This window comes from Strix aluco, chromosome 1, assembly GCF_031877795.1.
Source record: "Strix aluco isolate bStrAlu1 chromosome 1, bStrAlu1.hap1, whole genome shotgun sequence".
NCBI lineage: Eukaryota > Metazoa > Chordata > Aves > Strigiformes > Strigidae > Strix > Strix aluco.
This window is the reverse complement of record NC_133931.1, coordinates 97311869-97383957: the sequence shown is the minus strand read 5'-3', so window position 1 is coordinate 97383957 and position 72089 is coordinate 97311869. Positions and strand designations below refer to the sequence as shown.

General features: G+C 43.3%; 1 protein-coding gene and 1 long non-coding RNA gene across 3 annotated transcripts; one reads left to right on the top strand and one right to left on the bottom strand.

Moving 5' to 3' along the window:
* Nucleotides 1-29833: 29833 nt before the first annotated feature.
* On the top strand, nucleotides 29834-62833 carry ADTRP (androgen dependent TFPI regulating protein). 2 transcript variants are annotated; one of them, XM_074848343.1, is made up of 6 exons: nucleotides 29834-30124; nucleotides 37507-37641; nucleotides 39086-39187; nucleotides 50557-50672; nucleotides 55538-55689; nucleotides 61952-62833. In XM_074848343.1, the coding sequence occupies exons 1-6, from the start codon at nucleotides 29972-29974 to the stop codon at nucleotides 61993-61995; spliced, it is 702 nt and encodes a 233-aa protein (XP_074704444.1). In that variant the 5' UTR covers nucleotides 29834-29971; the 3' UTR covers nucleotides 61996-62833. The 2 variants fall into 2 exon arrangements, with proteins under 2 accessions (XP_074704444.1, XP_074704452.1); XM_074848351.1 differs by lacking the exon at nucleotides 55538-55689.
* LOC141933583 (uncharacterized) lies at nucleotides 36011-42519 on the bottom strand. The gene is made up of 4 exons (XR_012626133.1): nucleotides 42427-42519; nucleotides 38700-38795; nucleotides 36918-36990; nucleotides 36011-36696 (listed from the first exon to the last, which is right to left on the bottom strand). It is a non-coding gene; the product is annotated as an uncharacterized LOC141933583 (long non-coding RNA).
* Nucleotides 62834-72089: the final 9256 nt, after the last annotated feature.

The following is a 72089-nucleotide window of genomic DNA, read 5'->3' as shown; positions in this document are numbered from 1 at the left end:
CCTTCCTTGACCTGCTGGCCACACTTCTCTTGATGCAGCCCAAGATACGGTTGGCTCTCTGGGCTGCAAGCACACATTGCTGGCTCTTTGTCAGTCTTCCATCCAGTACTACTCCCAAGTCCTTCTCCTTAGGGCTGCTCTCAGGCCACTCATCATCCAGCCTGTATTTGTGTATGGGACTGCCTCAACCCATGTGCAGGACCTTGCATTTGACCTTGTTGAACTTCATGAGGCTTGCACGGACCCACCTCTCCAGCCTGTCAAGGTCCTGCTGAATGGCATCCCTCCCCTCCAGTGTGTTGACCTCACTGCACAGCTTGGTTGCTCTTACGAAGCTTAGAGCAGAATAGGACTAGAAAATGGTTTTCATGAAGATAGTCATGATCCACATCATGTCATGCCATAAGGAGAAGTTGCAAATTTCCTCCACACTGAAAGAAGGAACTGAAGTGGAAAGCCCAAACCCTGGGCAACCCGTCTCAGTCCAACCGCAGAATGAAACAGAAACAAATGCAACTCAGGGAGGAAACAGTGTGGTCAGTGTAATGTTGCATCAGCAGAGCTGGTCTGGGAACCTCATAAGCCAGGTCTGCCTGCCTGTGGATGGGAAAAGACTGAATGAAGCAACATAGAAAGAGAGAAAATGTCTACTTGATTCACTTGACCTTAGCTCAGCAGAGTTTCTGAAAAATTCCTTCCATGCTCTGAATGTGCACATCTATTGGCATCCATTACCTTGCTTGGGGAAAACTCTCTTAGATGGTCAAGATCTGAGCAAATTTCTCAGGGATGCAGAGCAAATCAAATGATATAGGGATGGCACTGGCAAGGGGAAATGTAGACACTTGAAAGCTACTCCCTCACACATCCCAGTTTAACATAATCTGGTTCCTTGCAGATCTGTGTCTTGTGGTTGATTTCAAGCTCCCGGGGAAGCTTTTTCTGTGGTTGGGACATTCATAAAGTCTCTCTCTCATGTGGGTGTTCCAGCAGTTAACACCATATGCAATCATGTTGCAGACATTGCCTGAAATGGGGCACACATCTTGTCTTTGTATTTTATGGGGACTCTAATTTTCACATGACTGATGCAATTTTATAATGTTTCAGACTTCTACCCCTCTGAAAAATGTGCTTGAAAATGGCCAAAGGATTTAAACATTGAGAGGTCCAAGCCAGGCAGCCAACATGATTGCATAAGACTTGCTTCCTTAGGAAAACCATGCTAGAAAACAACAAAATTCAAGTAGCTGCTTTTCTGTTCTCTTAATTCTCTAATTCTAGCAAACTAGCTTGCCAGTAGGACTGGAAAACTTTCTGTTCATAGGAGTCACACAGTCTGTATTGGCAAGGTCCTAGGGATTTGAGGCCTCTGCCTCAATTTATGGGTGCCCCGTGTTCTACAGGGTTGCGGAAATCAATCCTTCATTTAGCAAAACCTTCCCATGTTTGACTGCTTTTTTTGATAAGTCATGAAAATTCTGTTGACTATTTTCACAGCGTGATTGAAAAACAGATATAAACCTGTGCAAAACTGAGCAGGCTTCTCTTTAAAATACTCCCTTCTCAAGAAAAAAATAAATTGAAAAACAAGAAAAATGTTGGTTGGGAGTTTCATCAACCTATGTAGCTGGGGTGAGCAAAACCACCTCACTTACACTGAAACTGTTGTGAAAGAGAGGAAGATGACAAGGCAAGGGAGAAGCCCAAGTTCCATACCTACCGTATAACACCCAGAGAAGGTGGACCTGCTTCTTCTGAAGAACCTCAAATGGGAGCTGCCAAAGAAGCACCTGGGAGATTGGGAGGTTGAGATTTCAGGAGACTAGTGCGACAGGGATGGACAGCCTAGCTGGCATTTCCCACACCACCTACAGCCTTATCACCACTCAGAGCCATCCCTTCGAGTGAGGCAAGATGCACACTCATTGCTGGCATGAGGGACATGGCTGCAGGCCCAGCACAGCCCAAGCGGGCAGGTAATGCCAGCCTCCTTCCCTTGGGGCTGAGACCACAGACATTTGGGAGGAGGAAGACGACGAGGAGGAAGGTGGTGCCAGTGACATGTCTCACACCATGTGTAGCAGCCACCGCAGCAGCTGAGAAGGCTCCCGTGCCAGGAAAATACATTGCAGATAACTGTAAGAGGTTTCTCCAATACACTGTAGGTCTACAAAACTGCATGTGGGTGGGTTATGTGCCCTGGATATGCCTTTCTGACCGAGCCTGGGCCAATAGCCCATAATTTCTGCCAGTGCCCAGCTTTGCATTGAAAAGCAACATGTGGCTTTAATGTAAATAACAGACACAGTGCAAGCTGCATCATGTTTAACTGAAAGACAATCATAGCTTCTATAGATTTATTGTTGACTGTGTACACACTAACATGAAAATACATTTTTAAAAGCCTGAACGCAATACATGTTTTCTCAGTCTGTGTTCTTAAATTGATAAAATACATCTGCTCTGAAGAGCTATTACAGCTTATCACAGAAACTTGGATCTAATTTACTGCCAGCAAAAAGCTTTCTTGAAGCCTCTCTTTTTCAGATGCTGTACCATAAAACATGATAATTCACATTAAGAATACATTTAAACACTGCTGAAAACACAACTTGTCCTGAATAAAAGGCAACATTCAGGGTGATGGCTAGTATAAAACATAGACAAGATTGAAAATACAAACTTCAGTGATTTGGAGTGCTTCAAGTCTTGCCCAATGAGCTTTGTATAGCTGAAGTTGCCTAGAGCCTGCTGAAAACCATCACTCCTTAAATCAGCTCCCTTTTGAGTCCTCAAAACCACTCACCAGATGTTTGAGAAATCTAGACCCATTGCTTCCCCCCTCAACAGTCTCCTCACCCTCCTGTGCAGCTTTAGGGGTGTACCCACCAGAAACAGGCAAAACTTGTTGCTCCTCAGGGGTTTTTAAATAAAATCAGAGGGGAGTGCAAATATCAAATATATACTAGCTGACTGTGACCATAAGCTGAGAATAGGTGCACTGATGGATGACCTGAGCCCTCTTCTGCCCCAGGGTTGAGCAGATACCACTGTGCCTTGAGGGAAGCTTAAGGGGAAAAAATTATGGAAGGAGCCTGAAGGGTCAATAGGGTCTGCATGAAGCTGTCCTGCTCGCCCCTAGACCAGTCTTACCTGGCCCTGCGAGAGATCCCTACCCACCAGAGGATGCTGCCATAGCCCATCTGTGCTCCACAGTGCTCACCTGAGCTCCTCTTCATCCTTCCTAGATTTCTATACTTTCCTTGTGCATTCACCACTCCAGCCCTTGGCTCTTTTGTTTTCCTTCCCCCTCTGGAAAGTGGGGTCACAGCACAGAGCAGGTGTTGGGGAAAGGCATTGTAAAAATACCCCTGGCATTCCCAAGCAGCATGTGCTTCCCTAAGCAAACTGTGTCCAGGCAGCCGGCTGCAGAGCCATGCTTCCTAGGGAGTGGCTCCTTTTTCTCCTGCACAAGGACACCCTCCAGGACCAGCACCCTTCCGCAATGGCTCTGACAGATTTGGCCAGAGAGGGCTGTAGTTGCTTGCTACAGCTGGTACTTGGTCACTTGTCCAGGTCTTCTCCTTGGCTCCTCTCCCAGCACTCACACCATGAGTGTTAAGGCAGCTGCTGGTGCTAAGTGGTAGCGACTCCCTTCTCCAAAGAGAGAGGCAGAGAGTGAATAATATAATGACCAGTCTCTATCCCATGGTGTCAGGGACAGACCTAGCCTTCTTGATGTTCTCAGGGGTTTCCAGGCAGCTGGCAGCTTTTTTGCAGCCCTGTCTTGGCCCCTGGTCCCTGCTTACATATGAAAATGAACCACTTGCCACAGGAAAGTAGTGCTGAGGTGCTGACCTTGCACCACATACGATTTGGAGACCGGATCCCTCTTCCTTGCAAATGGTCCCCTACCAAAGGCCAAGCGGGTGGTCGGGCAGGGTGACCGATATACATGCAGCCACTGGGACTGCGAGTGCTGCCAGCATCTCTTGGCCATCAGGTGAGGCTGGGCAGAGTCACTCCCTCATTCCCACAGCCTCCATCCCTCCCACCCATCTGCTCAGTGAAGCAACCACCCTGTTATAGCTGCTCTAAGAGGTGCTAGGGCAGGAGTTTTGGGCCTGGCCACATTTTTAAATCTGTTTCCACTTCTTCGTAGCCCCATTAAGTGATCCCTAACAGTTGCTGTTCAAACACACATCCACATCACTTTTTTAACTCACTGAGAACACCATACCGCTCTAACGCCCTTGCTCAGTGTCACTGTCAGATATGCTTTCGCACAAAGCTATTCTCCTAACATCGGCGCATTTCCGAGCATCACCAGCAAAGCAGGGTTGCACACGAGCAGGGAGGCTGCAGGATGCAAATGAACGTTTGGGTTAGAAGTTCAATGCCATAGATTAGCAGAAGGAGGGAAAAGAAAAAACACGTAGGTAACTCTGTTCCCTGTGAAAGGGTCAAGTTCACTGGCAGATTCTGAAGTTTTAAAATGACAAATGCCCTTGCGTTAATGCTTGAACAACTCAGCCAGATCCTCTTCCTCACTCTGAGCAGAACTCAGACTTTCCTGGAGACCTCTCTGCAGCCACAGGGAAATCCTATTTTTTTTGCAATGCTTAAGGATCTCTTTGCATGCACTTAGGCGTCCATGTGAAAACACCACCAAAACCTACCCAAAGCATTCAGCGCCAGGCACCTAGCAAAAGCTGGGGACATCCATGTTAAATGTTTTGCAAATGCCACTGTGGAGCATGCTCTGCAAGACACTGACTCCAGCTATTTGCCTGCCATTAGAAAATGGCCTGCTCAGCCCAACATCCACAAATCAAGGGTGTTACACAGTAATACGGCATTATTCACTGCAAAAAGAAAAAAAAAAAAAAAAATCAACTCGTGTATTACAGTTGCTTAAGTGAAAGACTTTGCTTCAAATTTTCCTGAAGTAATTTTCTGTCTTATTTCTGTTTTGCTTCCAAATAACAGGCATTCATTTGGGAAACGCAAGAAAAAAGATGATGTTGAAAAGCTATTGATCTGCCAGGTGGAAAATTCTACATTTCCTTTCCAGGGGAAATGAAACGGCGACAGAGCAGCCTTTTTTTCGGCTTGGGAAACAACACATCATCCCTTCAGTAAAATATTGGAATCATCATAACACTGTTTCATAACAAGAACAATCATAAAGACAATTCATTCTTTGAATTTTGTTTTCAAGCCTGCACATCTATTGTATACCATGCTTATACGTATAGACCGTTGTGAACACAGCCTTGGGTCTTGTTCACAGTGCTGATTACAACCAGAGAAGAAAAAACTGCTAGCAATGCTGACATTCATCCCTATGGAAAAAGCATCTCTAAAATCACTGCTCGTGCAATGGAAGATTCCAAATCACTGTACCTCCCTTTCCATTAGTCACTCCACAACATTGTTCCCTGTTGCCACATCTCATACTTCCCTAGCAAGAAAGCAAAGATGACACCAAACTCCCCGCTATCCTTAAGTGACAGATTAAAAACATTTTCTTTTTTTCTTTTTCTTTAGAAGGAGGAAGAAATGAGACATGTATAGGGTTACAGAAGAGTTTGAGATGTTGCAGTTCTACACTTCCACAAAAACACTTCTTTGCAGAACTGTGAGAACCAAGAATGCTCTGCTTTTGGTGGGGTTTCAACTTTTCATCCACACTTCAGATATTTTCTCCAACTAGTTCTCAGTTTATTGCATCACTTCTCTCCAAAATAAAGTGCTTGCTCCGCACTGTCTTTGGCAAAACCTACTCTAATGTCCCCTGGGCCTTCAGCAATTTGTTCAGCAGCAAACACAGAAAAAGCCGATACCAGCAGGTACCCATTAATTACCTACCTCAGCCATCGCTCGTCAGACATAAGGGGGTTGACATCACATCTTTCTCTAACTGAACGAACACTGTGTGCATCGCAAGAGTCAGAGAAACCCTAAAGAGACAGTACCTGACGGTGAAAAAGAGCTTTAAAAAAAAAAAAATCAAATCCTGTTCTTCCTGTAGTTGCTCCAGAGCGGGTGAAATTGTAAAGAAAGGGCAGCTTTTAAAGGCATGGAGTGGATTCTGGCATATTTTTCCCTTTCGTGTTCCAAGCTTTGTGTTGGAAAAGGCTTCATTGAGGGTGGGTTTTTTTTGTTAGTTTAGTTGTGCTGTTAGACAAGTATTTAATCTTTTTTTCCTGATATTCCTGTTACAAGAAGTTGCAGCCAGAGTTAGAGAGACATTTATCAATAGAGAAAGCACACACACAATTACTACAGCATGGTCTGAAACAAAGGGAGTTCACTTTTCATTACCCTGAGGCGTTGAGAAGGCTCTGCCATTTTTCGCTTATTATTCTCTCTCGTGCCAATATTAAGCTATTGGAAACTGGCACCCACTATTTCCTAACGAAGACATGGACTCCTTGCAAGCTTTCAGTGAAAACACTGGAGGTGGACCACATCAGCGTGGTTGAGGTGGGAAGGGACCTGTGGAGATCATCTGGTCAAACTCCCTGCTCAAGCAGAGGTAGTTGCCCAGGACCATGTCCAGAAGACTTTTGAGTATCTCTAAAGATGGAAACTATGCACTTAAAAGCATTTGTTTTCCTCATGTAAATGCATGAAGTGCCTTATTTTACCCAAACCATCCTTCCACAAGAAGTAAATCCCATAGCTGCTGAATAGGTCCTAGTGTAAAGGAAGATCAAGCAAGCCTGCAGATACTGCATGGTCGGAGTGGGCATGAATTTCTCCCATGACATCAATCAATCCTTTCACTGCTTGCATGAGAAACAAATAATCCCACTTTATCTTTCCTCTGCCCTTCATGTTTTTGCCCCTTCACACACCCACACTTTGCCTGTAGCACTGGACCTTCAAAGGGCATTACCAAGACAGAGTGATCCTTTTTCTGAGATGCCCAGAAACTGCACAGCCAACTTCCTAATCATCTTATCCTATCACAAGGGGCAGTAGGAGTGACAAACCTGGAAATTTTACATGGGTCAGATGGGTGGTTTTGTGGACAAAGGAGTGACTAAGCAAGTTTCAGTTCCACTAGCTTGCTGCTCTTCCCCTGGGGAAATACAACTCTCGTGTATGAATTAAGAAGCAGTTAAATATAGGGTCACCTGACCAGATAGCTCACTCATTATCAAGATTTGGGGATTCCTTCAGCCACTGATGCATGCATTTCTGAATTTTGCTAACATACACTAGTGCAGTTCTGCATATTTTTGTCACCCAGGTAACTACCCTGTGGCTGTTTTGGGGGGAGTTGGTGGGGTTTTTGGTGTTTGGTTTCTTTGTTTTGTTTTTAAATTGAAGCTTGCTAACTTTTGGACTTTGTTGACTTGTGGTGGTAACAAGCTTCGCAGGCAATTGTCCCTTACGTAGGAAACCTTCTTCACCATATGCACAACAACATACCTTTTGTAGCATGGATTCCCCAGAACTTTCTCATTTTCTTGTTAGGTGCAATAATATCCCTGCTTCAGGACCAGTTGAAATAATTAGAAGCCATCTCTCTGGGCTTCAACAGGTTGAGAATGAAACCTCCAATTTGCTGTGTGAGACTTCTTGTAAAAGCATACCACAATGAGCTGCCCTGTGGTGTGAACAAGTCTTAGTCAAGGAGGTGGCTGGGGCAGCAGGAGGCTGAAACAGCAAATTTCTCTTGCAGGACTGAAGCCTCCTGATCTTGAACCTCTCGCAGGGAGACCTAGTACCCTCACTTTTTAAACAATCTGTCTTTTATTACAGGTTTGTTTATTCCAATTGTTACCGTACTTAATTCTTCATTAGAAAGATGGTGTGACTAACAGCCCAAATAAATGGGCTTGCTCAGGTTGATAATTGAAAATCCTATTAATGGGAGGGGGAAAAAAAAAGCATGATCCATTTGGCTTGTGTCAGTTTATACTTCTTTTTTAAATCTCAGATTGGATAATCAAGTTGATTTCATTTTTGTTTACAGTTAAGTAACTGGTGGATTCAATTGCAAAGGCTGAAGCAGGGAGGGGACAGAGCCCTGTATGAAAACCAGCTGTTGACATCACAATTTTTTTTAAAAAAATGAGAGGCATTTTCTGCATTTCTTTGCCTATCATTGCCTAATTTGGGACAAATCACAAACACATTTCCCCGGATGTAGATGGTGACATTGTCAGAAGACTCTCATTGTTCTGGAGGTCACAGCAAGTCGATGGCAGTGGGAGGACCCAGGGTCCCCCTGCAAAGAGATTTCTAGTTTTTTTTAGGATTTGTCCTTAACAGAAATCTAGGGTGAAATTTAATTTGACAAAACTACTTCAAGTTAATGTTTTGGCAAAGAAATTGTGTATGTTACCATTCCTACCATATATATTTGATTACTGTGTCAGGTTGTTTTCAGGCTTTTTCCACAAACACAATTAACTGTGCAGTCTTTTGTGTAAGTAATCCAAGTCCAAAACACAGCATTTACTCTTGTCCTAAGTCCTATAAAATGCATTAGAAAGTCTGAATTCACCTGTCTCAAGTTAGCTCATACCCTAGACAGGCTTGGGCTCTGATACATTGGTATCACATAGCAAACACCCATCCTGTGTGGTGCCACCCAGCTGAGGGGCACTAGCAAACAAGTTGGCAGTCATGGACGTGTGGTAAACAAGAAGGGAATCGCAGCAAGGAGCAGGTGCAGAATTTGCCTGCCTCTACTGGGAACAAACACTATCTACAAGCAAATCTCAGGGGTGTTAAAATGCTTTTCTCCCAGGAAAAGTCCAGGACATCCCAGGGAGGGGCACCAGTCAGCCAGGCTCTATAAAACACAGCTTGCCCTGTTTGCACAATGCAGTGAGAGCACCTCAGCCACGCTTTAAAAAAATGCGCCTTTCAATCCAACCCACCCATGCCCTGCGGGCAGCACCATACTGTTTGCATCTTTTTCCTGAGGAATTACATACTGCTTTCATATTCACATTCGCAGTTCACTACTTAATTGATTTGGTTTTGCACATTGATGAAGTCCTGTATTTTACTGGCTCTCACCTACTCACTCACTTTGATTTTTTTAATCAGGCCATTGCTTCTCTCTGATTCAGTGAGCCAGTTTCTAATTCCTAGTTCCATTTGATTAACCATCAGTGTTATATAGTTAGGGCTGTTTGTTTTATTCCTGTAGGTTCAAGATGCCAATGACATTTTTACTAGCTCTGACTACCTCACTGGGCTGCAGTCAGCAGCAACACAAAGAGGAGATGCAAGACACAAGCAGACCAAAGAGGCGGTAGCTACACAGCTCCTAGGAAGAAGCTCTGCAATGTAGCAGCAGATATCAGCTTCTGATGCCTTAACTTTGAAGGGAGATGGCTTCCCCATAAATGTTACCCAGTAAAAACTCAGTCGTACATCAATGTATATTGCTGAAAAATTAAAAGCTGTAGAAAGAAGGGCAACGAAGCTGGTGAAGGGTCTGGAGCACACGTCGTACAAGGAGCGGCTGAGGGAACTGGGGTTGTTTAGTCTGGAGAAGAGGAGGCTGAGGGGAGACCTCTGATGACTACCTGAAAGGAGGTTGCAGAGAGCTGGGGACGAGTCTCTTTAACCAAGTAGTAAGCGATAGGACAAGAATTATTGGCCTCAAATTGCACCAGGGAAGGTTTAGACTAGATATTAGGAAGCATTTCTTTACAGAATGGGTTGTTAGGCGTTGGAATGGGCTGCCCAGGGAGGTGGTGGAGTCCCCATCCCTGGAGGTGTTTAAGAGTAGGGTCGACATAGCGCTGAGGGATCTGGTGTAGTTGGGAACTGTCAATGTTAGGTTAATGGTTGGACTGGATGATCTTCAAGGTCTTTTCCAACCTAGATGATTCTGTGAACTTGGAATCAAACTCTGAAATGAATAAACTGTTCATAGGAAATCATATCCTGTGTTCCTTCATAGCCATCTCTTCCTCTGTTTGCAGATTGTCCATCAGCATATCCCAACTTTTAGACGTATGTGTTGTCTGACATAATTCATCAAATAACTTAATCTACATGACAAAAATTATGCAGATAATTTGTGAGCAGACTCCACAAGCATTTAATATTCAAAATTCAAGCTGTGGTGATTAGTCTTGATTGAACACACAAATCAGCCAGTGTCTTGCTGTATTTGAATAATTAACTCCATTTTTTGGGGAAAAAAAACTGACTTATGATTATGATTAACCCAGAATCAGCTTTTTTTGGGACTACTCTGCTATTTGCTTGGGTTTTTGCCCTCCCCTTTTTTAATTCCACAGCACTGTCACCAGTAAACCCATTTGCAGAAAGTAAACAGAAAAGATGGATGCATTTCAGGAGATTCTTGTAGAAATTTGGAATTTACTTTTACAAAAGTTTTCTGCAACACTTGCTCTGAGCCCTGATTTTTAAGGCAAATAATGAATTCATGCTGATGAACAGTGGACAATTTGATGACACCAAGTTAAAAGTGCTTTAGAATTACTTTCTTCCTCCTGCCCTGTCTTTCTTACCTAGGATCAGATCAATGGATGTGAAAGACCATAGACTGGGTGTCTTCCATTTAACTATTTTCAGAGGAACATCTTGAAAGTTTCCTTTCTCCTTCTCAAGATGAAAAGTCCTTTTGAACTCCATTGTCACTTCAGTGCCAGTAATGAGATCAAAATGAAGGGTTTCTTACTTCCCCCCCCTCAGTGTACACCTGGAAGAATATCAGAAGGTATCTGTTATTCTGAATATCTGCCACATTTCTTCTGGTGGCAGATGTTTTCTTCATCCTTGGACACTGCTGTCCTTTACTACACTTATAAGCCCAGAGCCAAGGAAGAATGCTCTAGAACAAAAAATTCAACTGCTAGAATGCAAACATCAGTATAAATATCCTATACCAGCCCATTTGTAATTAAATGTATTATATTGCTACAGTGAAATACACAAATCACCTACATGTGGGAGGTGACTGAAGTGGTAAGTATTCAGTAAAGGAAAACCACCATGGGAAGAGTACAAATTCCCTCAGAAAACAGCCTTCCAGCAAAACCAGAGAAGCACAAAGTCATGTCAAGATGTCGAGTTTCACTGACATTTTGTTTTGGAAATAACATCAAAAAGTAAATGTTATCAATACCAAAAAAAAAAATATCTGATAGTAATATTTACAGTTTCTGTGTGCTAAAATTAAGTTGTTTAACTTCACTTAATTTCAAAACCACCTTTGCTTCAGTTTTCAGTCAATCAGGTACAATCAGTTAATAGGTACAATCCCTACCTATACCCTCAAGAAAAACAAGTGGGATGGAAATGCTTTAGTTACTCTGAAGCGAACTGGGAGGAGAATTTGGGATAATTTTTATGATTGTAATTATTTTAGTCAAGAATTGTGCAATTTGGGGATGTTATTTTGAATCAGCATGAAATCACACCTGAAAAAAATTCAGAAGTGATGTTGAAAAAGCACCTCTATCCTGCACCCAGCTCCTGGTGCAACAGCAACAGGAGAGTTGTTCAGATGCTGCGCAAGTTCAAGCTCGTTCCTTCGCCTTGCAGGGAAGGTCTAAGGATCTTCTGGGTCTTGCAGCTTCTGCCCAAGGGAAAGTAGATGCTCAACCTCCTACTGCCAGTGACAGAGAGACCTCAGGGCAGGAACTTCGGCAGTAGAAACCTCAAGAGGGCAGAAAGGGTAGCAGGGAAGTTGGTGGGTATGTGGGAGAGGGAAAGGTAACAGGGCAGCTGCTTCTGAGGATAGGGCAAAGGTGGTTTCTGCAGGAGGGAATTCCCCAGCAGCTATTTATTGCCATTTCTGACTAAAAAAAAAAGGACTTGGGGAAATTCAGCACATGGGTAAATGGCACTAAGAAATACCCAACTCTCCATCTCCCATTTCTGCTACAGATGAGGAAACTAACTGAAACCTGCTTCTGCTCCTCAAAGCAGCTGCACCACACACACACACACACTTTACATGTATCTTTTATGCATCTTTTCGTGTGCCCAGGAGGAGGACAGGGAGAGGGGAACGATTCTGTTTACAGAGATATAAAGCCTAGATTTGTTTCCTGGGAAGAGCAAGGCAAGGTCAGACAAGATGCAAGTTGGCAGAGCTGTGCCTGTTTACGCTGCAGGGTATTTTTGGCAGCTCCAAGGGGGAATCCCAGTTTCAAAGTGAGCCTTGTCCTACAAACAGGAGCTGTCTTATGACGAGGAGTCCATCTCACAGGCACTTATAGGGAAGGGAGAGTCACACCACTCCCCAGGAAAGAGAGATGCCTCCAAAACCCAGGGAGGTGGGAAGAGAAGAGGGGGTGCTGCTCCATCTTGAGGCTTCCTAACAAAGACTGCACTCGAGCCTGCAGGCCCACAGGCTGTGGTCTACCACAGAGGACAGCTGCCTGGGAGTCACTGGTGACAGGGTACGGTGCGCCGAGCAGCCCCAACTCCAGCCTTCTCCCAGCCCCATAGAAACACTCCAACACACCCCAGCCATCAGAGCCCTCCCTTACCTAGAAACACCCACTCAGCATGGGACCCTGCGCTGCCACCATCACATGGCAGTAAAGGAGGGTGGCCAACAGTGTTGCTGCAACACCTTTTTAGGATACTAAATGTCCAAACCAGCAACATTTCACCTCCCTCAGAGGGAGGGGGCTGTGCTGTGGCCAGGGATGGGGACGGGAAGGTCTCTCCCATGCCAAAGCCAGACCCTTTTCTCCCAGGACAGGGTCATTTCATACACTGAACAACCAGATGGCAAAGCTCAAATGTTCTGTTAGCCTGTTTCAGAAAAAAAAACAACCCAAGACAAAACTGGCAGGGTGTGTACCACGTGAGCACATGTACCCAACTCACCAAAACACAGCTGGTTGGAGTTATTTTTAGATCTGCTTTGACAGGGTCCCTTTAAATTTCACTGGCTTTTGTCAGTTTGTATCACAGAGCTAACCTTGTGTAAAGGGAGCACATTATTTTTGGCCCCTGAATCGCAGGACTCACTCAGCAGCCTTTTCATGCAAAACATCCAGAGGTCTCCGTTTTCCCTGCACAAAAACCCTTAATCACCAGGTACAGCGATTGGCTTCAAAGATTTGCAAATTAGAAGTAAGCTATCAAATAGCTTCCTAGGGGCTGTAAACCACACAAATCCCATTGCTGTTAATGAGGGCTTATGCCGCTAAATAATAATATCTGTTCTATACACGCACACATGTATGTATATATACACACACTGAGCGTACAGCGCCTTTCAGCTCAAGGCCGATGGAGTGCCTGGCTGGTTTACCCCGGTAGAGGAGCCACGTGGGATTTCCCCAGCTTAGCATCTTGCTAAACCTAACCGGCAGGCAAGCGGGGAGGTCTCCCCGGGACCCCTCGCCGGGACTGTCCTCTGGGAGCCAGCGCCCTGGGAGCAGCGGTGGTAATTGCTCGGCTGTGGTTTTAAGGGAGATGCTGGCAGAGGAGCTGTGGGAGTGTTATGAGGGAAGGCGAAGCACCAGGGGACTTTTAAGTGTTGCAAGAGAAAAAAAAACACGTAGAAAAAAAAAGGCAAGGCAGTTTGTTTTTCAGCTGTATTCCCAAAGACCTCTGTAAATACGTATGCCTCGTGCCTAACCGCTGTCAGCAGTGACGGGGATCTTCCCGGCTCCTCCGTGGCGGGAGGAGGAACATCCCCAGCCCAGAGGTCAGCGCCTACGCAGGAGGTAGGAGTGTGGTTCCCTGGCCAGGCTGGGCCATGGGCAGCCCTCCTCCTGCCCTGCACCCTGAGTCACAAGCTGCCGGGGCTCGGCGCCTTGGCCAGCAGACCGCAGCCTGTGCAATGCTTGGGGAAAGCAAAACAAAAAACAAGCCACACGCTCCCCTCTGCTCCCCCAAGGATGGATTTATGAGATGATTTGCAGCTGTCGCACAAGACCGTCAACCTTCGGAGGTAGCAGCCCTTTCACAGCACCAAGCGGAGGGGAGGGCAAAGGAAGAGCAAAGCCCCGAGGAGGGCACAGCTCTGGGAAACCCAGTCCTCCCGCTGAACCATCCCAGTTGTTACTGGCTTTCCTCAGCTTGTGCACATTCAAAACTGCTATTTTAGAATGGCAGAAATATCCAAATCATGACATATGTGTGAAAATGAAAGGAATGCAAATGTTTGGGTTTTTTTTTTTACTTGGATCTGGAGAATCTCTTCAGCTCTAAATAAAAAAATAGAGAAGGAAAAGAAAAAAAAGCATATAGCTTGCATTTCCCAGGTTGAAACAAAATAATGCGTTTGCTCTTTCGCACTGGGGATTTCCAGGCTCTTCCTTCCTCTGTGAGGACCAGCCCCTCGATGCTGCCGGTCTCCCCGGCACAGCTGGAGCCTGTGGCAGGACCTGGGCAAAGGGCAGGGCACGAGTGGGCTGTCTCTAAAATAGACTCAGCTGTGGCCACATTTCCTCCTCACTGCCCTTTATGTGACAAGTCGGGAGCCTTGCCCAATCCTGTCTAGCCCAATTTTTCTTAACTGAGGCAAGCTGTACTGCAGTTTGTCTGAAAGGGGTAAAGAGAAGGCAGTGGGAAGGGATGCAACAAAGCCTGAAAAACCAAGGAGGTTGGGAGGGACAAGAAACAGGATTAAAACAGCAACAATCATTCCCAGAATAAAAATGGTAACTCCCAAGAAATGATGGCTTGGAGAGACTCCAGGCAGATTCAGACTCTCAAAACTTCATATTTCTTTACTAAAAAAAAAAAAAGAGAGAAAAAGAAAACAGAAGGAGAAGCCCTGCCTAGCCCTCTCCATTTTAAAGGTCACTTTCCAAATGTGGCAGCAGCAGTCATTGCCTTCGCTGACTGCACAGCCCCATGGAGCAGGCACTTAACACCATACCCCAGCAACACATCCAAGCACAGCTCCTCTCCTTGTGTATTTCAACTGACACCATCATTTGAGCACCCCAAGTTTAGCCATCCCAGAAGAGCCTGAGAGGTGGGGCGGCACCTCAGCCGAAACCAGGACAGAAGCTCAGGACAGGGTGGCATTGCTCAGCAGCACAGCTGGGACATAGGTAGCCAGAGGCTGCAGGTGAGGCACTGGCCCCACTGCACGCAGGTCACATCACCTCAACTTTCCTCACTCTCCCCACCATAAATGATGAGCAAAACAAATTCATTCAAGTCTCAGAGGAAAGCCTGTAACAAGTACTTGACAAGGACTTAAAGCTGCAGTAAGAAGAGATGCATGAACACAAGGTTAGATGGTTGTTCCCCCCCCCCCCCCCCCCCCCCCGAGCAAACATTTCCATTTTGCTCACTCTCTGATGAGACTTTCTCACTTTGTAAGACAATATTGGCCCACTCAAGCATCTTCTTTGCAAGACATATCATCATCTGGAACTTGTGGATAACTTATCCACTCAAAAAAACCCCAACATACTACATACAGTTACCACTGTTGCTTAATAGGGAACGTATTCTCTCCAAAATCAACATGTTGGGCCAGTGAGCTTCAAGTAACTTTCAAACAAGGCTTACCAAACCAGAAAAAAACAAATGTGAAAAAGCACACCTACTTTCTGCTTCCCCCCCACTATAGAAATAAAACAGGTTTGTCTCCAGTGGAAGATTCCACCTGAAGTAGAGGAGAGATAGAATTACACAGAGAGAACAAAGCCTCCTTCATTAGCGGGGAGGGGAAGTTACTTCTGTTAAGAGAGAGGAAGAGTCTGATTACTATTAGCTGCTATATCACCTCAACAGTTGGGCAACAAGAAAGGAAATGAGTTAGTTTTGCTGTTGAGGACACATCGACCTTAGTAGGTCCCAGGGAGTAGCACCAGGAGAGCTTCCCATGAGATCCCTGGGACAAAACCACAGCGGGAGAGGGAGAAGGAATTAACACCTTAATACAGAGCAAGCATCCACACAGGCAGCTGCTAGGATCTCCTGATTTTGGGGGCTGGTCAGGAGGTGACAGGACAGTTTAGTGACTTGCATGGCAGTCCTTTACATCGTATGGCCTCCCTGAGGGGCCCAGATCCCTTTTCTCCAGAGTTTCACTTGAATTTAAAGTTCCTGGGCTATGCCTCTATTCCTTCACAGGAAACAACCAGCATTAGAAAATTCTCCCTTCTACCCCAAAAAACTAACTGGGCAAGGTAAGAAGGAAAAAGTCTGCTAATGATCTTCCATCTCGACTTTTTGACAGAATAGCCTGCACCAGCCGTGGGCAGACACCCAGCTGCAGAGGACATGTTGTGCACCAGTGGAGAAGGGATGTGTGAAATCAGTCTCCGCCACTGGTTTCCTTGAAGTGTGCAATTTCTGCAAGAGTTGTGTAACGCCAAAAAGCTGAACTACCAGAGAAAGTGCAAGATATCACATCGGTTCCATTTAACCAGCATAAAACACCTGTGGTTGTTAAGAGCTGTCAAACCCAACAGTTACCCCCTTCAGATAAAACTGTTTGCTGACCACATGTGCGCATGGTTAGATGAACTCTGGCTGCCGAAACATTGAAAGTGTGAAAAGAAAAAGACTTTCGGGGGCGAGGGGGTGGGGAACAAAAAACAAAACACAAGAAAACTTCTTTTTATGTAGCTCTGAGGCTGCTGAGAGGTCTCAACACCCATGCTGCCAACCCAGGGACTGTGCAGGCCTGTTCCACTCCCTGTGAACCGGGGCAGCCCCAGGAGTTTCCTGTTCTGGGTAGTAGCAGTGGGGCATGGCATGCTAGAGGCGAACTGGAGATCTGAGCCCGAGTCCAGTCCCAGCCTAGCATCTCCTGAGGATGGTCCTCTCCAGGCCACAGCTGTGGTGCAGCCCAAAGCATCCCCAGGAAAGGGGATGAAATGGGCAGAAATGACCATGCTTGGCTGGGTGTGGAGCCCATGGCAGCCCAGGTGGGGAAAAGAAGGAACAGGGTGAGGGCCAGGTGACGAAGACTGATTTTCCATCAGGATGGTGTATTGCCCCTGGAGAAGGATGCAACTTTGTGCAAATAAGAGCATGTTCAATCAATGCATCTCCCCAACAAGAAGAGGCATGTGGCCTCTGCAGGGACTTTCAGCTGGTTCTGTATGAATCTGCTGGGGGCAACAGAAACTTGATAGGGGCAGCTGCAACCCCAGTTCTTGTGCATTGCTTCTCTGCTCATTCTGTGTGCCTTCATCTTCACTTAAAACAGTTGCTGAAGTCGCCCAGGGCCCTGGTTTTGGGGATAAGGCTGATAGACATTAATGAAAATGACAAAGAATACACCTAAGAGCTACCAGTTACAGCTACAGATACTAAGCAGCACACTGGAAATATACTGGACTTGCTCAAGCTTTCAATTCACCCTGCTTTAGGTAGAGGCTTAATCACAGAATAAGCAACCTACAAGTTAAATGTGACTTCTGACTGAAGAGTGGTTAAAACCATGGTCTCATACAGAAGTTTAATCTAGAGAGATTCCTTCCATCATAGCGCTGTTCTGATAGAAATGAAGCAACACATGTAAGACCATGAAGCATGTCGTCACAATAATTTTATACATATATTACACACGCACATACATTATATATAAAAATAATCCAGAAGACAGAAACCCCTCCTTGCTTCACCAAGCCATTATTTGATTCTAAAGCAACAGTCTTAGCAGTATATCCTCCTTTAAGGAATCAATACCCAAAGGTAACAAGGCCACTCTGAGCTACTGCTCCTGACATAGCTAACTGCTTGCATAGGCGATCTACATTTGAAAAGTAAAACAGTTTGAAAAAAAAATATACTCCAGCTTCCTGGAGACTGCTGTTTCCTCTTTCCATTCCTTTAGGCTACTTTCCCCCTTGCCCTCCTACTTTATTCCTGTAGTTCTTATTATATTTTTCATTCCTTGACTTCAACTTTCTCTCGCCTGCCAAACTTCTCTCCATAGCCTAAATGCAAAGCTAGCCATTGAGGCTCATTGAAAGAAGGTGCACTCAGTGAGACCAATTACACAGAACAGAGGGCTTTTTTCTCCACTGCAAAAATACACTTCAAATAAATTTTTAAGAGTCTGTATGTGTCCCACAGAATTATGTAGCTAGCTTCAGATTTGCAACAGCAATCCTTGAACCCATCATTTAAAGATGCCCAGACCACTGCACTACTGAGTCAGTTCAAAGAGCTCACTTAAATCTATATTCTCCTACATGTTTCCACATGGTGTTTCTGGCATTATTTCATATTTTTGCTATATATCTAGAACAAAAGGCCAAACAGTAAACAAGATATCCCATTTGCTGTTGACCGTATGTATTCAACGTCCCTGTACACTGAAGGGCAAGGCTCCTGTTGCAAACCTAAAGAAGAGCTTTTATTCTCAGGGCTTGTCTGCTTCTCCCCACTGTATGAGGCTTGCTGATGAAATCTGTTATCTCCTCTCTCCTGTAAGCTGGAGTGGCTTCTGCAAGTCCAGTGTAGCCATGAATTCTGTGGAGTCACTGGAGAGCCACAAAAACTAGTTTTACGGAAGAAACAGATTTGGGATTTTAATGCCATGCATCTTAGCTCTTTTTTAAACTAACTGATTACTCCCCACAAATAATGTTTTCAATACTCTATAGCAGGGGTTCTCAACCTTTCTTTCACCATGGACCCCCTTCACATACCTTTTGTGGCCACAGACCACCAAGACTTAATTCAAGATTTAAAGCACTAGACTGCATCAAATATTTATTTCAATTTTCTCATGAAGGGTCTTCAAATTTGGAGAGAAGGGGAAATAAGTTAATCTGTTAATGCACGCAATCCTATAATAATATCTTTATTGCAATGATTCTATATGAATTTAAAATAATAGCATCAACACTCTTCTTGCTCAAATGGCCCATTTTACGGTATTTTAATGTGCTCATTTCGAATTTGATGTCAATTTTTACATTAAAATTTGATGAAAAGTTTTTACAATTCTTCTCACCTCCCCCCTTGTTTGTCTGTGTTCAGTCACCATATATTTTTGTTTACAGGTCCAGGGCCACCACTTGGAGAAACAGACTTCAGCCCTGTTGTGGCCCTAAAGAGGGCTGCTGAGTTAAGAAAATGTCTTTAAGAGAAAAACCACCTAGTTAAAGTGGGTCCCACCAACCATACTAGCATGGAATATACTAGCGCGTCAGGGGGCAGGGGGGGCTTGAGTATGAGAGGAGCATTGAGGGGAAGGGGCTGTGGGAGAAGGAGGCACGGTGCTTGTCGCAGGCCAGAACAAATGTTTCCTGGCTGGAAGTTCCCCACCCCTGCTTTAAGCCTTTGCCGACCCCTGTGACCACACTGCGGCCCCCCAGGGGTCCACAGACCACAGGTTGAGAACCACTGCTCTACAGCAAAGCCCTTGCATGCGCTGACTTTTCTGTTGTTGGGAAACAAGCTCCTATCTCATGAAGGTGCAAGTCATCTTTGGTGCAAGTCAGATCTGCTCAGTATTTTATACGTTCATTTCACTCTGCTCAAGAAATGCAGAAGTGCCTCTGCAACAGGCTTCCAGCAAAGCAATGCAAAGCTGCACTAGTAAATCCCTCTGCCAGCTTCGGATCCTAAACCTGCAAGCTGTCCTGGGCAAGAGCCTTCCTGGTCCTTTGCAGGACCTCTCCTAATTGTCTTTTGCTGTGCTCATGGAAAGCATCTCCTGCATGATCCAGCCCTTGCTAATGCCACAGGTCATGTTCTGTCTGTTTTGCGCGTGTGTGCACTCACACCATCACACTGCATTTCCTGGCTCCTCTGAAAGGAGACTCAGGCATGTGGCAGGAGGGAAGTTCAACAGCAAGCCTCATCTGGATAGCTAGGGGAGCAGGGCTGTGGGTTACACCATGGCTCCTACCTCCCACACAGTACAGATGCAGCCCAGGTGGCTCACAGAGTCTTTATTACTGCACTGATGGAGAAGCTTGAAGGAATGCAGCTTTGGACAGTCTGGAAGTCATTATCCCATGGCGCCGTCTTTAGAGTAGCTATTCTGCCTTGAACAAGGCTCTCTGAAAGTGTACACAGCCTAACTTTTATGCTTTAATAAGTGAAATACAGCTTTACTTGAAAATAGCTGCCAGGGTATATAGATTGCTCTTTGAGAGGAATACGCATCTGCTGAACTAGAAAAACTGTTGTGGTAGGCAAAGATGCTCTGCTCAAGGTTGTTACTAAATATCTGCAAAGAGCCACAGAGAGGCCCAACTTCATTCAGCACAGTCCTTCGCTGTGGTGTACAGTCAGCAACATTCACACATGATACTTGGCCTTCCCGAACTGCATGCTTTACAGCTCAATTTTTTAAAAAGCAAAAAAAGCAAAAAAAGCCAGTTCAAAGCACCCTTAGCATGTGCTGCAGTCATGTGCCACGTCCCAGCTACAGCTAGGGGATTTGGACTAGTCATTTTCAGCAGACAGTAGTTTGATCCAATCACTGGGATTCTCAGCAAAGCCTTTCTTCTAGCATACCATCAACTTGCTTCAGCTCTAACACCAAACTGGCTAGCAGATTACAAAATTTGCAACCTTTTATATGGTAAGAGTATATTTTTCTGTTTCCCCGTTACATACAAAGCAAAACTTCCTTCCCCTTCAAGTGTCCTAAAATAATGTTAGTTTTTGAGCTTGAAAATTTCCATCCCAATAGAGGAGAGTGAGACAGAGAGAGAAAAGGGTAAGAGAGCAAAGTAAGTGAAACTGGAATGATCATCCTTTTAATGTGGCAGTCTTTGTCCCGCCCATTCTGGTATGAACTTTAGGTTCCTTCCTTTAACTAACTTCATTTGCTATTGTTATTCCTTAGTTTTCATTAATTACTACAGACAGCCTGGATTCTCCTCTGTTTTGCTCCTGGTTTCATCATGAAGCATGCATAAAATACTGTCTGGTTTCCTAACACTAAGCCCACTTAGCTGACAATGTCACCTTTCGCTGCAGCCATGGTAGATTGAACCATGTTGCTTTATTCCATAGTGACTACACATTTAATGAGAAGAGCCGTGGCATCTGGATTCATGCTTATTGCATGACCCCATCAGCAGACATGAGGAAAGAGACACTGACTGTGCTTACGTACATCTGTGCAAATGAGAGTTTCTGCCACCAAAGTCAGTGGAGTAACACCAAGCTAAAACCAAGGCCCAGGCAAACTCCAGGCTCTTAGTTTCAGTGCAGGCTCACCTACTTTTTCCCCTATGCTTTCTGCATACGTGCTGGGCTGAACTCCAGGGATTAATTTACCACCCACTGTGCAGTTTTGCAGAGGAGGAAGGGATCAAAGACTAGTTCAACAACACGAAGCTGTTGCTAATGATGCAGAGGCCGATATTTCCTCTTGGCAGCCCAGGGTGCAGAGAGAGGTGGCACCAGCACTCCTCTCCACGGCAGAGTGGCATTGCTGGAAGGCAGCGCTACCCAGTCCCAGATACATTTGGCTGCAAGAACAGCTTCAGTCTTGGCATCCCAACAAAACTCCAGCTCAGCTTACTCGAGCTTGGTGTGCATGGTACCCAGGAAAAGCCTCCTCCAGGTCTGGGGTCCTTTTGATTATTTTTCCATTCTTGCCCTTTTTCCCCCCATGTATTTTCCTGCCTTGATCACCAGCACCAAAAGGAGTCCCCACAAGCCAGGCTCCCCCTCACAGGCACCTCCAGCAGCACCACTCAGCATCAGTGTATGTTAGCGTGGGCAAAATTTGGGAAGAAAACAGGACTCTCTGAACTCCTAACTGTTCTTTGTCTTTTCACCAACTTCCATCTAATGTATTGGGACCAGCACCCCTGCACAGCTTGTCTAGAAGCTCAGGTTTTCTTCTTCAAAACAAGGGCAATGACACCCTCCCTTTTTTTTTTTTTTAAAGTGTCTTGAAATGCACAAGTAGGAAGCAGTACTGGAGATAACCACTGAGCGTTAAACAACAGCAGAAAGCTGATGAAAACGAGCAGGCAGCTCTGTCCTCCACGCTGCAGATGAACTCAAGCTCGCTGCCAAACGCAAGCGGTTGTTTAGCTGTGCGAACAGTAAACAGTAGAATTAGCTGATAACCAGCATCTTGAATTTGGCAAGGGCAGGTTTCCTTTCCACCCCCACTTTTAGGAAGCAAGAATGCAAGAAAAATCCAAGCCTCTGAGATGGGAAGCTAACAGCAAACACCGCCTCCCCCCACCAGCTGATCCCAGAAACATAAAGGTATACAAACCACCTAGGTTTTCACTAAGCAGCTAAAGCACATGACCAAGAAAGTTCAGATCCCTCCAACGCATTTAGCATTAATGAAACACAACATGTTTTCAGAGGGCAGTGAGAAGGAAGGGGTCAGCACAAGAGTTTTGTAGCAAATGGCCTTATTCCAAACTCAAATTCCTCACAAATACATCTGATTATCTGACCAATAACCAAATGAAGTGTTGCAAAAGCTGGAGGCGCTTTTCCTCAGCACTGAAAATAGCTTTAAGGAAAGGAAACATGCCAATGAGTGTCATGTAATGGAACTGACAGTGGCAGAAGGAAAGTTAAGGTGGATTTTGTCAAGAAGGATGAAAAGAATGTTGAGGGTTTTGTGGTTTTGTTGGGGTTTTTTTCCCCCACCCAAGTTCATTTCTAGATAGGATAACTTCTGAGGGATAACTTTTTGTTATAGGATTCAGCCTGTCTTGTTAACAGCTATGGCAAAATTCTCTGCGAAAAGCTACCACTAAATCGACCCAGTCCACAAGATCGTGACGCGGTCACTACATCAAGTAAAGAGGCTCTGGCTGCAGATGCAAAGGTAAACCACAGCTGCTGCAGATAGCACGGGGCTCCCCGTAGCATCTCACCTCCATCACAGAGGGTGAGATGAAGCTCTGCTCCAGGACAGCCTGCAAACTGAAAGGGCAGGGCAGAGGAGCAGCCAGAAAGCTCTCTTAATGCCATGTCCATCACCTGTAGCACTGTTACAGCACACACAGATTGCAGATAGGTGCTATGTGTCAGAACTGGGTACTGCCTAACACAGGTCTTTGGATAATACATGTTTTACCACAATACTTTGGGGAGGTAGGAAAAGGAAAAGCCACCCAGACAGGAAGATCCGTGCAAACTAAGAATTACAGTGAACAGGTATACACATGAGAGCTAAGAGGAAGCTGAGCAAAGCAGACTGACCCCCTCACAAAGATGTTGGTGTTGGGGAACATCTTTATGTGGGGGTCAGTCTTGGTGATCAGGCTACGAAGAAATGGAGGGGATGCAGTAGGCCACTTCAGCTTGGAGAAGCAGGCCATGATGTGCAAAGAGGCTTGCTCTGAACATGACACTTTCCTATCCCATCTTCAGCAAAGAGGCAAGAAAATTCAGAGATCTTCCCAGGGCAAAGGGGCTGGGAAATAGGGAGCAATTTGCCAGCTCTTCACAGTAACGGGAGTACTCATACATTGCTGCTGAAGAAAGGTAGCTAAGACACTGAGATACCATTGGTATCTCGTGCAGTTCCCGCTGCAGGATTTGCTTCTTTGTGTGAGATGGAGGAGACGAAGAGCAGCATTCACTTGGTAAACCAGGTGCTTGCCTGCTGACAGTACCCCATTAGAGCCTGATTGCCCAGGCAATGCCTCACCCCTAGGGTTGTGCAGGCTGCACCTGAGCCTGCACAGCCCTCTGAGTAACTCGGGTTTCAGTAAAGAACCACAAGCAGCTCATTGCACAAGTAGGGTCCAGAGCCACAACCTGTGTCAGACCCTTCTGATATCTTATGTGAAGACTGTGACAATTGCATGACTGGTCTTAGGTAGGAAACTCATTTTCTGTCCCCATTGCTAGGCAGGCAGACCGACCAACCCACTGGTTTGAAGTTCGTTATGTTCTTGACATCATGTTGTTAGCATCATGAAAACATTGCAATCTTTGTTTTACCCTTGCCTTTGACAGACCGAAAAATTTACTTTGTTCTTCAGCATCTGGTAATGAGCATAGTGTACAACTGGGACATGGGCTTAGTGTACAAAGGATGTTAGTGGCCCCATGGAGAGAAGATCCTTGTACTTGCCCCTCTGGCCAGCTTGCAAGGTCCCCAGCATCTAGCATGGTCTGGGAGGCTCTTGGGGTTGTGGCATGTTTTATAACCCATTGAGTCATCTGTCAAGATACCACCAGTGGCGGGGAGCAAACCAGCACTCAACAACATCTCTTGTTGAACTATATCGTGTCCTCCAATATGCTTTAGGTGTTATCAGGACTTCAGGAGAACCATCATTAATTTGCATTTCAACAGAGGCTTTCAGTGTGACCTCAGGCACACCATTTCACTGCTTGGGGTTGCACTTCTCCATGCATACAGTGGGGATAAGCAGTTCCTTCCTCTGCCCAGCATTTGTTGCAATCTAATACCAAAGGTTGTGACAAAAGATTTGGGTATTACACTAATACAGACCATAGATAGGCCTTTATTTTATTATGTAATACACATCTGTAACAATATCTGTTCTTTAAGGTAGATTTACACATAAACTAGACCATTTCAGCAAGCACTGAGTGGTGGGGTCAATGTTGAATGATTCTCTATTGTCTTGTATATGATAGTTATTTACCATTATACATAGACCACAAAGTCAAGAGTAATATACACTAGATCTGTTAATCTTCTGAATAAGTGGAAAAAAGCCACAAGTGGTGTCTTCTTATAGTCATGAAAGAAGAGTGACATCCCTGATTTTCTTACTCTGCCACCTGCAATTCTTATCCCACCCATCCAGTGAGGCGTGCTCTACACCATAAATCTTCATGAAACTCTTCTGTCAAAGACTTACTGTGTCCTGCCCTAGAAGTTCATGAATTTCAGCAGTAGATGAAGAAACCCCACACAAATCAAAGCATTTTGATATTCAGTATGTTATCAAACACACATCTATTTGCAAGACTCGTTGGTACATTCTTGGCTCCCTCTAGAAAGGGCAAAGAAAAAAATTAACATAAACACATTTCTTAGCTTGCCCATCACAATTATCTAAGCAGGAAGGAGTCTAATGAGAACCAATCATACCTTGTGTATCCAAGATCTAAAAAATAGCCTGGCATTTCTTCCCTAGTACACTGTGATATAAGTGTTTCACTCTGAACTTCAGGTTGTTTATGCACGATCTTTCTAAAGGATCAAAGATTAATTTTGCATCTCTGACAGAAAAGGGAAAAGGTAAAACTGAGAAGCAATGTTATATATCTTTTCAAAAAGTATGTAAGTTCTTAGAAGCTGTTGAGAACCAATGAAAACCATGCCTTTTATTTCTAAGCAATATTCACCTTGCCAAAAGAGAAGACACAGCTGGGGTTTGGTGATAGGGCAAACAATTACTAATTTCCACTACAAGTTGGAGAGAATGAGATAGGCAAGCATTTTTCCAATCAAATGTTTCTTAATTTCAATATACCTACTTTTAGAACCCAAGTTGTTAGCTGAAAAGGTTTTGTTTTGATTAATGTCATCCTTTTCATCCATTTAAGAGAGTCAGAAATGTCAAATCATTGTTACACAGGAAGTTTTGCTTCTGGATCAAAGTGACATTTCATTTAGCAATCTGAATAAACATATAGTTTAAATGCCAATAGAGCTCTATGGGAGGGAAAAACTCCAAAGTCTGAGAGAGTGCTTTCAACAACTGAATCTAGTTTCTGCTTGTACACTAGTTACCACTTTGGGACTGAAAAATTGCTCTGGATTTGGGCATTTTGGAACAACTTTTAAAAAACAATTAAGAACAAATGTATCAAGATGAGATAAACCACTTCCTATGTTCTCCTTAAAAATATATATTTAAAAAAAAAAATCTCACACAAGATAAAGAGGAGAGGCCTATGCAAGAGGATGCAGAACCTGCCATCCAACTCTGTAACTTCTCTGCTTGCCATACACAGCAAGCAGATGTTGCAACTTTGCCCATTCTCAGATTTTTAGTGAAATATCTCAGGATATTTATATCGATCTTCATTAGTTGTCACTATCACTGCTGTGTCACTGGGCAAGGCCCTCAGCTTTTATTAGCAGTTAAAATATTTTTACGCTTGTCGCTCACACAGCTGTGAAAGAAGAGTTAGAAAACTCAGACCCCTTGAAGCTACTAAAGCCCAAGACAAATAGAACCAGAGAGAATTAAATCTTGTCAATTACTCTAACCACATGATTTGGGGAGTTTGCCTCAGGATTTGAGGATGCCTGGAGCAGACTATGCCAGGCTTGCAATTTTGTCAATTATGTTTCATTTCATACACCAAGACCATCACAGAACGAATCGTTATTACAGACGTCCCCAGGGACATAGAGCTCAGGCAGCCTTGCTCTACATGCTAAAAAGCTTTCTTGGCTAATGCTTATCAGAAAATGCTTCTTCCACACAGATCCCTGCATTACCTGCAGCTAAACCAGAACATAGCAGCGATGGAGTCTGTTAACCCTGGACATGCTCACATAACACATAGAGGATGCTGTACAAGAACAGCCCCAGGCCCTGCTTTCAAGGAATGCCGCCCTTAACACAACCTAGCTTAGAATAGCAGCAAATTAAAAATAAATAAATTACAAAATCCACACATGGTCTGCATTGAGGATAGAAACAGGCATCAGAAAAGTAGAAGAAAAATGTACTTACCCAGATCCTCACATTTTCTTCACCCTAAAAAATGCCTCTGATGGAGGCAAGTCCCAGTTGCGTATCAGTCCCTTGTTCTTAAATCATGCCTAGAAAAGAGCGCTAAGGCACAAACCCGCAGTTTTGCTTTTTAGATGACCAAACCTTTCCTAGGGCTTTGCTTGGCTTTGAATTCTTTCCTCTCATCTGGCCTTAACTGCTGTCACCTGCCAGTGATTTCCTGGCTTGCTCTTGCTTGTTTCGCCATCACTGGATGCTGCCCTGACAGAGAGGAAACCTTGCCAGTGCAAAAATATTAAAGAATATTTGAAAGGCGCCTAACTGGTCTCTAAACAAATTGTCAGCTCATGAGGAAGCAGGAGTATTTGTTTCTATCTGCCTTATTAGCAACAGGCTGAGGTGGTAACTAAACACTATATGGTAAAGATGGACTTAAAGGGGACTGCTTGATAGCCTGGAAATACCATGTCCATCAGTGGAGACACACAATGACTTCACAGACATGTTTGTCTAAGATAGTACCAGTTTACACTGTTTGCTGTCATCTCTGTACCTGAACCATGCTAATAATATGAGTGAGTCAAGCCCATTTTGGTGCAAAATCAGGCCTAACTCTCTCCTATTAAAAAGCTCTCTCCTAAAAAGCTGGCCTAACTCTCTCCTATTAAAAGAGGACATAAGCAGAGGTAATTTTGTGTGTACAAAGCAATTTACAGCTCCAGTTACTTGTTACTTTCAGCTGAATCATGTTAATGGACTAACTGGGAGCTCCCAGTTTGCTTCAGGACAAAGTCAGATGAACCTCTGAAGCAGATTGGGAGCATTGGCAGTATGTGTGAATGTGGCTCAGCTCAGCTCAGCTCAGCTCAGGGGAGCAGCAGATGTGAGCTGGGGTGTGGTACCAAGCAGAAGGAAAAGGGTATTTCCCTAAACTATCCTACTAAGTCTGCAGCAGCACATCTGCCTGTGCCCCAATGTGCTCCTTCTTTCTTCCTTCTCTCCACCATCTGCAAAAAGATTTGGCCTGAATTTGCTATTCCATTGAACCTCTAGTAGATGTTCACACCCATGGAGAGACAGCAAAAGATACGACCTTTCCAGTGTATTTGCTCACTGCATCACACTGGCGGTAACATAAGAAAGACTCCATGAAGTGTGGGGTGTCAGACTTCAGATCCTATCTGGTGCTCATCCTTTCTTTGCCATGTTTCTACATCTGAACTTCACCTCTTATCTAGGCTGAAGGATATGTATCTTGCTTCCTGTATATGGGAAAACAAAGCAGATGGTCTCAGTCTGTGGGACAGGTGTCCACATCAGAAAACTGTCACCGTACTTGACACCTTCCCAGCCATACTGGCCAAGATTCTCCAGAAAAGAAAAAACATACCTTGCCATTTTGCATACATTTACATTCATTAGCATGCGTTTGGGCACCTACTGAGCAGAAGCACATGCCTTCCCATTTTTAAAGTTGCACTATAGCAAAACCTCAGAAAGACTGGTGTGAAGATAACATGTTAAATGCTGACTGCCTGGTGCCTTTGATATGCAAATCACTAATAAAAAGGGCCCTTCCATGCCTTAGTCCTATTCTGTTCCTGCCTTTTGTCCCAGGGATGAGTCTTAACAAGGAGGAGCAGAGGAAGCAGCTCATGACAGCACTGCCCCTCTCCAGAAAGTCAGTAAAGGCAATTGAAAACTCTTTTCTGCTGGGTTTCCTAGGAAAAGAACAGTGACATTGTCAGAGTCCAAGAAAACCAGATTCCCATTTCTTTTTACTTCTTCTTTTTTTTTTTTTTTTTTTTTTTTTCTGGCAAGGGGTTGTCTCCAACCTCAGACAACCACAAAAGGATCTACATCTTTATTTTTCCTAAGTGAGGCAGAAATATTTCATTGGGATTGTGATAGCTGGAATGCCTGGGGAATCTGGATGTGGGGAATCTGAATTAGGGGAGAAGTCAATGAAACACAGGAGGATATTGAAGTGCCTTAGTGCAAGGGCTGTTTCCCAACATGCATGCATGTTGCTGTCTGAGTTCATAGGAAATCATCCCACATGGAGCCTTACGTCCTGTACCAGGGGGAAAAAAAAATGCAATAGAAAAACCAAAACAAACCAAAACACAGCAGATTGCTCAATGCTGCCTATAGGCCAGTTAGAAGGGCAAAAAACCCCATCCCTTAATGCAGTCTGCTTGGCCGAAGCGCAGCCCTGCCCACGGAGGCAGCCTCCACAGGGGTGAGAAGAGCACCCCCTTGCCTTGTCCTGTGTGGGGAGGGTGCGGGTGCGGGCTGGGGCGCGGTACCCTCTCCCCACCAAGGCCCTGTGAAACACTCAGGTGGCAGTTACTGCTGCCAGCACTGCAATTACGCAGACTCTGGCCCAAATAGGAAATGCCATCTGTATTTTCCAGTGGTAATTAGGGCTGCTTGGCGAGGCAGGAGGGGAGGGAAAAATGAGCACTTCTGCGGGAACTTTTTTGATCGCTTCATTTTAAGGTCATTGCATGAGTATCAGTTCTTCTCTTCTTTACCCCAGCCCTGATGGTGGGATAACATCGCGCCAGGGAAGAGGGTCTGTCTGGTGAACAGCAGCAAGTAAAGAAGCAGGTAGGTGAGACGCCCTGCTCAGTGCTTAGGGGTCTTTGCCCTGTGTCTCCATCCCTGCCAGAGGTTCAAAGCAACTCAGAGTTTGTCCAACCTGCTGTACACGGTTGTGACGGATCCCAGCTGTGCAGAGCAACATAAAGGCAGCAGAGCCTTTTCCCACAAAAAAATGTCAACGCTCACAGTGATTTTCAACCCCAAGGACCTTTGCCTACGAATTCTCTCGGCTTCCTTGCCACCTCCATAGCCTATCAACAAATCAACTTGGTTTTTCTTTCACAGACCGTTATGCTTCTCTCTTTTTCCTTTGGCACAAGGAAAACAGTCTCAGAGGCTTCCCAAACTGAACTGGAGACATGGCTGTGCCCATAGCTACAAGAGAGGAAAACGCTACTTGTTTTCACTTGCTACCCAAAGAACAACAGCCCATTACACAAAATCAGCAGCAAAGCTCCCCCCACTTTTGCAAAAAGAAAAAACAACCAAAAACTTATGTAACTCTGCAACTAATCTTCTCTAATCTTGAGCAAGGCATTTAAATCCAGGGAATAAGCTTATTCTTCTTGCCCACCCCCAGCCTATCTGTACGGTGAAAAGGGAAACAAACAGAAGCAAAGTTCACAGCCTTGTGAATATTCCTTTTGACGTGAGCAAAGTGGCAATGTGTCCTGAGTCTGCTCCAAAGTAAAGCCTCCTGCCCTGCCACTTCCCATGCACAGCGACCAAGGACCTTAAGAGGAAAGCTGCTTTTGGATGGTTTTTCACTTGCTCTTAATTAAAGCATGGAAATCTCTACTCTCGCAACGTATCATTGCCTTGCTTTTGTCTGGTATTTTTTCATAGCCTATTCAATCACACACATAAGAACAGAAGAGAGGCCATCTGAAGTGTTCCTTTACGGTGGGCAGTGGAAATATTTGACAGTCCTCAATCTGGTAAGCAAATCGTGTTGTACAGTGATACCAATATGTCTATTTGTTTGTCTGCCATCTGTGCCTCAAGACATATGCAGCTGGTATATTTGCTGCTGTTAAACTGCTTCCTTTAAGGGTTTATACCCCAAAGGAAACTAAGTAGGGATCCAGGCTTGTGCTGTGAAAGGTGTTGAAGAAAGAATATTGGCCAGTGAGCTGCTTGGCTTTCAGAAAGTACTTTGAAGCTAGCTGCCTCCTTGTAAAAGAGACAAGCTATCTGTGAGGAGAGGGACAGAAAGGTAAAGTAGGTCCAGCCAGGACACGTGCAAGTTTGATGAATGTTATCTAACCCTTAATTCAACACACATTATAATGATGCTTGGAGTTTTACTTCAGTTTTTTAACAGGCTTTTATGTCCTGTAAATCACAGAAAAGATAAAACAAAGCATAGTGCGGTGCTAATTTAGCCATTCAGAATACATGCTTAGTTTGACAATCAGTTGAGAGCACAAGAGACATTCCAGCCTGCCGAGAGTGGTGCTTGTGACATTATTACATGTGTTTTAACGGTGCTATCAATGGCTTGCTGCATTTCCTAAAAGTACACAGAAAATCGTAGACCATAATGTGTTCTGGTTCTCCTAATATGCTAACATTTCACAAGATAGAAATCAAAATGAAAGCAGGTGAGATAGATTGGGGGAGAAGGCTTGTTCACAGTCCACGCGGTTCATCAGTGACTCGTGGCAGTGGTGGCAGTGGGGTGGAAAGACCGGGCACGTGGAGAGGGTTCCTACAAGGCACAAATTTCAGGGACACTTGCTAATCTGAAGGATGACCACAGGGACCTCCATGGCCTTTCATTCATTCTGTGTGACCACCAGAGTTCAGTATCAGTGGGAGGTCTGGCTTGGGGTATGTTTGTCTCTATTTTAACTCTTCAGAAGGAGACACCTCATGGTGCTTCAATGGAAGCCTAAAGGCTCCCCAGCTCCAAGTAGGGCCTTTGGAGACCCCCAGGGCATTGGGAAATTCGGATCCTTTCCAACATCAACCATTCTGTGACTGTGAAATATTTGCAACAAGAGGTGGTGAGGTGGCTACAACAGTCTGGGCTTCATGGAGCCACAGTGCCCTTCTTAGTAGTCAAGCCAGCTGTGCAAGTATGAGGGCACATATATCGCTGCAGTCAGGATGGCATATGTATGGTTTGTTGCTATGTTGTCTTTGTATCATCTTTTGTGACATTTTAAAAATTAATTTTTCTGAAATACCAGCGATCAAATGGTCAGGATTCAACAACCTTAAGGATATTCAGTTTGTTCTGCTGGGACATATGTCAGTAGACTAAAACACCACTAGTCAAGTCCCAGGCGAGGGACTGTGTGCCAAGCTCCTGTCCTTTTTTTGGGGGGAAAGCTGGTCCCATTAAAGTATTAGCCATACTTTCAGGCAAAACAGCATCTCCACCCCCATCCCCTGGCACCATTATAATAAGATCTGTCATCCAGTATATGACACAGCTCTAAAGCATGAGATCAAGAGGAGAAAGCAAGGAACCCATCTCCTAGTATTTTGGGATACAGAAATACTCATCCAGCTTCCCTTAGTGACCAGCAGTGGATGATCAGGGAAAGGCTGCACAAGACAGCACATGTAAGCATAAAATGAGCTTTCCATGGTTCTACCCTCACACTGGCATACCCACTTACCCAGCCAGAAGATAAATCCAGGCCAAGGTAGCTAATATCCATTCAAAGACTTCCCTTCACCTATCTAAAGGAAAAACATACCTGTTTATACTTCTGGTACCTTCCTCATCCTGTGGCAATGAGTGCTACAAGGCAAGTGTGCCTTGAGTGAAAGAGCAGTTCATTTTGTTGGTGTAAACCTGCTTCCTGACAACTGAATTGGATGCGTCTCTTCATCTGTGTTATAATTTAATCGTCCGTCACTGTTCACTTTTTCTTTGCAACTCATTAGAGACCTCTACCAGATTTTCCCCTCGGTTATTCTTTTCTGCAAGCTGGAAGCCCGAGCCTTTTTCATCTCTCTTCACAAAGGGCTGCTTCTTTCATTAAAGCATCCTTGTCGCTCTTTGCAGTAGTTTTTCTAGTTTCAGAAAGGGGTAAGTAGGGCAGGCTGCAGTGGTCGAGCTATGAGCACAGCATGGATTTATACAGTGGCCTGAAGGTGTTTCCTTGTCTGTTGTTTATTTCTTCTTAATAATTCTTAACTCTCTATTTGTCTTTTTTGATTACTGGTGAGCAAGGAGCTAGCAATTTGAGAGTTGTCCACAGTGTGTCCAACATTTCTTTCCTGGATGGTGGTAGTTAATTTAGAACCCACTGTTGAAAACTATATAATTGAAGTTGCTTTTTTTCTGAAATGCATTACATTGCATTTACCAACACTGATCTTCATCTGCTATCTGATGTGTCAGGCACTCAGTATCCTGAGATTCTTTGGCAATTTTGTGTTCAGACTTCACTTTGACAGAAATAAAAAAAAGAAAAAAAAAATTTACAAAGCTTTACCACCTCAGTGTTTGCTCCCTTTCCCGGCTCATTTACGGATCTGCCGAACAGCTCAGGTCTCATTAAATTTCTGGGGCCCTTGCTTCACTTCTCTAGTCCTTTGTCTCCCATCTTTTAACCACTTACTGATCTGATCCTGACCCTAAAACGGAGTTGTCAGCCAGCAGGGAGATGGTTTGGGCTGCAGATGTTGCCTATGCCTGACACAGAAAATGTGGCAATGAGGCAGGGTGTGCAAAATTACTCCTTCATGGCCACTAGTCCTTCCTCTACAGAGATGTGGTTTTTTTCAAGAAAGGATTGCCAAAAACAGAAAGGGGCCCAGGGAGAGAAATGTCCTCATTCCCCCTTCTCCCATTGAACTGGACAGTGTTGGTATCTTCAGGTGGCAAAAGTTTCCTGAGCCACCGTGTAAAAGAGGAAGAAGGTGAGAAGACAATATGACCCAGGGGCCCATGAAGCTCCTTGTGGGGCTCCACAGGACCTGGAAGAGTTGTCCCATGGTTTGGCATTAAACCACTTCACTCCTGTTTCTCCTGAGGGACATCAAGGAAGAAGAAGTGGCTGTCAACCACAGACATCCATCAGATGTGCACCCAATGTATTACATTTCAGTGCCTTTAGAATTAGTCCCAGGAAACGCCTTGGGATGCCGGGAGGTACGGCCCCGGGGAAGAAGAGCAGGGAAAAGCTTCCTGCTGGCTGTGCTGGTTCAGTGGAGATTCTGTGCTGGGCAGGGCTGGGCAATGCCTTGGAGTCTTTCCCAGAGCCAGGCACGCAGAGCGCTTGTCCATCTCTTCTGCCCGTCTCCTACCAGACTTCAATTGCCTGGCTTCTGGCACCGGCTGGCTGAATCACTTAGAAATTTTCCCCCCAAAATTCCTCTTAGCTCTTTGGAATTGCTTTTAAAAATTTCTTTCTGCAGAAAGCTGCTGTGGCCAGCTTGCTCTGATCCCAAATGGAAATACTGGGAAATGTGACATTTTCCAGGGGTAGAAATGCAGCTTGACTCCTAGCTCTGATGGAGGGATGCTGGAAGAATTTCTTCTAGATATGACCCTCTTTTAGCAACTCATTCAATTCTTCACTAGTCATGCAGCTCTCCCAAGAGAGCTACAGCTCTGACATTACTTCAGATTCATTTATCTAGTTAATGATCATAGCAATCAAGATTCAGAAAGGAAATATTTTTGTAGGGGAAAAAAAAAGATAAGTGGGTTTTGTATCAAAGGAGTTCATTGACCGATTACTGAACAAGCAGAAATGGCAGATAAAAACAGTATTGTATTCATTTGTCTGTGACACAAAACAGTACAAGCTGAATCATTCATTGCCTGAAATATCTGAGCTCATAAAAATCTGCTCGCTGCTGTAAATCTATTGGTAAATCATTGCATAATGAGCACACTGCACCTTTAAAAACTATTAATTGCATTCCTGCCTCATTTTATTTCTTACAGTTTTGAATCTCATAATTGAAATACTTTTCAATTTTCTTGAAAGCTGTTTTTTATTTATTTCAAAATAGGTCCAGCATTTAGTATACATATTTTCCAGGTCACTATCATGTGAATGGATGTGTGTCTACACTAAATGTTTACTGTTACGTCTAATAGACATAATATTGGATTTATCCCCCCTTAAGGGCAGAGCTTGGAACCCGATTTATTTGTACCAGTTGGAGATTTCAATATACACATGGCTAGATCCTATATGTAAAGTAAATCATGTCAGGTTAATTAAACAGAAACACCCCTTTGATCACTGTAGCATATAAAAATTAAGGTTTGTCTTTGTCACTATGACTCTCAGTTTGGAAAATCAATCTGGCCAAATTAAGCATTTCTACAGCACCTAGTGTGCCATGGAGCTGTGAGGGGTCTAGAGAGGAAAGCAGCATCTCTCAAACAGGGATAATCATATCCATATTCTCCTCTTTGGGTTAATCATTAGCTTTCTGAATGCTTCCAGTCTTCCTTCTGTTTGTGTGGGAATACTTTAGGGGATCCTCTTTATTTACAGCCAGCGGATTTATATTCCATGAGTGACTGCAATGGATTTGTGAGTGCCAGCACTGCTGTTTGGGAAATTCACAGGACGTCTGGAATAATTTGATATTTTCATGTAATTTTTTTTTTATGTCAACATTTTCCAATTAGAGAAGGGCTGCGAGATTTGGATGCACCTTTCTTACAGGAATATGCCTGGAAGAGCATGGGTTTGGTGCTCTGACTCAAGTCTACCAGTGGTACACCCTGACAAACTGAGAGTTACTAAGGATGGTTCTAGCTAGTTTCAGTTTTCTGGATTGAAAATTACTTGCATATTCTTCCATTGCTTCTGGAAATATAGGGTGATCACAAACTGACTGAAACACCTTTGACTCCGCAGTGATGGACAAGGGTAGAGCTATGAGCAGCACAGAAAACAAGCTCCTGAGACTGAGTTCAAACTGCTTCAGGAGTTGTTCTCCATGTTTAGTGAGAGAAACGGGTCAGGTTACACATTCGGATAAGCATTTTCCATACGGAAGATAACATTGTCCTCCCCTGCATATGACAGAATATTTACCAGGCTGAGAATGTGGTTGTTTTGGGACTGTTTCTTTTCAGAAATGTTTGTTTTAGTTAATTTTGAAGGGGGTAAGAAGCAGCCTATCCCTGTCCCATGATTAATGTAAGGCTGACCATGAACAAGATAATAATAGCCCCATCCTCTGGGAACCAGGCCTCTCCCTAATTGCTTTATTGGCAATTAGTCACCATGTGTCACCAGACTGTCACCACCCTCATGTTCATTTTTCATGCTTTTTACAGAAAGTTACTGCTGACTCTACAGGGTGTAACAAGAGCTTCTGTTTATTACCAGGCTTTTCTTAGCTCTTCAGGGACTTGGTTTTGGTGTCCTGGTGAGGCCAAGGACTGGGGCAGGCGTTTGGGTTGAATATGTGCTTCAGTTTGAGTACACTGCACCCCAGTATGGACTTTCTGAACGAGACCCGTGACTTGGAGGGCTGAATCCCTACTGACTGAAATTGTGCCTGCAGTTACAGAGGCTAATTGTGGTAATGGGGGGGAGAGAGAGAGGGAGAGAGAGAGAGAGAGAGAGAGAGAGAGAGAAAACCACATTTAAAAGAGCTGGTTTGGGTGCCTCAGAATTGAACAAAACCATATGTGACTTCTGATGAAGCTGCTTGGGTTTTTTATGCAAAAATGTGGCTGTTCCCCCCTCACTCTGAGAGGAAACATGGGGCTTTGCAGCTGAACCGGGTGGTGCACTATCTCTGACACCTCATCCTGGGTGACCCTGGGCCAGTTACCCAGTCTGCATCTGCAGCTCCCTACCTCCACCGCTGTGGGGCTGCACAGGGAGGGGAGACACTCCCCCCGTGGCACCTGGCTGCAGTCTGCCGTGGCAACCAGCTTGACTGTGGAAAAGATAGGGAAGGTAGGATGTATCTTTTCCTTTTGCTGGGAAGCCACAAAATGGACGGGGATGGTTGCGGATAACTGCAAGGATACTCTGGTCATGCAAACTATGGTTATTTTGCTCCCTGGGAAGACTCAGTCTCTGCAAACTAAAGCTTGCAGAAATCCTTGTTTGACAATGGATGTGGTGAAATCATAGCCCCCTCCTTCCCTCAGATATTTTGATAATAAAGGAATTTCTGATGGAAAAGCATTGCACTAATTCTGTCCCCTCCCAAGCACCACCCTTCTCGGCTCCTTCAGAAACTGATGAAGTAACCAGCCACAGCTTCAGACACTTTGCTGTAAATAAATATCTGATTCAGAGTAAGATCATGGCAAAAGAGATCTCATCCTGAAAGCTGTGACACAGCCTCTTTCCAGTTCAACATTGCTTGCTGGTCCAGCATTTGCAGTAAACTGCATTTCCCATATTGCATCACTCTGGGACAACCGAGCCTTAAAAAGAAGAGGCCTTCAGTTCCTTTAACAGAACTGAACTAGACTCAGTGCTGAATGCAAGGTAGTGGAAGAAGTATTTTTCTGCTTGCCTTTGTGCATCTGACAAATCTGGTTCAGCTTGATCCGCTGTGTAGCATTAGGAGAGAAAACAAACTAATCAGAAAAACAGTAGTGGCTTAAACCACAGTATTGTGACAATTTCATACACAATTTCTCCTAGCACCCTCTCCAAACAACCCCACCCTCATTACTTGTAAATTATTTAAAGAAAGAAAAAAAACCCCAAAACACAACCCATCCCCCACCCCCAACTCCAAAATTCATTAGTTATAAATAGTTTAACTTACTCAGTTTTAGTTAGTGGAGTCTGGATCTCTGCTTCTAAAGCACTTCAAATCCTTTCCCGAATCCCTCTGAGTTCTGCAAAAGAGGTTCTGGTTTTGATAACTTCTGCACCCAGTTCTCATGCTATAGCATTTTGAGCTACTTGAGACAGATCAACTGCACTGTGAGTCCCTGGAAAGAAGGCCCTGTCTTGGCTAAGTGGTGAGAGAAGCTATCTAGCAGTTGCTTTACAGGAAACATTTCCTGGCATATTTTGTTCTCCCCTGCTCCTTCTCAGATACACTGAAGGTAACAATTAACATAGGAAGTGTGAAGGAGTTGGCTTTCAACATGTCCTTCCACCTCTCCCATCTGAATCACATCACACATCTCTGTTTAGTCTATTAAACGAGGTACTGTTAAAGTTATCTCCCGAGCAACTTTATTTAATCAGTTTCAGTTAGTAAAAAAGATTTAGCCAACAGCCATTTCCCTTAACTGGGCTTGCAGCTCATGAACAAAACAGCTCCCTGAAGAGCAAGAACAGAGTTCATTGAGGAATGTGCTAATTAAAGCTGGATGAGTTTCCCTCATTAGGTGTAATTACTTTAGGTTTTGCAGGCTATCTTCTATGGGGTGTCCTTCCTGGCTGATGTGTTGAGACTAATTAAGAAACTGCGATGTGCTAAATGCGTAATTTCCAGCAGAGACCTTCTTTTCAGTGTCCTGGCTTTCCCAGTGTCCACAGTAAGTAACCTCTGTACATAAAAATAACGTTTGCATAAATGATTATGGGTGTATAGCATAATATGCACATGTATAAAATATATAAGAACTATAGGCTTTCTCTCACCATTTAAAAATTGATTTAGACCATTTAGAAGAAGAAAGAGTGCTGACCCTGTCATGGTTGAAAGTAAAGCCGCTTGCACAAACTTTAGGGTTGCTGTCCCCGAGTGAACAGACTGATCCCAAAGGCTGAATGAGGTGTAATCTCTCTGTTAATCTCATGTTCTGAATAGCTGTGGATGTATTGATTGAAGGCATTTCTCTAAAGGGCAGCATGGGCCAGGAGGACATGAGAGGGTACCTAAGAGGCAGTAAAATCTTACATCTCTGACTCCAGCGTGCCTTTAAATAAGAACTGGGGAGAAACAGATTCATAGGACAATAATTATAGTCATAGCCAACATCAGATTCACCACAGATCACCTACTCCCTCACAGACAATGCTGTTTATCAAAATACTGTTTATCTGGTGCTGTGGGCTGGATGGGAACCGATGGGTTACTTATACATGTAGGTACCACTCTTCCTGAGTGAAGCCTTCAGCCATCTCTGAATCTCAAAGGACTGAGAAGCACTGCTTATATGTGGTCCACAAGCAGCTCACCCAGCTGTCTCACTAAAAAAGTCCTGCCAGGGATGGAGACAGAGACTGGCTAACTCATCTTTCTGCACAGCAGTATTCACGATCCTGCTGGCATAACCCCCAGGCACCCTCACTGTGCCCGCAGGATGGAGGCACAGGGTAGTCTCATTCTTCCAGTATCTCACACCCTGATGTCCAACCCCAGGCACACAAAGTGTGTTCAGATACAAAGCCATGCCAAAAAAAATGCAAATCAGCTTCCAGGTATCAGTAACGGATACCAGCGTTCATTTCCTCCAGTTAAGTTCCCCCACTGTAAATCCTCCTCTGTTGGGAAAGAAATGGGTGCCCACAGTGCAGCTAGCACCTGCAGTTCAGGAATTAGGTTTATGAATTGTGAAGATAAGGGTAAATTTTATGTGAACTGTCTTACCAAGGTCTGTTTTTACTTTGTTACTGAGCAGAACAAATTTTGTGGCTTGACAGCCAGTCCCTTGAGGAGAACTTGTGGACCATCAAAAGATCCCATCTGCAAAGGAAAAAAAAAAAAAAAAGTTTAAAGCTAATCTGGTATTCCACAGAAAATGTCAGCGTTGGCAGTTTATAAAGGAGGTTTTTCTTGCAGTATCAACACAGAACACTGCACCTCAGAGTAAATTCCTTTCTTTATGTTGTAACGTGAGATATGTGAATTTATCTGGCAATATCACCATTTTTCATGTAGGAGATGTTTTGCCTTCTCAGAAATGAAAGCACTAGCCAAATCCTATCAATTATGTTTGTCTTTCATTCTGAAATTTATTTATATTTTGGTTCCAGTTTGTGTCTATATCCTTTTGGACACTGTATATCTACAATCGAGAGCTGGTTTACCCCAAAAGCCTTGATGGAATCATCCCGCTCTGGTTAAATCACGCTATGGTGAGTAAGAAACACCCCTGCCTCTTGCAGAGAAGACAGACTTTGCAATGCGTGTCCCACCGTCGCATTGTGTCGCTTTCCAGAAGAGTTTCACAGCTTCTTCTTTCTCACCTCCTCCTTCCTACTTAACTGAATCTGATGTTGAGCTGTACACAGCAAACAGATGCATGTGCTTGAAGTCACCTCGAGAAGCCTTTAGCACACAAGGAATGTCAGTGAATCGGTGCTTGTTGAACCTCAAGTCAATGAAATGATGTGTAGTCATATGGGAAAAAAAAAAATCTCAGTTATTGTAGCTCAAAAAGTGGTTTCTGCAAACAGAAGTCTATGAAATACAAAATGGCTGGGAGTATAACAAAGCAGTTCTTAATTTTTAAAAAAGGTGAAAGAACCAAAGAACATCTGACAGCTCTACAGCTAATAAGCTAATGTGTGCACAGCTTTGAATAGCTGAATTGCAATGATTGTTTACAGATTTTTCTATAAATACTTTCCAGATTTCTCCTTCATTTGCTCTGGCTGTTTTTATGATGTGTTGAATAATCACATATTTCTCATCAGTCAAGTGTAAGGAGCCTGACAGTAACATGGAAACCGTGGGTGGATTGTAAGGTCAGGGAGGCCTCGTGGGGCTAATGGGAAGGGGGAGAGAAGGGAGAGGTTCAGTGCTGGTCTGAATCAGAGAAGCCAAAAAGTATGAAATAATCGCACAAAAGACTCATTTCTCTCCAAATTTAAATTCTTAAGTACAACGCTTTGCAACCCGCTGCAGCAGTTTCTGATGCATGTTGAAGGTAAATACGGAGGATTCGGGGGTTTCTGGCTGAGGACACTTGCTAAAGGTTTTGAGCAGCCACTTGATTTAGACAGGCGTATTCAGATACGTGTGCCTGCAATCCAAGCACACACATGCATGTCCACATTACTGATATCCGAGTGATAAACTGCAGCCATTGTGCACTTTTAACCTTATCACCTGCTCTCTGCCCACCAATTCATCTTCACCAGGGCCTTTACATGGCTGTCCATACCTCCACACAGATGCAAATGGGCACTGCTCTCTCTCAAAACCATCATCCAACAAAAAGAAAGATTCCTTGAGTTCCCAGCGTTATGCCAGTTTCAGGTCCGGGCTTTGGTATGGGCGACTGGCTGAAGTTTAAAATCTTCACAGTAGGGTAGGTGCTGGGGAAGGGGAGGGCACAGGGTGGAGCTGAGAGGAGATGGGCTTTGCTGCTTGTTTTAATCCCGGCGCACAGCTGAGAATTTGCCCTTTCCATTTCCATGTTTGTTTATGACATGGGAAGGTTGAGAGGTGCTGGAACGTACATTTTTATTTCATGTGCAAGAACTCTTTGCAGGAATCCCTCAAATGTATTCGTTATAACTTCTTTCTTATACTACCTACATCTACATTTCATAACAGAGTCAGTCTGACAACAACAAAAAGCTTTTCCATTTCAGAAATGTCAAAAACAGGTGTTAAAAAAGGAAAACAATTCTTCCTCAAAATTATTTTGACGAGAGAGAAACTTCACATAAAGCAGACCTCTATCACAACCTAGTATTTTATTTCTAAGCTCTTAATACACTGAAGACATCTTGTGCTTGACAGTTCCTGGGTGGGAAATCTTCCTCCCAGTCACTATTGAGCGTAAAACATCTGCCACCAGTGTAGACTGATCCCTGCTATTGACAATCCCTACATTTTGGGACACCTTCCAACAGGTGCCTTCAGGCTTAGCTGAGGCATTTCTTTCTTCCAACACAAATATCCACTGGGTTGGATATTTCCCTTCCTTCCAACCCACTAGGAAGATCCAGGGAGCTACTGACACTTTAAGGGACAATCTCCAAGTTCTGATTGCCAAGAAGACACTTTTTCTTTGGGTTCATTTCCTTGCACATTGCTATACTTCATGGCTCTGAGATTACAGACATTTCATGGCAGATTGAGGCAGCATCTAGCTGGCTTTGGTGGAAAAAGACATCAGTGTATCAGTAGTAGACGTCAGTGCCATATCATTTGCAGTGGGAGTAATTTTTTTTATCTCTGTCTATTTTAATGTTGTAAATAGGGAAAGCATATGTTGTTATGTAACTGAAGAGTGAACCTAAAAAATAATCATGCAAAAACACTTCAGGAATACCAAGCTCCCTGGGTTCGTGGTGATGCTGCAGCACCTTCCCTGCAAAAATGAACTAGCCATTTATTTTTCTCACATTTACTGCTCTTACAGTGGGAAAGTGTCGTTGCCCACCTGGTAGCCCAGAGTCGTACAGAGAGCACTACATTTTAGGCATGTTTTTGTACTCTGAGCAGAAACATTTGCTGTTTTGCAGAAAGGATGGCTAACGCAGAAAGGAGTCTGTCTAATATTTGAAGGCAGCCAAATACTCCAGACTACCTGGATTTCTCTCTTTGCCTTTCTACTGAGTTTAACCCAAGGGCTGTGCCTCAGTTTCCACTTCTGTTTGCTTGCAATAATTATGTTTTGCCATCTTTATACAAGGTTTTGAGCTTCATGGATGAAAAAACCCCAAACCTACTTACGTCTCAAGGACAGTTATTTTATTTGAACAGATTTTTGAAGTGGAAGGTGGCTGAGACAAAAGATATGCTGGCCAATTCGTCAAGTGAAACTGTTTATTTCTATCCCCGTCATCTCTTTTCAAGCAACACCTGGATACTCTCCAGAAGGCGACTAACTGCTGGAGACAGCTTGGATTAAATCGTATGCATGTATTATTCAACTTAATGGCAGTAGAGGGGAACAGTACATTTTGAAGGGGCTGACAGAATTGAACGCTAAACAAAGAGGAGCAATGGTGGGTCAGAAGACACCACTCAAAACCATTTTAATCTATAACAAAAGAAAAGATACACATGAACATTGACCAGATGTGTCCACAAAAATGGTAATGGTACAATTGCCTTTTTACAAAGGAGGTTTATATTTTCAGTCTGTAAGGCACAGTTCTTGTAAACTGCAAATTTTCTTGTAAAAAGCACAATTTCTTTATTTTCAGGTTGCAGCTTAGTTTAGCCATCTCTTTTTGCAATTTATTCTGTAGCTGTGTTAACCTCTCATCTTGACAAAAATCAGCATTTTAGTGTCCTGGGCACTTTACTGACACATAGTTATGACCTGTGCACGTTCTGAAGGCCTTGTAAGCTAAATAACTGAGAATAAAAAAGGAGGGATGGTAAATGGAGGCACAGAAGAAAAATTACTTACCTGGCAGACTTTCAGCAAAGATGCCAACAGACCCCACATGGCGTGAGCTGCTCAAGCTCCTTTGCACTTTGCTCCGATGTAGCCAGTCAGTATCTGAACGTAAAAAGAAAATGTAAGGAAGTGAAAGAACAACCTGGGTGCATACAAGTAATTCTCCTCACTGAATCAAGCCATCAATGCCCTGACAGCAAGAATACCAGCAAGACTTGCCATGTCGCCTCTCATCTTAGAACTTCTTGGTATCTACAAGTTGCTTGTGTTCTGCCCACCTAGCTAAACCATTACCCTCCTCAGTGTGGACACAACTACATCAACAAAAATGTTATTTTGGATCAGTATGATTTACTTCCATCTGGGAAAAAAAAAAAAGTTGTATGAGCACAAATTATTCTTACTCTTATGTGAGGACATCTGTGTGAAGGGTTGTGTCTTCCTACAGCTATTTTAGGAAGCTGCTGCAACACTAACCAGCCAACGGGGTGCAAAATTTGTGTGCAGAGCAGAACGCGCTTGTCTAGACCACTCTAACTGGACTCCTGCTCCAGGTGTGTACACAAGAACCACCTCAGGTTCATCTTTAACCATCTTAAATGATTCTCCTTGCAATTGGTATTTAATGATTAATAATTCTTGCATATTTACGCAAGAGAGAAACATTTCCATTTGTTTGCATTTCACAGTATCTCAGTTTTAAGCTGTCTGGCAACTGTGGACATTCATAAGCTTCCAATTACATTCAACTTTTGGCAAAGAAGAAGAATGTGTGTGTGAGGGATATGGAACATGAAATTAATCACCCCACACATTTAAGAGCAAAGATGCTTAGCTTTTCCCAACACTACATACATATTTTTTTGAAGTTTCCATTTTTGTTGACATAAGCCCATTTCCTCAGGGAGAAAGTATGTGTTTCACAGACAAATGTTATGGCAGGGAATCCTCCGTGGCTGCTGCTACCCCAGCGTGCACAGGTGCAGTTTCCCTAACCCACCCCGCGAAGGAACAGCTGGAGACAAATATTCCACAGCAAAGGATGTGTCACTTCAGTCTCATGTCAGCTTCCAGCTGCAGTGCAACATCAGTTTCTTAGACTACGTATCTAATGTCAGGGAGAAATGCAATTAAAATTCTGGCATTGACATGGAGACAAAACATTTGCTAGTAAGCAATAGGATATTCAGCCAGGGCCTTATTTCCAGAAATGCATGTGTACATGCAGAAAATGCTCTCTCTGAAGCTCTTTTACCTTTGATCATACAATTGGTCTGACATTTCATCCATTTTTCACAATAATGCTCCCAAACTACCTACATGTCTCAGAAAAAGCAGAAAAAAAATAATGTTGTTTTTCAGATGAGCGTGAATGGACCTGGAAAGGGCAGAAACAGATAGTAGCTGACAGTTGAGAGAGGAGAGCTGCTGGAGTTAAACTGAGCAATAGCTTCCTGACTAATTTGTCACCACACCTGCTCAGTAGCAGGATTCCTTGTGCCTCCCACTCTACTCATAAAATAGATCTATGGTTCCCTGAAAATGCACTGATGGCTGAGAATATAAAAGACAGGTAGCAACTCTAAGAGAGAATTATTTCTTTAACTAAATATGGTGATGTACTAGTTAAAGAAATAAAATGAACAATAATGCTTAAGCCCCTCCTACCCTGAAAAATAAAGAGAGGTTAAGAGAGGAAGAAAAATGTGTAAGGACAGATTACAAAAGAAAATTTTAAAGGAGGCATTTGAATGAAGGCAGTATCATAGCAAAATAAATCAAAAGAGGGAATTTGTTCCAAAATGAAGCCAAGAAATGAGAGAGCATACACAGATTCAGAAAATTATGAGGAGTATAAAACTAAATAGAGATTATGGTGACAGGAAGCCATTTAGTTTTATTACGCTCAGATAACACAGGTTGTAATTGTTTATGAAAGCAACCAACCCAAGGAAATTTCCATAGACAAGAGGACATTTCCCAACAAAGAGCTGAATAACTGAGTAAACACCTCAAGGGTCAACCAATGAAAACTGGCTTCATGAGCTTCATAAGACAGCACCGAAGTGGGTTTTTACTTTTTCTTTGCAGTAACATACTGATGGAGAAGATACAAGCATGAGTATCAGCCATAAGTGGTTGTCAGCACACAAACTCTGTGGGGAATTTGTCTGAAAAGGAGGAACACAGGCAGTTTTTCAAAAGCACTTGATGGTGTCCAACTGTGCCCAGTGGAGTTTAGTTTGGCCAGTGGTAACTGTTTGTGAAAAATCCCCCACTAAAGTCTCACATGTTAATGGAAAGCAGACATGGAGGGTATGTAAATGCAGACAAATGAGAAACAAACAGCTATGGTCAACCAAGGCATCATTTCCTTCACTCTGGAGTCAAACAGGGTCAAACCGAGTCAAACTGCAATGCACGCATTAGGCATACAAGTGATCTCAGCAGCTCTGGGGAGATTATTCATGGGCTTAAAACTCAGCCTAGGCTGGAGTCTGCAGCTGAACACAAACTCTACCCAACCCTGTCTTCTCAGTCCCAGGAAACTTGCTTTTACTTACATTCTCAACAGCAAAACAAGGATATAACACTGAATAAATACACAAACTGCTCAAAATATGGGAAGTAAAAATTCCATTCAGTCTTACCAAACAGTGGAAATAATACCAGAGAGGTCTATTTAAACTCATGAACCTGAAATGTATCCTGGGAAACATATAACATAGGGTAGGAAACAAAAAATAAAGAGGCAGGAGAATGTTATAATTTCATTCTTCTCCACAGGACATGAGTTCACATGCCAATATTTCAGAAGTTCAGTGTACGTTTAAGAAACTTTCTTCACCCTGTATTCATATGCCAAGGTTTTTGAGAAACAAAAAGAATTTTGCAATTTTACAACTGGTTCAGATTCACCTAAGTTTGTCAGGAAAAAAGCAAATAAACCAAACCCAAGTTAAAAATCATAGTAAGTGCCAAAAAGAGCCACAGAGGATTTTGAAATCGAATGTTTGGAATCAGAATTCAGAATATAAGTGTGATTAGTTAACAAAATGTCTCTGATAATTTTGGAAGTCCCATAAATTTTGTCTTTCCACTATAAAAATAAATTTTAAAAAACCAAAGCATTTGAAATATTTCTGTCCTTACAAAATTTGTAAGCTGAAAGCTTTCCTCAACAAGCCGAGGTTATTGGACAAGTAAATATATTACTATGATTAATAAATATAATTAATAATTACTAACAGGATTCCAGACAAGAGAAGAAAAAAGCTCTCTGATTCAGTTCCATTCACTGATAGCCTGATCAGTGCACACAGCTATTGTTTTAGCTTGTTTTCCTTACCTTGAAGTGAAATAGGTTTTTTCTCCTCTGTGATAATTATTTTTGACAGTTTCACTGTTTATATGTGAAACTGAGAAACTGTTAATTGAAATAAAAAATGAGTCACTGTTTCCAGCAGTTTTTGCCAATGTTTTGATCTGTGTCAATCTGAGCTTAATTATTAAGTTTTCTTTAAAGCAAGAGGCAAAACCATGTATTTTAATTTGGCCCCATACAAATAATGCACTCCAGATATATGTCAGTTTAAGGATATAAAGCACAGCTAAATAGGGTTGAAAGTATGTTTAATGACCATGCACTAGAGACCTATGGTAAAAATAACTCAAATGAGAAAATACATCTTTTTTATTGAGAAGGATACGAGAAGTCTTTAAAGCCTTTCAGCAGATATGATTAACCATGATATATGGTCTATCACTAACGATTCTGCCAAAGTCAACGTCTAGTGGCTGTGAGAGGGAAATCATTTGGAAAGCCAACTGCATGTCATAGGCAAAGGGCAGGCTTTGCACCCCGTAGCTAACCATGCATTCCTCTGGTGTATGCTGTATAAATATGCATCTGCTCTCATAAACATACTAGGTTATTCGGTAGAAATTCCACCGTGATTTTACCGTTAGTGGACAAACTGGGCTCAGCAGAAATATGTGAAGTCACCAGCAGACTTGGATAGCAGAAGTGCAAGGGAAGATTTTCCTACGTGTTCATTGAGCAGGGGAAAAAAGAAGCAGCTTTATATCCACAAAGAAAAAACATTAAACCAAAAAATTTTCATCCTGGAGGTGCATGAAGTACCTGAGAACTGTTGTAGAAATCTGTCTCAAGAAGGCATTTGCATGGCAAGTTGAAATGGCCCTATAGAAAGCATGTCTAGTTAATATATACAGTGATTCTCTCTAACTAGGAATAAGCTAATAGTATATTAATAAATAAAATTGGATTAATATATGGCAAAATATTTTTAAAAGATACAATTATTTGTACAGAAAACACAGCACACACTTTCATAAGTCATGTGCCAGTGTCATCATTGGACTTGGGAAGAAAGCAACTTTCTTATGCCACAACGACTTTTTTTTTTTTTTTTTTAACTTTTTCCAAATCAGGATAGATCCAAGACCTTTAAGAAACTGTTCACAAAACAAGAGGAAGACAGCCTCACTCCTGAGTGCATTTGCTGCTCTTGGAGGCGTAAGCACTCTTCCAGGGAGTGGGAAGCTCGGCTTCAAGCCTCTGCGGATCAGGCAGAGCAGAAATTTGAATCTACCCCTTCCACTAAACTCTTGGCTATTTCCAAAAGAAACCAAATTTTCCCGCTTTGCAGTGACTTTCAAGCTTCTTTTGATTTACGAGCCCCTGAGCATTTTCTCTAACTCTTCCCTAAGTGGAGGAGCCTGCCAAAAAATGACTAGTTAAGTAAATCAGCATTTTCTAAATCAACATAGAATAAAAAGAAGAGCTCCCAACTGTCTTTCACAACCACTACCAGTTTGCTACTCATCTGCAGTGCCAATGGATGTGTTGAAGCAGCAGGCTCCCCCTTGTCACCCCCGCTTGTTGCTCCCTGTGCCTGTATCATGCTGTCCGCCCGTTGCTGGTATGCTGTTGCAGGGTGCCTCTGGCCATCAGCTGGTGCGGTGCCTCTCGCTCCAGTGAGGCAAATGAGAAATTGTAAATGAGGTGCAAAGCTCTGCTCTTCTCTCCTCTTCCCTCTTTCCTGTGGGATTCATGTACTGTAAGGCAGCCCAAAGATGTATGAACTGAGAAAGAGAAGAAGTTGGCTAAGCGAGTGGAGACATTGGTGGTCTTAGTCACAATAGCTTGCTCCCACCAGAAGAGGAGAGCCCCCATTTCTCCATGCTTTCATCCTCTGCTTCTGGATATGTGTACTTGCACCAGCTCTGGAGTCTGCATGGCCCTTGGTAGCTGGTTCAGAGGAAAACTGAGGCTGGGTCAGAGATGCCCAGAGGGTACTTGGCAGAATCACACTCACCTTGTCTAGCTTCTCCTGTAAAGGGCTTGCCCAGCTTCCCTAGGTGGTTGTTTCCTCACTTGCCCTTGCTACATACTTCTCAGTATAAAGCTGCATCTCTCTTGAGGAAAACTGAGCCAATTGCCCTTGGTTCTACCTGCGATGGACATGGAGAACTGAACTCAGCCATCGCAGGCATCACTGTATCAACCTCTCAAGCCTTTGAAACCTCTCTCATTTCCCTTTTCTCTTTACACACAACAATGCGTTCAGTCCTGATTTCTACGCCTGTCTTTGGACTGCTTTTCTGCTCATACTTTCTTGCTGTTCGTGCTGCCCTTTTCTGAACATGCTCCAAATTATCTGCACCTGTCAAAATGGGGTGCCCTAATACAGAGAGAGAGAGTGCCAGCCAAAACCTCATCAGTTCAAGTGGAGCAGCATACTTACCAGGTCTTTCTTGCAAACAATATTCCTGTTAATACCATCCCAGAATGCTTTTTCTATTAAAGCAGCATTATATTGCTGATGTACTTATTTAACATTCACTCTGAGAACAAAAAGCCCCAAACTAAGGAAATAAGTGTATAAAATAACCCCCACTAAAAACTTTACTTCAACAAAGGATTATTTCACCAGGTCACTCCTACTAAATCCCTCTTAGGACAGCAATAATACAGCTGGAACAACCAGTTTATAGTTGTTAAAAGTGTTTAAATTAATGAAAAGACTAGAAAGGACATTTCATGTAGCCCAAAGGAATTTTATAACCCACTGGATGTCAGATGAAAACCAGGACTTACATCCACTACGCATAATGGACAAATCCACTGTGAAAGGCTAAAGCCTGAAAGTGAGGTCAAAGTGCAAGTTTTCTATCACTGCTGTCTTTCATGGGCATTTTGGACAAACTATTGACCACCTATGGAAAATAAACTTTTTTTAGTAATTCTAAAAGCACCTTAACACATAGGTTTCTGACTAAAAGACAGTTATAGGGATTACATATGGAAACTGTGTGCACTGAAGACATTTTTCTGGTTAAATGAATCCAGGAATCACTTTTACTGGTACAAGACCTCTGCTATCAACCAAGCAGGCTGTAGAGCTGAAGAATATCTTTGTGAAACAGAACAGAGGAAAATCTCAGTGCCAATGAGTGCAAGGAACTGGAACATCAAATAAATCTTTTCTATCTCTTTTCTCTGAAAAGTGATAACTGAGATGGAAAGGTTATTTTGGTAGTAGGACAGCCAGGTATGAATAGCAGCTCCTGGGGGTGCTGGGGGGCCTGAGGGAGGACATGCAGCTTCCAGTGAGCTGTCACTTGGCAGCGGCAGACAAAAATGGATGTCCGCCTCTTAAACAAGTAGGTAAAGAATGTTTTAAGGGATGCTGTGTGTAGCTCAATGTGCATTTAAAGAATTGAATCTGTATTTGTGGCAACTTATACTATAAATATACAATAAGACCTTCACACCATACTACCATATCAGATACTCAGCACAGCTTCTGACAAATACGTACATTGAAGATACGAGAACCGCTTCCCTGGGACAAGAGGAAATTCATACCATACACCCAGTAGGTTGTGCCTTTAGGGAAAAACAAAAAATAGTTAGTTTGGTGTTTTTTTCTGTTTAAAAGTCTATCTATCTTTCTCTGCTGCCCTCCCCCCCTTCCTCCCCCCATCTACCCGTGAAACTATTTGCTTAATTAATAGGAATTTAACCTACTAGTCAGCTACACTTGTTGCTATAGTTTTCTCCTGTTGCACCTCATCGATTGTTTTTGCTGTGTTGCTCCCCAGCGCTGTTTAGGCCTTCTGTCCTATGTATTGCAACTTAAAACTATCGTTTGCTCGCACAGGGAATATTACAATAATTTTAAGTGGGGAAATTTCACCCCAACAAATTATTTTCTGAAGTTGCCACAAATCAGCCAACAAGTTGAGGCATTAGCATCTCAAGAGCCCCACACTGTCCATTTAACATCCAAGCCCAGAAGGACTTCTGCTGTGTTCCCAACCTCCCTCCCCACAGTGAGGAGCATCCATCTTGGAGGCATCTCCCCACCACAAAACAATCTGTGCCACCAAGCTGCCTGCTGAAAATCCCCTGTGCTCAGACAGTTATCATCATAAAAGCCCTTGAAACTGAGGCTGCTTAATACAATTCAAACTCTTTGACATAAAAAGAGAGGAGAAAAAAACCCTTCTCCAGCAAGCTAACTCTTTACTAACTCTTGGTTAAGCTTGTTTGAATTTCCTTCTTCATCCTGAATCACAGCTAATTTAAGTCTCTGTATGTTTACCACAAGGTCTTTCAGTTTACAAAGAGAAGCACAACGCACTGCAATTGCACTGGAGTAAATAATAAATAACAATCTAACTTGAAAAGAATATGAAGGCAATTCAGCGATTGCTTAATGAGTTCAAGGAAGAGACTTTTGACATCCTCAAGCGTGCATAAAAATAGACTTCAATATCTTTTGTACTCTAATAGGAATTACCAAAAAATTTATTGCATTATAAAATGTAAAAGGAAAGCTCACCTATTACAAAGTAACACAGATCATTCTACAGGCAGACCTCATTACAGTACTTTTTACAGCACACTAACAAGAAAATTTCCGTGCTTGTTTACTGCAGGGGTACTTCTTCACTATTAAAATAAAAAGTATGCGCATTTGTATACAATTACATTCAGTATTGTTAAATAATCCTTTGCTTATGGCCAGGCTCTTGAGATTTGTGATCAGCAATGACCGAAGGTGAGGCACTGTGACCGGTCAGTGACGGACTCTCTTTTCTCCTCAGCACACGGCTGTACTGCCATTTGCTGTCCTGGAAATCCTTGCCATGCCGCACCGTTACCCAGCAAAGAAGAAGGGATTGATCCTATTAGGATTTGTCACTTTTCTGTATATCAGTTGGTAAGAAGTATGTCCTTTAAAACATTTTCTTCAAGTGATCTACTTTGTAAAACAAGGCCAAATGCTGTACTTAGATTTAAGTTCCCGCCCAGGCACATGGGAGACAGCAGTCTGTTCTGTGCAGGAGTCATTTAAATTTCAGCTGAGACCCATGAAAACTATTTCCAGACTTAGGCAGAGCAGCTTTCTTCAAACACAATACAGGTTCTGAGACCATACATAGTATCTCCTGCTCTTCTAAGGCCTCTTACAGAAAAGCAACTAAATTGCCATGAACTCTGGGGTACTTTGAGTTATTTCTGCTGGGCTGGAGTTTTTATTTCTACCAGTACCATCAGATTTACCTCCACTCACTGTCTTGCTCACTGCAAAACCACCACATCTCAAAGGTCTGGGGGTCATGGGAGCGGAAGAGAAGTAAAGGTTGGTTTGGTATTTGGCAGGGACACATGACTGAGTTTAGAAACCTGAGATAGAAAATGATACTCAGAGCCAGGTGCAAACTGACGTGAAGCAAGGAGGCATCTGCCCCACTACCACCTCCCACTCCACCGGTGGACACTGCCTACGTTTCCAGCAATGCACCACAGTTGATCTCCAACCTGCTGGAGGGTGATCCTGAAAGAATAAAGTATATCTAATGAGGCCTGCCCAGCCCATAGCCATCCACCCACCTCCTGTGTGTGTGTCATGCACTCCTGGAGCTGGATTTGCATCCGCTCCTGCTCATTGCAACCCGGCTGTAGCGCCGGGGTCCAGAGGCACTGCCTGATCCATCTAACTACTGGCAGCTGCCAACACTTCAGACTACTCTGAGGATGCCTTATGCTGAGACTCAGCTCAGGAACAGGTCTGTATAGTTTCAGGTACGCTGCGATATCACTTTCCAGAGCTCAGGAAACACCCGGGCCCTAGGGTGAAGGATACAGGACAACGGGTCAGCAGGGAGGTGACTTGTCCTCATGCAAAGATTTCCGAGAAGTCTCTGGAACTGTGAGGGAACCCATCCTTTCCCTTCCTACCCACAGTTCTCACTCTCACCTAGAGACTACTTCCAGTCCACTGAATGAAAATCTGGAGTAGAAAATAAACTGCACAGATGAAACACTCTTGTGACTTGAAACCCATCAGAGTGGCTGTGGAAGCAGTGGACTTCACTGCTACATTACATAACCAAGATAGGAGCCATTTATCCTAATCCAGCCCAGAGCCTAATAGGATTATGACCACTGCTTCCTAAATTCCTTTTCTATGTTCTGGTTCACCCAGTTGCTTAATGCCAGCTTTGTTTCGCTTGTCTTCTGACAGCATTTAGTTTATACTGTCTTTGAGACCAGACGGCTTTCCAGGCAACTATTGCAGTCATGTGTGCCATGATTTCCCCTAGAGTCCCTATCAGCTGAGCAATTTCACCCCACAGGAGACACGGCTCATGGCAGGACCTGAATCCTCATCAAACGATGAGGATCAACACAAGCATCAACACATTTGAGCCCTCCCAGTATCTTCTCTGAATTGATGTTGCACGGTGCTGCCAGGGTCCTGAGTGGAAGGTGGTCCCTTAGAACACTCGTCCCCTGTGTCCCAGGGCCCTGATAACTGGATAAAAGATAATAGGATTTCAATGCTGTTGCCTTCTCTCCTCCCGAGGCAGCAAGGAACCTCCTGTCTGCTTTCTTTTTGCCTTCTCGTCTTGGTTCCCTGCAACCACAGACAACAGCTTTCAACTAACAGAAAAATTTTTTATCCTGTGCACTGAAATCTTGACATGTGTACACCTTTTATTGTTGGTGCTGCAACATGATGATTCAATAGCCCCATTTGGGCACCTTATGTTTCACAAGCAGCAGAGTCCTTCCTAAAAGCCTCTCCTTGAACTGTCACTGTCAACACTGAACTTCCCCTTCCCCAGTGCCAGTGGGCTGAGAACCGACTGGTCCCTGCAAGGCAGTAGAGGAATCAAGCAGGCGGTGATGCCTTGCACCAGGTACCTGCCTCTGAGCGGGGCTTTGCTGTACCTTGGAATACCCATAGTGTTCAAAAAGGAAAGGTGTCTTTCAGCTGCAGGGCACCAGGGCTAAGAAAAGCGTTGGGCACATTAGTTAATTCTTGCAAGGATGGGTCTTACATCTCCCAGTTGCGTTAAGTAATGCCTTACTCCTGGAGTCATCACATTGAAAACAGTGAAGAATATATAAATTTTAGAATCAGCATTTTAAATCTTTAAAAGAAAGTAACAATATATTTCCCTTTCCCATTTCAGTGCTAACAGAGCAGTATAAAATAAATCCTAATCTTCACAATTTTGCATGTGGCTTTGGAGAAAAGTTCCAACTGCCTTTGCAAGGGAATATAAATCATTATAGATTGTTCTCTGTATACAAAAAAAACCCAAACCAAATTAAATCTAGAGACTGATGGCTTTCTTGTAATATGTCCACATTCCACCTCTGTTAGGAATCAAAATATTTTTCTTTCACTGCATGCTCATTTTCAGTTTGCAACCTTTTAATTTTGAATTAACCACAGCCTGAGAGAGCTCATATGTGGCCAATATGTTCTTTTCTCCTTTCTGGATCTTCCCATTTAATAATTCCCTAAAGATACCTTTTTTCCCTTCAATGAATGAGGTGGGCCCATTAACATTAATGGACAAGTAATGAGAGGACAGGATAAATCCCCCAGCTGCATCTAGCTGTGCTATGAGAGCATGTTACTGCTCCCTAATATTTATATGATGTCCTCTATCCTATAGCAGTTTGGCAACTTTGGTTATACCCAGGGCTGTTATCTCAATCTATCCTCCCCATAATTCTGGACATTGTCTGCTTCTGACTCACTCACTGATATCCAAGATAAAATCATGGTAAAAAGTGAAATTTGGTCAAATGAAATCTTGAGAATAATAAGCCTCTGAATCCTGCATGCATACTTAACAGGTGATTACCCATGAGAAACGAGCAATATGTATTTGCAAGTTGTGGGGTACATTTTATGAAATCCCTAGAAAAAAAACCAACAAAAACTAAAACCAAAACCTGTCAACAATTCTGTGATCAAAATGAGCAAGTTCAGGAATCTGGACATATGCCCCCAAGATAAAAACCCTGGCAACACACAGCTCCCACCAAGTCAAAAAGCTGAAAGTGCTTTAGTGCTCCTGCATAGTCATTTGTTTATGTTTGAAAACATGGGTTGGAGTGCTTCATATGAGGCACACCAGCTGGCCAAATTGCATCAAGATAATCTAGTTTCTCATTATATAAAATAAAGGCGGTTGTCACTCTCTGTTTTACTGTCTGAGATACATTAAGAAAACAGTAGCCCTGTGCAGTGAAGAACACATGCTGACTTAGCTGTTTCACAGCCCTGTTTGTTTGATGAGAGAACCTTAAATCATGAAAATGAGTCTCCACACTTAACATTTCTATGCGCAGCCCAGACAGCTCAGTTACCAACTCCCTCCATTTCTCCACTCTATCCCTTAAGCGGAGATTAGTGAATCTCTCACTACAGGTAAGGTAAAAATGTGGTGGTTTATGCCCTGTCCTTTCCTTCTCTAACTAGAGAAAGGACAAATCATCTTTTCAGACCTTTTTTTTTTTTTTTTTTTTTTTTCCGTTACCACTCTGCCATTCCTCAGTTTTGTGGCAGTTTCAGGTTGGTGGGGCAGCCTGTTTGTCACTTCTCTTTGAGGCATGATGCTCAGTGTAAGGTGGCAGGCTGGGTGCCATCAGAGAGAGAGGGATTGCATTCCCAGGTTAGCACTGGTGATGGAAAGTATGGCATACTCCTCAGGTGTGTTTTTCTTAATCAAGAACTAAACCTTTTAGGACTCTTTGGACACAAAGGATCTTTTTAGGGAAGTGCTGCCCATCGTTACAATGCCACATCTTCGTAACAATCACTGGAGACCTGCCCTATTTTTTATATTCTTTACATATTCAATATGTATATATTTAATTTTATCCATAAAAATATATGTTTCCCTATATTTAATATATATATATAAATGATCTTTATATTTTTAATATTAAAGACCATTCTAATATTAAGTCCAGGCATTTGCTACCAGCCACTCTTATGAGCCATAAACAATGAAAATAATATCAGTGAACTGACAGCCACTACAAAATGCTTTTTGAGAGAAGAAAAAGGCAGAAAGAGAGGGCCTAAATGGAAGAAAAGAAGCCCTTTAAAGCAGACATAATTGTCCTTTTCCTCCTTTCCCTTTTCCAAGCAGTGCATTGCAAATGGTTCTGGCACAAAGGAGCAAAGCAGCTGTATCTGTGTCCTACCTATGTGCTCCTCCTTTCCTCCTCCTCTTAGACCAAGAGAAAAGGCGCTGGAGAATTCCTCTTGCCCTCTCACCTCCTGGAAACTTCTTTCCACTTCCCAAAGCAGTGGTCGACAGCAGCAGGATAGAGACAGTGAGAAAAAGCACTTTGTCTCTACAGACCCTTGAGATCTGGATAGGGGCTGGAAAGCTGTTGTAACGAAAGAGCAGACACATATGTGAGAGCTTATATGAATAAGCTTCACTTAGAATTGCCAAGTGCATATCCTTATTTCTGAGCATTTTGCTATTTTACTGTTATTTTACTGCTGTTAACAGTCAATGCCACCAGGGTGACAGCAGAACATTGTGTGCATCTCAACCTGTGCTGAAACCCATCTAATTTAGCAGCAGCTCAAGCGTGCTTCACAACAAACACCCCAAATGCTGAGGACATGTATTGACAGCTGAGCTAATTTTCTCTGTATCAAGATTGTTTTGATAACTTGGCCCTTCAGGAGTTAGAAATGATGAAGTGGTTCTTCTAACTGAATGGTCTTAACTAAAGGTCATTTCTCTCCTTGCCTAGGGTCCTCTGGATTTATTCTGTAACGGGAGAGTGGGTATATCCTCTCTTTGCTTTGTTCAGCCCAGCCGGGCTAGCAGCCTTTTTCACTGGTAGCCTTGCCGTCATCATCTCTTTCTACAACTTCGGGGAGTTCCTCAACCGAATGATATGGGGTCAGTCCAAGTTTTGTTTTTCACTTCTATCCATATGAGAAAAAAAAAAAAAAAAAATCTAAAATGAATTCCTGTGATTGCCTAGGCAGGTGGGGAGAGGAAGGAGGCCCTTGTACACTGCGGAGTGGCATTTGGGTGTCTGATAGAGGTTGTCAGGTCCTAACCAGGTACTAACAGAGAACAAATTGGACCAAGAATCCCAACCCTATCAGATAAAAGGCTGGGCCAGGTTTCTCTAATGTGGCTCAAGAAGTACCTCTCACCAGCATAATCACTGGATTTTGAATTTCTTCTCAAACAAGGGTCCAGAAAAGCCAAATCTCTCTGGCTAAAGCTCTTGCACCTCTATCATGTGGTGTTTGTCAGACTAGGGAATGGCACTGTTTACTGACAATTTGTAGGAAGGCATTAGTGTGTCCAAGTGAAAGCATCACAGCAGCTCCGTGAATAAAACAGTACTTCAGAAAGTGTTTCAAATGGTTGAGAACATCTCCCTTCTGCTTTGGTAGTGATGTAATCAATAGTAATTTAAAGAAAATGAAAGGCAGCTTTCTTTGACAAATGGGCAGTTAGAAAAAAAAGTAGTTTAGGGGGACATATTCAACAGGTGGAAGAAAGAAGGAACGGATGAAGCAGCTGTAGGGATGATGATATTATTATTATTATATTTTTTCCCCTCCTTCTGGTTTCCTCTCTCCTTTTTCATTCAAGATTAAGTTTTTGAGGATGAAAGTGTTTCTGTCAGGAAAACGTGTGTATTTTATTTAGGACAAATGTGTGAACATTTGCAATTTCTTAAACTAGCTTTCTGATGAAAGAAAAAATGCTGCAAAAACACCTCTGAAAATAAATAAGACAACCTCCCTCTGTTCTCAGGGAACATTTGATGCCTGATCCATTTTGTGAAGTCTCACATGCCTGTCAAGCCAAAGTAGAGTGTCTGTAGCTAGTCTCTCACCATCCGTACTCAGCTACCTAAAAGCAGCAGATTGACTTTCAAATGTGCTGAATAGCCAACTTCACCGTTTGATACCTTTGCAAATAAGATGCTTGTTCTACATGTCCATGTTTGGAAATTTTGGCCGAATTCTATTCTTGCATAAACATGATACGAGATGAGGATTGCTGGTAAATGAAAACAGATCTGCAGTCTTTCTGCGCTAGCATTGGTTTAAGAGGCATCACAAAAATAGCAACTATTACTAATCAAAGACCACATCATCACTACAGGATCATATAGGTCTTTATATGAGATCTGATATCTGATACATGTAGGTATCTGTTTTTTTCATCCCTGAGTACATACCAGTAATTTCAGGCCCAGAGTATGCCTGATGCGGAAATTGGAGAAAATCAGAATTAAAAGAATTTGATTTCCAAGGTGTTAATTGATCAGACAAAAGGTCATGCCGAGCAGAGATCGAATTAACTGCAAAAATTAGACACATTTTGAACAGCTGACTAAATATACTCACTTAAGAGATGTTAATGTAAGATATTTCTAAGAAACTAGGGCAAGCACTCAACTTTCTTTTCTGTGCACAGAGAAAGGCTGAAAAGCACCCCCAGTTGTGATAGCATGAATGTAACCTCAGAGAATATATATAAACATGACATACATGATATCCTCTATTGATACCTGGTGTGCTCTTGCAATCCCTGGAGGCCTCCCGTGTGTGGTGGTTCTGCCTCTCCATACACAGTATTTCAAAAAGTAGCCACAAAATCACGGCCTTAATAATTACATGGAGTTTTCATCCACGTTCAGGACACTCCCCCTGAGTTACTGTTCCCCGTTTGTGCAAACTCTTGTACTTCACATACATCTTCAGCTCTTCACCCCCAGGACTGGCAGCATTCCCTGGATTTGCTGCACACTGATAAAACAAGCTGCACCCCAATAGCTGGCAACTCTGCGGTAGCTGAGGCTGCAGTTTGATAATATGGGGGCTTTGGCAGCAATAACTTCTCAATAAACTCCTGCCCACTGCCTCTCACTCCTTCCTACTCCGCTGCACATGCCTGTTTCTTGCAAGCAGAGGCTGTTTTCAACTCTGATCATTTTGCCCGATCCATTTCCCAGCTGTGTCCACCCAAGAGAAGGGCAGGACTTCCTCAAGCTGGTATTGATAAGAAGGTCCCAATAAGCACTGAAGCACAGCCAGAGGGAAGCTATTCCAAATTACAGTGTGACAGAGTCTTAATATGTTTCTGACTGAGACAAATATTTGGCACAGCATTGCCAGAGTAAAAAGAGCTGCAAACTGAATGAAGACACGATTCCAACATACACCTTTCTTCTCACAACAAAAATGGCTCCACATACTTTTTTCATCCTACCCTTTCCTGTTTCACCTTCCCATTACAATAAGGGAGATGATGCAGTTAAAATAACCCTACAGGAAAGAAAGAAAAAAAAAAAAAAAAGAAAACCACAACAAACTCACACACAAAGCAAAGCAATCTGTGGTGGTAGAGGACAGACCTCTTCATCTGTTCATACCCTCCACCCTGCCCACCTCCTTCCTCCCTCAAAAGAAAGGGTACATGGAAAGGCATTTCTGCCCTCTCTTTTGCTTCCTGCTCAGTCCCCCAAAGGCACAGTCTGAGTTACAGAGTAATGCAATTGTCCACTCAGTTCCTATAGGCACCTCTGGAAACACCTGCTCCAATAACATCTGTACAACCAAGCACTTAGACTTGATGCTGGTGGCATCTGCCAAGGCAGAGAGCCCTGCCTGGGCTGCTGTGACCAGGTTTCACCCCAGAGGAAAAGGCTCTGCGGCAGCCACTTCTTTTTCTTTCTTTCCCATTTGAAGAAAGAAAGCTCGCTGAGTTTGTGTCCAGATAAGCTGTGTTTATTCAAAGGTGCAAGAAGTGATTAACCAATAGCTCCACGTGAGTGGCAAGCCTGGTTTCCTTCTGGACTTACATCCTGTGGCAGCCTGTAGGCTGCAAATGAAGCTTGTCCCACAGCATATCATGCTTCATATGAGCTCTCTTCCATGTTCCTTTATAGCTTCAGGCCTCTATCACTTTTCCTAAAAACAGCTACATAAATATTTGGTCTTTTTCACCCTTAAAGGTACATTCAGTTCCAACTTATTCCAAAGTCTATGGATGGCAGCTTTCAGCTTGAAGCGAGTAATTTTTAAAGCTATGTCCTGTGCTTGACAAAAGAAATGCAGTATCATTTCTGAGAGCTGGAAAATCCAGGCAGTTCAATAATATAACCTTGTTTTTCCAACCAAAAGATGCCAGACCCTAAATTTGTTTTATTATTTATAGACAAATTGTTTCATACAGTATTGGAGGTTTTAAAAATGTATTATCTCTCATGTGCCTCTCCCTCCCCTCGCACAGTTGGATTGGTGGTAACTAAGGCAACCCAGCTGCACAGCCTGAGAGGCACAGAAAATAGTACCAGTAATGACTTTTTTTTTTGTTTTAAATCCCAGAGTTTCTAGAGTACTAGACAATGTTGAGCAATACAGAAACTCCAAAGAGGATAATTGGAAACAATGGGCTGATTCTTTTACTGCCATAAATTTACCTCGGCCAAGAATTTGGCTGCAGGGTCTGAGTACCAAAGATGAACCATGAAACAGCTTCTCCTGTTCCCGATGGATAGAAAACATCACACAGGCAACCGATCTAGTGTTACTTTGACCAGTCAAACTAGAATCCTCAAAAATAAAGCAAAGCAGTTTTCCCTCAGGTTTTGCTCCTGGTGAGACAACCAGATCCTCTGGAGAAATTCTGATCAAAGTTCTCCACCTCAGACAGAGCAACATTTCAAGTGAGGTCTCCTCTCTGGCATCAGCATTTGAAGATTGAGCAGATTCATTTGTCTTCCATCTAACACCTGAAAAAAAAAAACCCCAAACAACATTAATCAGCTGCTTCATTTCAATACTTTGAAATGCAGATGGATAGGAGCTATAGCTAGCAACAGCTACCTGCTCCACCAGTGATTTAAATACCTGCTGAGGGACACTGGCCAAACCACTTGTGAGATTTTACAGCCACAAGGCCTCTGCCAAATCCAGAGAAATGCTCATCCCCTGGTGGTGGAACTGTCCTTTGGGAGAGAAACAGTGCAGAAAGGGAGGCTGGCTCTCAGAGTGGGCAGCAGCTCCAACAGAGCCACGCCTGGATGCTCGCTGTACTCCATAAAGGGAAAGCTGTGGTCAGCAGGTGGCTGAGGAACACCAGGGGTGTCAAAGCCAGAATTAAAGATACTCTAAAGCAAGGGATAAGGCGATACAACAAGAATAAGAGCTGTTGCTCCAGGAAAAAGAGGAAACTTATGGTGGAGTAACTTCCTCGTGCACAGAGCACAGATGCATGGGCTCCTCCAGATCTCCTGGGAGCTCTTGAATGTCTTGCGCAGACATTGCTGAAACATATTCACCTGAGGCTGAGCTAAAATCAGATGGCATCCTTCTCTTTAATGTATTTTTCCTCTTCTTTTTGAAGTTCTTTTTCATGAAATGCATTTTACAGAAGCATATAACATGTTTTAGGAACTGATTGTTTTTCCTGGGTTTTATTTTTGTATTTACGTGCTTGTGAAACCAAGCTCCCTTAATACCCTATGGTCAGCTGTTGGGAAACCCAGCCTATGTGACAGCACATGAATCTGTGCAATATAAAGCAATACTACAATACAATTGAATTCTCAATGCTGTCATTCTCCTGAGCAGCTATTGAGATTGCAGAAACCTGAGTGGCAAATAAAGGGATGCAAAGGGCAACTGTGTGCAACTGTGTGGGGTACGAAGTCATTCTAGTGTTTTACTGGTACAGGCTTATGAACAGCAGCTTTTGTATGAATGTTAAAATGTTCATGTTCTGCAGGTAGTTATTAATCCAGCCACAGGTTCCACTCTTTGTTATTACAGTGTCCAGGAGGGATTTTTAAACTGAGCCTCCTTTCCAGAAGATATCTTCATTTGTTCTATCGTTCCTTTAAAAGCAAAGAATAAGAGTCCGAGGTATAGCTATTTCTTTCAGTGAACAGATAATGTTTATATCTACGATTTCACTATATTGCCAGTGAGGAATGGAACTCAAATTTAAGAGGATTTACAGCCCAGAGTTTGCAAACTAAATACAAATATTTACTTTTGTCTCATCCATTTATCCTAGTTGTGCCACAAACCTGTGATGGCATATTTATATCCTTCATATTTGTCACTCCCCCAGGCTGCAGTTTACCCCTTGGGTAGAGAAGTCTAGCTATTTAAAGGAAACCTGCACCATCTGTCGCACACCCTCCTCTTGCTGACAAGTTTATCTGATGATCCACTGGAGGGAGAGCGGATCGGAAGCTCTGGCAACCCAGGGCTTACAATTTCATCACTGGAGGCCAGACATTAACAGGTGCTTGCTAATATGCTGTCCCTTGCCTAATAGGCTAGTTTTTCTTTTTTGGTGGAGTTTTTTCTCCCTCATCTTTAAAATTTCTGTTTGGTCAGTACAAAATACTTACAGGATCATTTGGGAAGGAAGAAATGCCAGGATTCTGTTTCCTATCGGGTCAATTGCCAAATGCTGTGCAGGCTGGAGATAAAATACAGCAATTAGCATTTCAGAGCCTCTGAGGTCTATGGACAAGAAAAGCACCTTTAAAAGAGGCTTCTCTGTGAGTAAATGATCATCAGCAGGGAAGAAGAGAGGATGAGACAGTGCTTTACCCAAATATATTCGGTTATTGCCATGCTCAGTGCCCCACGGTAGCCCATCTGGTTTGTAGCTGCTGCTTCAGAAAGCTGTGGGTCTTTGGTACGTCCTCTGCCATCCTGGCCAGACACACGAGGATGCTCTAGATATCTTAGCTGCAGGATTAATCATCTTCTGCCTTTTCAGATGAGCTTTATTTTTAAAGCTTTTCACATATTCTTTCACCAAGCTAGACTCATTTGGTGGCAGATACTTTTTGCCCACTAGCAAATCACCATTATTTTCAAGGATTGCGGCCCACAGTAGATTTCAAATCATTCCTCAGTAGCCAAGTAGTCCCTTACTTGCTGGGGACAGCCCAGGCTCATTTGACTTCTGCAGCAGTTCGGCATTAGCAGCTGGTCCAAGCCATGCACTCACAGTTTACTCCCACTCCCAGATGGGTTTGGTTCCCCAGGGATGTTGGGAGACTGGGGCCAGGTTCACATCCTCCTCCCAACAGCATGCTTGATCTGTGAGAAGATTTCTCTGTTGTGCCTTTTTTTCCAATAATCTGTTCTCCTCTGCTTCCAAACAGGAGATTCAATAGTAATACTGGACTACAGGCGGAAAGGCAAGTGAATCCTCCTCTTCAAGCCAATCTCTCCATTAATGCTGAAGCCATGAAGTAGAGGAAAATAAATGCAGCTGTGATAAATCCTTTCTCCAATGCATTGCAGCTTCTGGTGAAGCCATTATGTCATCAGGCATATGGAAAACTGGTGGAAAATATGAAATGTTTGCCTCTTACATGATAACTCTGCAACTGCTATGAATAAGAAAATTGTGTTCATCTGTTTACACAGATTTCTCATCTCTTGCACAATGTACGTGAGGATGTGTCCATGGTTAAAACTCGTCATTGGTAAACGAACTCCCTCATGAGCTTGGCACCGCTCTGTAAAAGACCTGTGAATGCAAGCCAGCTCTTGTTTGGATTGCCCTTCATCAAGTCTGGAAAAAATTAAGAGGGGGGTAATTTTAACAGTGCTGTGACTTCCAAGCTAGCTAGATAACAAATTGGGCTAACAAGGGCTGTAATTAGGAATGTCTGCTCAGAAAGTTCACCATGAAGCCAAGTTCTTCTAACAAGAAACATTCTGGAATATTAATATGCATAATAGCTCCCCTTCATTTTAACAGGAAATCTGAACTCAACACTTTCTTCGTTTTTCTTGGTTTCAGTTAATCTTGCAGCAAAAGTAACCTAATTATACTGACTGTATGATTGCTTTGACAGAAAGCATGTTAATTTAAAGCACTGTTTAACATAAAGCTGCCTGCCATATAATTACACTCCAGTCACATGTTTACTAATCTTGCTCAATATAGTTGATTTCTGTTATTAGCCTCAACATTTTGTTAACATCTAAAACACTGGAGATCTGCTTTGCAAACTCCAATAAACAGGCAAAACTGATGGTAGCGTGTATTCCTTAATGGTCAACATGAAAAAGAAAGATCTCTGTTATTAGTCTTGCATTTAAATGAAGATTTGAAACTCATTGCAGTACTTAAGTGTCTAACTCCATCTCCACTGCCAAATCCCCTAGCTTAGAGCTACTGTGCATGCACTTCATTGGGGTGTTATTTTCATCTTTCAAATGCTGCTGGACTTTAGTAAAAATGAAACACATTGTAAGCTGTCTGTGAGAAATAAAAAAAATAATGTGTATACATCAGATTGTTCTTCTCACATGTTAAGCACCTGATAAAATTCTAGTCTGGGAAGTTAACATACTAGTGCTAGACTATAAACTAAGTTAACTCAATGAAAGACGTGCATGCATTCAATAATTCCCAGTTTATCTAGATAACTTGCTCCAGCTAACTTTGCAAGGGGAATGTAAGCAATAACACACAAACAATCACCTTCCCTCCCTTTGAAGCTAAAGGAGAACATGGAAAGAATTCAGCTGAAAGATGCTGGTCAAAGGAAATATTTCAGAGAGACCAGACAGAAGAAAAACCATGAAGGGAATTAGGGAAGAGGAGGAAGTTCAGGAGACTCCATGTACAGGTTTGTTGTGTATTTTTCTCTCTTTTTTTTTAAAAAAAATTATTTTATTTTGTACTGATAGTCCAGTGCAAACAGTTTAAATGTCAGAAACTCAAAACAAAGCCTGGGCCCTGACATGGAGGGGTAGTTCTTTCCACGTCCAAACAGAGGAGCTGAACAGATCTCGTCCTTGGCTCCTGCTCACGCCAGGATCACCTCTGGGGTCTGGCGTGGTGACTGTGCTGCTGGACTACAGGGGTTTGAGGAGAATCGTGGTGGGGGTTGTTTGTTTCTTTGAAAAGGGCTCAGAAGAGGCACTGCTCTCTGCTATGTCCTGCATGGAGAGGCTGGATCGCAGTCATATGCTTTGGGAAAGTGATCAGGAATGCCTGTCCCCAAAACATAACTGCTGGGATTTTGGGTTTGCTTTGCTCCTATCTCTGATGCACACGGAGCCCTATAAGGAAGAAAGCGTGCATTGTTGTTCACAAACCGACATTTTCCCTGTGACTTCAAAAAGGCTTTACTGAGGTACTCTGAGTAAGGATCTAGCCTTTACGACATTTACACTAGATTTCTCTTTCCAGTCTGTTTCTCTCATTTTATTTTGAGTAAGTACGCAAAGTCAGTCAGAACTGTTTATTTATAGCTGTAGATTTTCATGGCTGTATAAATTAGATGTTATTACTGAATGAGATGCCCGCCCACTCACCCAGTGCAGCTGTACAGGAATCCTTTCATGCTGCTCGACGGTACGCAGTCTCAATCAGGAGGAAAACGACATGCTCCCAGCCAGACGAAGGGACCGCTGCTTAAACCCTCGGGTGAAAAAACAGCAATTAATTTTTTCCACAGTACAATGTGCAGTATGACAACCACAATTACCTAATACTATTTAGGTCTGCCACTTTTGTTTGGCAGAGAGAGAAAATGAAGGTTTCAATTCACCAGAGGAAAAAAAAAACCCCAAACTAGAACCTACCCCTGTATTTTCTTTTTACAAGATTAAGTGATTTTTCTTTGGAGGGAGTGAGAGGGACAGGGACAGTCAGTGGAAGTAAAATTGGTTGTTATTTGATACAGAGCACCATCAGAAAATAAGGACCTATCCCATATACACACAGAGAGCTATTTCCAGCAGAAACAGCTGGAAAGCAGTATCTACCACAATTAGGAGCTTTCTTCTTAGCTCACACCTTTGTAACAGTTTACTCTTGCAAAAAGCATAGGCAAGTGCTAATTTCTTCCCTCCCCAATTTCCCACACAAATTTCTTGGTTTGGGTCTCTGCCAGAGCTTCAGGGTCACAATCTGACCTCAATAACATAATTTAGGATTGTTCCAAGCCTTCAGTGGAACTACTGAAGATTTACTTTGATGGATATGGGGCCAGGATCTGGCATGCAGAAAATATGCATTTACATTCTACCGAAGTGTCTAAAATCGTTGCCCAGGGAGGCTGAAATTCAATTTGAGACCTTGTATTCACTTGGCAGAGCACATAATTAAATATTTTGTGCCACAAAATTAACCAGAGAGTCTCAGGGGTACTGGTAAGAGGAGGGTTAGAATCAACCATGAGAGCCAAACCAAGATCCATTTCCCAGGCAAGTTATTCAGTAAATATTGGAAAAATCACTGCATTCATATATGGGTTCATAATAGTTTTTGTTAGTATTTAACCTTACTGATTATCTGGTTACCTCAGAGGAGGAGGTTATTGGCTGTGGGAATTCATATGAATAACTCCAATATCAAGTTCTGCTCTTGAACTAAAGCTACTGCTTACATCTAAGAACCGTTTGTGATTGAATTAACTATTTGGAAAAAACAGCAGGTAAAAAACAGATTACAATAGGCCAGACCTCATGACCAGTGGTCAAAAGCTCCTAAAGCAAAATTTTTGCCTTTTTAAAGTCTCTAGAGGGCTTACCCTGCAAGGATTTCAATGTTTCTGAAAAGCAAACCAAATACCCAAGGTGTTTAATGTCAATACACCTCAGTTTAACTTCCACACATTCATGTTTGAAAACATGTGTTTGAGTAAAACCTCTGGTATATAGCCCAATAATAGTTCTGAGCTATAAAATTTAATAATAATACTTGGTATTTCAATGTCATCTTCTCTCAAACACACTCAAAATATGGAGCAAACCTTCAAGCTCCTTTCACTTTGAGAAGGTAATTTCCCTCACTAGCCAGAAAGCAGCACATACGTAAGAAAATAACACCTCTATCTGCACCTGAGACGATCAGCACTACCTCCTCTGAGTACGTAGGACGGTCTGGTTGCAGTTAGTAAGGACTATGTTCCTCCAGGAGGAGAGACATGAACCTACATGTACCAACACATACCTGCTTTTCGCTTTGGGATGCTCACTCCCAGAGCAAACTCCCAGGTTTGCGGCGTGGAACCACCCAGCGACGATGGCGTCGCCAGCCGGCAGGTGAAAGGCACGTTTGTCCCTTACCCTACCAAATGCTCGCCTGCTACAACACACCGCCGGTTTGCCCTGCTGCCGCTCTTCTTCCACACTGGGATCGAAATCTCCTGGTCCTGAAGGGTTCAGGCCCCCAGTTTACAAACCGAGCACTGCAGAGAGGTGACTGTCCCCAGACACCTGCCTGCCCAGCTCCGAGGTGGCCGGGCGGGCAGCACGCGGCCCTGCCTGGCCGGCCCAGCCCTCGCCCTCGCGAGGCTGCCGCGGGGAGCTGCCATGCGCCCACAGCGGGGTTCGGCCACCCCCCAAAGCGGGGAAACGAGGGCGCCCGTGTATATGGGAAGGGGAGCTCCATGCTTCGTGTGTTTCTGTCAGGCTTTTCTAGATGCTGACAGGGAGAAGGAGAGGTTTGTGCATTTGAGAGGAAGGAAACACACTTTATGGTGGGGGTATTGCTACCGCCGCGCTCTCACGCCCCAGAAAAATGGACCAAAATTCAGCACCTTCGCTCCACCGAAGGTTCTGACATTTTGATTATTTTCATTTTTTTTTCATTTCCATGGGGGGGGGGGCGGCCCCGGCCCTCCCGAGGCGCCACAGCGCCACCTGGCGGGGCGCGCGGGCGCCGCCGCCTGCCCGTGGAGCGGCGCGGAGCTGCGCGGACACGGGCGCGGGAGCTCCCGCGCAAAACCCGCGGCCGCTCGCCCGGCCCTGAGCGCCCAGAGGGGCCGTGTCGCACTGCCGAGAGCCGCCCCCCGCCCCCCGCCGCTTCCAGCGTTGCGGCGTTACAGGCAGTTGTGGAAAAAGCCGCGGTTGTGGGTTGTTTCACCGTCACCTGTGACGTTCAGGGATGCTGCAACTGGGGGTCGCTTCAACGTTACCAGCAGGTCTGATAAACATTTCGTCACAAGACCCGGCACCTGAACTTGCCACAGAAGTGCTAGCATTCACTCCTCAAGCACCGGTGGAGGCTTTTGGCACAGGTATTATGTCACTCACACATCTTGCGGGTCCAAACCAGCCCCAGCCCAAAAGAAAATCCACACTCTGTCGTGCTGTGTCATCTCACAACCAACCAACACCGTGTTATTAAGTCAAGATCACAGGGAGAATAAATAGAAAGTTGGTCATTTTGGTCAAAACACGTAACGATCATGTGAAAGGGGAAAGAAAAGTTAATAGAGCACATTGTTTTTATCCATAGTCTCAGATTTGGGGAAGTTTTGCCTTTTTTTTTTTTTTTTAAAACAGATGTTGCCAAATAGTTTTGACCTCGAATCACACATACCTTAAAATGGCTCACAACCTTTTGAGGAACAGCCCCCAGGCTCTAAACCGTTACATCACTAAAGCAGCCTCCTTATTGCTAGCTGCCAAACAATAGCCATTGTTCCTGTAGGATCTAGCCAAAAATAATACGATGTGCAACTGCCTTCCCACTGTTGTCTTTGCAAAAGCACTTATAAGTTCCAGAGATGACTTTACGGATGGTGTACAGCACAAACAAACCCAAAAGGAGCAGAACAACTTGAAAAGCATGTAGAAACATTGGAAGTGGGTGGAGTAGGAATAAGAAAGTGGCAGGGGATGGAAGAGAGAAAAACATGAGGAAGAGTTTACATTAAAAGATATTGAAGTGTTTAAGCTATGCAGTTGGTTTTTTGTTGTTGTGTAAGTGAAAACAAAACACAAATATTTGAGTATTCTATCCATGTGCTCATATCACTAAAACCTATTATTCTTGAGCAGGGTGGTTGCGCGATTGCACCTTAAATGGTGCTTTTATGCCACTGATTTTAGAAAGAAAATGAGTTGCAAAGAGGGAAAAAGGTACAGAAGACTCAAGTAGTTTTCTCTTTTAGCACGTTTTCCCCTTTCTTCAACTTTTACTACACCTTTGCCAGTTTTGGTTCTCAAGAAACAAACATTACTTTGAAGGACTATTTCTGAGAGAACATAAAATGGCTACCCCTCCTGGTTGAGGAAAAAAGATTTGAAGATGAAATATCTGGAAATCAGAGGGATCACAGACACACAGCTAAATATACATAGCCTGTGACTTATGGGCGGTCTGTACTGATTTCAAAACTTTGCAGAAAAGCATACAGAGGAGAAAGAAAAAAAGAATAAAGGGAGTTATTTCAAAGTGCCTCCTTAATAACTGAATTTATTTCCTACGTGCAGTTCAAAAAATACCAGTGAAGGATCAGCTTAGCTTTTCTGCTATCAATAGTCCAGGCCACAGCAGACGCATCTTGGCGAACCAGTGGAACTTCATATTGTTGTCATCTATGCTGTACATTTCCTGATATAAAGACCATGCATCCTCCACCAGTAATACATTTATCTTATCAATAAAGCCCTGAAAGAAAGGTCAAATCCGCACGTGCAGTGCACACCATGTGAAAGTTTGACTTTCAAGTTTTCCTTCACATTTCTACTTCTAGTCATCAGTCTACTTAGTTATCCTAAGTCCCAGTTCTAGACTCTGACACAAATTTAGAGCTGAACTTTGACCTAAGTCCTGAATCATAGGTGTAGAAAAAACAAAGCAGGCCAAGAAAAGTTGCCTCAACTAGTTCAGATCAAAGGTAATTTTTTTAAAAAAAAATTTTTTTAAGTCCAGTTTGAATTTCTAGCAAATACTGAAGCTGATATTTCCATGTAATGCTATCCAATTACAACATATTTACTAACCACAGCATATTTATTGCTAACAAAATGTTGCAAATGCCTGCTGTATTGGGCCTCCGTTTAGCCATTACTGACTATTCGATAAATGATCTGCAGTGTTAGAAGGTCACAGAAGAATAGTAGAGAAACACTGGGGTCAAAAAGGAAAGAAAAAACCCCAAACCCCAAGTGGGCAGCAAGACCAGACTGTGGGAGAGACTCAGTTATGCTCTCTTTAAAATGACCATCCCTTATAAGGGAGAAAAATACTACCAATGTAAAGCACAGTCTGTAGGCAAAGCCTGTGCCATTCAGATGCATCCCCCAAGCTCTGTGCCTAGGCATGTCTATATACTCATCGTGAAAGTATGTTCCACTGAATGTACAGCTGCAGTGACTTCCTCCTTGGGGAAACCGGCCTCTATACATCTAGAGAAACAAGCACGTGGGTCCAGGTCCAACCAGTCCAGTCCACAGGGTTCAAGCTGCTTTCAGAGCTGAAGGAAAGGAAACGACCTGGAGGAAACAGCGCGGGATGTTGTTCCACGAGTGCGCTGTTGTCATCAGCTGGAAAAAAAACCCCAAACAAAACAGTCACAATGGAAATGAGGTTGAGCTGGTCATTACACTGACAGAAAAAATGCACTTCCTTTTAGTGGTGGTGGTGTCTTTCAGGAGTTTCTAGTTTGTTTTGCTTAATTACTGGGGTTTGGAGTTTCCCAATTATCAGAACACTCACAAAGCACTCGTACATTCTCTGTCTGTGCATGTGAGTGGCGTCTCCTATTCCCCGATGAGAAAGACATTTTTAACAAATTGATAAGATGGAATTTTCCCATACAGTCACTATCAGGCAATTGGAGCACTGCATGGCATGTTAGAAATGAAAAACGTGCCTACGCTCTTTCTAACTTGGACTAGCCTTCCAGTTCCTCCTCCCTCCTCATCTCAGGGTCAGAGCCAGATAGAGAAACAACTCCCAGGCTACAGCACTTGCATCGCTGTAGCAAATGCCAGATGTGGTCTCATGCCCTTGGTTTGGTCTGTTTGCACACCCAGCTTAACTGGGAGTTTCAACGAAACAGAAAAAACAGTAGCTGAAGGAATGAACAATAAGCCATTGTATCAAACATCAGCAACAAGCTCACAAAACCTGCACGCTGTATCTTATTTGTGTGTTGCCTCACACGCTTGGAGGAGCAATCAGCAAAGCATGATTTCTCTCATACAGACTGAAGATATCTGAGACCTGGGCTTGTAGTGCAAAGCATGCTCACACTGAGGTTTCATATGGGACAGTTTTCCTGTAGGAAAGAAGCAAGGGGCAAAGAGGAATTCACGGCTTGTTAACATACCATCCCATTAAACATCTGAAACTCCCAAAGGGTTGAAGAGGAGATTTAGGTTTGGGCAAGCGGTATGGTTGTAGAATAATTTCATAATTAATGGAGGGATTCGCCTGTTTAACTCCACTTGCAGTGAGCTTTCAGTTCCCCATGGTGTCAGAGCAGCCAGGGCTCTCCAAGGGCGGGCAGCACAGGGCAGCAGGCCACATCTGTCAACAACGTGCTGCTACAGGCAGGCAGCGTGGGCCAGCTCAAGGACCTCTCTTCCTGCCATTGTTATCCCTGCAGCCCTGGAATTTCATCCAAATGGATTTGACCCCTTGCTAAACAGCCCATGCATACTTCCCTGATTAGAGTATTCCTGTGCAAGGAGAGGATGGAGTGGGGGGGTGGAGGTGGAAGGAGGGTGGCTTGCTCCATCCCTGCCAAAGCAACAGGAGCGTGCTGTCACGCGTGGGGCTCCTGACTGGGTGCGCGGCTTGGAGGAACAACGGCTCGTCCATCTGATGGGGAGCGGATCTGTGCACTCCGGGTCCGCTTCACCAGCACTGAGAAAACAATGCAAAGGATGCAGTTCTTCACCCAGATTGCATTTGCTTGCCAAAGAAATTCAGTAGGTGCCATCTATGCCCTGTGCTTTAGGAAAAGTGCATACTTCAAATTTTCAAGTCTGAAATACATTGTATTTTCCTACAGTGCAGCTATCAGTCTGCTGTAATGCCTCGCCATGCTTGCATGTAGTTTTTATTTCTGCATGTACTTTATATTGATTTTGCACAGCATTTCCCTGCACAAGCACTGGCCTTGGTTTCTGCTTGGAAGAAACCTTCTCTTTGCAGGAGAGCTGATTCTTTTTTGTCTTTCTTTTTTAATATTTTCTATCCACAGGATGATTTTTGTAACAGTTCATTGCCACTAAGTCTCTGACATCTCAGGTGATGCTCCAGTTCCATGCCACAAGAATATATCTGAGTGGTCTTTGCCTTGTGATTTGATTGTATAGCACCCCCCCCCCCCCCCCCCCCCCCCAATGACTGCTAGTTTTATCATTTTCTGTTCCTCACACTCCTAAAAAGCTTTGTCCTGTTCTCAAACCTCTCCGTCTGTTTTTCCCCTCATATCTGTACCACAGTATCCCCTGCTAAAATTCCCCTTACCTTACTAGACCTCAAAATGTATGACATTTCATGTAACACAGAATAATCACCAATTAGTATTACAATTTGCTTTCAGCTGCCCCACTTTGTTCTTCTCCATTCTATTCTCTCAGCCTTCCTACAAGAGAAACTTAAAATTTCTTCCATGACAAGGCTGCTAATGTCCAAGGACAGGTCACTGACACCACTTCAACCTCTATCACCCAATCTATCCCTCTGCCCACCCATGAAAGCATTTATAAAAGCCAAATATTGAAGAAAGCACTTAAATTTGAATCCAAGTTTTGCCTTTGTAACTGGTTCTCAATTTCTGCTCCAGGGCATCCCGTTATCCCCCAGAGGGGTTGGAAACATTAGAACCACCTCTCTTCTCTCCTGTCATTCAAACTTTCCATGCCTGTCTTAAACAGACTGAGTTAACAGGAAGCCCTCCTACCTGTTTTTTCTCTCCTTTCCTCCTTCTCCATCCCAGAATTGACTCCCTTGCAGATGCCAATCATCCACCCTCTACAAAAAGCCAAGTTCCCTCTGAAAGTTTCCCTCCTCCTTCCCCTCAGGACCTCCCAGAAGCACTGTTCCTCTACATTCGTTCTCCTGTTCCAAACTTCTGCTCCGAGGCAGACATGGAAACTTTATAAAATGTTATTAACCCTCGATAATGAAGAATTATTCAGGAAAATATTAATAAGAGTTTTTCGTATCCCAGGGCCTCAGCTTCCTCGTAGCTTTAAGCAAGAGTGAATGTAGCCTTAAGCAAGAGGATAATAATCAGAAATTCTGTTTCAGCAGATTGACCTTCTTCCTAAGAGGATATTAAACAATCTTTTGTTTGAACAGATCTCCAGATACTTTGGGTAAGAACTTCAGCTGGGTGTCAGCATAGTTCTATCTGAAGTTAGTGGGATCATGTCAGTTTAAGTCTAGAGTTGCTGACCTGGCATAACATAACTGTATTTTGGCTCTTTCATCTAAGAAAATCTAAATATCCCAAAAATATTAATTAAGTCTAAAAATAGGATAAGTACCTTAAATAGCATATTTACAAGCAGGGAAACTGAGTC

Coding starts and splice junctions, on each gene's coding strand:
- ADTRP (XM_074848343.1), top strand. CDS start 29,972: ATGGAAATCTCTACTCTCGCAACGTATCATTGCCTTGCTTTTGTCTGG. Junction 30,125..37,506: donor ATTTGACAGTCCTCAATCTG/GTAAGCAAATCG, acceptor TAATTACTTTAG/GTTTTGCAGGCTATCTTCTA. Junction 50,673..55,537: donor ACTTTTCTGTATATCAGTTG/GTAAGAAGTATG, acceptor CTCCTTGCCTAG/GGTCCTCTGGATTTATTCTG.